Raw genomic sequence first — 72,089 nt, 5'->3', positions numbered from 1 at the left:
GGGGGACCCAGGGTTGTGAGGTTGCCCTTAGTATTAGGGAGTCTTGTCTGTGCCTGCTGTGAATCAGCTGCCTGACTCCACCAACCTCAGGCATTCCAGATGATGACCAAAGTGACACCGGCTTTCATTAGAGACCTTACATGACATTTTTGATGGACTAGTATGTAGCAGACCCAGGAGATTCTTGTAATTCTTATGTACCCCTGGGCCCTCTGCCAGTTGGCATCAAAAGATTCTTGAGTCACACATTACTAGAGCACTAGCATGAAATAGATGTACAATGAATCCCACCCCCACATTTCCCAAACAGAAAGTGAAAACAGCAGAACGGGATACACTGTGTTCAAAATAAAAAACACACACCGTGCAGAGACAGGCCCTGAGTAAAAAGAACATCTCGATTCAAGAAAGCACTTAAGCATGTGATCAGTTTAAAGTTGATCATGTGCTTAAGTGCTTTTTTGAAAAACATCCTTAAGAGTTTCCTGAACTGGGGCCATAGTGTGTAGCAGACTGGAAACATCAGTCATACAGCTGTAAAATGCAATCACTTTAGCTGAGGCTTTCAACACATGTAATTATCTTTGTGATCAAGGACATTAAAAATATGTGCACCTTGGTCAGTGAGTGCACAATCCATTGTGTGTTACTGCTCACACACATTGGGAGGGAGCACAGGTCTGTTAGTTAGAACAGGAGAATGCATTAAGAGCCAACCTTTGATTTTTTTTTCTTTATTGGTGTGTGGAGGGGGACTTCTGAAGTAGTAAGAGCATGAAGTTATCTGACCACTTGGGCATAGGGAAATAATGTATTGGTACTTATGGGGGGAAGGCTAGAAAACAGCAAAGGCCTACCTTGTTGGTCTGGGAGAAAGAGTAAATGTGGGTCCTATGCCTCATTAAAGAGCATCAGGGCTTAGTATTATTGTTCCTTAATCACCAAGAGCTAAAGAAAGACTGCCCAGCTTCTGATTCTGTAATGTATTGGAATGAGTAACAGAGCTCCTATAATGGTAAATTATACTTTTATATCTAGATGATATAACACGAGTTTCAAGATGTTCTTTTCTACTGTGCTGCTTCTTGGTTGTTCAAAAGCTAGATCAAGACTCTGTGTGTGTGTGTGCGCGTGCTTGCACATACCTCACGCTGTAATTGTTTCCAAAGAAAGTCTTAAAGATACCACAAATTGGTGATAAGGAGAGGTTCCTAAATAGGTAATCTGTGTTAACATGTAATCACTGAAGGCCAAAGGGGTAAGCTGCTTTATTTTAATCAGTGATCTTTGTGGGCTTAGATAAAATGGCTGTGTTTATAAGGACCCTCTGAATCCTGCAAGGATGGGGAATTACACACTGAGAGAATGGAGCAGTTTCCTGGTGTAAATAGTGTGGCAGTTAACAAAAAGTTACTATCCATTTTGAGTCTTAAGGAAAGACCATTGTGTGCACTCACATCAGGAGTCAAGCTACGAGTTATCCAGGGATTGTAGCTATTTGACAAAGATATTGCCTCTAAAGCTAGAGTTGGGTGGGAATCTTTTGACCCAAATTTTTTTGGAGAAAATGCCAAGTCATCAAATCGAAACAATTTTTTTTTTAAATTCCCCTCCCCACCCTAGTATAGGATATGTACTGGGGTGGGGGTGTCAGCCTGCATCTGGAGCACATTACGTTTCCCAGTTGCTGCACTGGCCACCAGAGAGGCCATTGCAGGCTGTTAAGTTAATTTTGTTCAGGGGTCAAACTGCCCCCAGCTGCTCCAGAGTTCAATAGAGCAACAGCTTTGGCCTCTCTCTGCTGGGGTTCGACAGCCAGCATCAATTATTCTCTCTTTCAGTTTAAACAGGCCCTATGTATCCATTACATTTTCTTGAGAGTTGACACTCAGCCTTGTTTGCTGTCAGCCCAAGTTCTCTGTACCACAGGCTTTGTCTTCATTGACACAAAGATGTTTTGTTCTGTTTTTTAAAAAAGAACAATAAGACAAATACTGTTGTCTCACTGTAAAATCCTAGGTGGAGACAAGCATTTGTTGCGTTTAGTGCAAGGTGAGGTTAGCAGTATACCCCTTGCTCACCTAGTTTGCCTTGAAGTAAAATGCCTCATCTCCATTATGTTTTTATAGTAAAATAGCTAAGGCTAACTGTTTTGTATCAGTCTTGTGATATCATCAGGTCCCAAGAATTCCTTACATGGTTTGTCTGCCAGATCTCAGGAGATGATGCATCTTCAAGGGACAGTCCATTACATTGAAACAGAACCTAATGGGAACGTACGGTGATCAATGCATGAAACTTTGGGATCATCTCCATCTGAAAATAAGTATCAGTTATGTCCTCTCTATCAATTTCAGCCCATCTGTCAGTGTGAAATATGTGTAGTCTTTATATGGTAAGGGGTATTTGTCTACAGGAATAGCTGTTAATTTGACACTCCCAAAAATCCTCACATCCCCATTATTCTTGACAGTAGTTACAAATAGTGCTGTTCACTCACTGTGATTTATTCTATTCAGAATTACTTCCTATTTTAGCCACTCAAATTCTAGTTAAACTTTTGGCCTAAAAGTGCATGGAATTGATCAGACCTTCTTTCACCTTTCCTAGCACCATTCATATATCATGCAAAGTGGCTGGGTAGCGTTTCATTTATCCACACCACCACTGAAAGCTGTGGTACGCTCTTCCAGAAATTTGTCCCTACCCTGTCTGATAAATACGTGTTGTGACACTGCTTTAATGTCATGCCAATTTTGCTTAGTATAATGGATCCACGCCCTCCCCAAAAATGGACACCCACCCACATCCACAATAGTTAGCCATAACTGATGTATGCAGAAGCCCCACTTGCAGGTCTACATAAATGGTAACAGATGAGCTTTCCTGGAATTGGTTTACCATGTATATAGTCATGCTAGTTCTGTTGTACAGTCACGGTTGCTGGCAGATCTCTCTCATACATGCCTGAACTATTATTTCATGTGAATTTGTCACAGTTGCATTTCCCTTTTCAAATGCTCTGTATGGCACTTCTGATGCTACTCTGCTTTGAAACAACAGATGTCAGATACTGAATATGGTCGGCACAGCTACAGGGAAGAGTGAATGTATACAGAATGTGCACAATCTGACAGCTGGCTAACGTGGCATTCATCTGATATACATCTTCTATGTAATTTGTTGCATATGCCACAGATGCAGCAATATCCACAGCTTGGGGGGGGGGGAAGTAAGCTCAATCTCTGTTAGTGTTTCTGAATGGCTTTGTATCTCAAACCATGCACCAAATGACCCCCTCAAGAAGCATCATCCAAATCTGTTCCAAATGCAGAATGCTAGATTAAATTCTTCACTTCACCCCTGCCCTATAGACGCTCCACAGCTGCCTTGCTGTTTATGATTTATAAATTATCATCATTGCATTTTGTGAAACTTTGCAACATTCCTGCATCTGCCACAACAGGAAACATTTCAGTGTCAAACTAGCATCAGGTTAATGGTAAAAAAAAAAAAGATATTAAAGAATGCCCTTGGGGACAGGTGGCTGCATATTATAGAAAGAGGAGAGACAGTATCTTTGATTCCCAATTTGAAGTTTATTTGCTGCACATCTGTGGGTGTCAAAGTGCATTGTGGCCCAAAGCTACTATGGGAAACACAGTGAAGGTTTGACTCTAACTGCAGTTTAACTTACTGTATTTGTTAATAATGCATGGGCTGATGGATACCATTGTTGGAAAAGTTATCTTTAGACAAGACCGTTTATCAAGTTTAATTAACGTGTCAGAGGAAACAGTGCAGAGAGATTGCACTGAGCTAAGCACTGATAATACTAATTTCTCCACATTAGAGGGATAACCGCTTTAAGCATAGAAAAAACGTCAGTGATAACATTGAAAATCAAATAGGGAGGTTATTTCTTTTTCAAATCAAATTCAACGTTTTACAGCTAGTGCATTAGAAGAAAGAGAAACAATGAAAAATGTCACCGAGAGTCCTTGAATATTTTCTTTTATCTGAACTGAAAAAGGGTTATAAGTGCATGGAGAAATATGGCGGTAACTTAATAAACATTCATTAATTACAAGGCAGCAGAAATATGCTGTGCCAGAATCTCAAGAGACTACTAATTAAATAGTGTGTGTGAAATATCTGGCTCCAGCACACAAAGGTTCATGCTAATTTTTGTTTTTGTTTCTCATCTCTGAGTTCTGGGTTCATATAGCCACAAAATAGCCAAAATTTAAGAAAAACATGAATGCTCCTTATTTGTTTGTTTTTGTTATAATTAAACTAAACTATAAAAGTTGGCCCAGGTTTTCCTGAAAGGTTTGCTGAGGTCAGGCTTGAAATTAAACCTGAAATTAAACATGAAATCAGGCAGCTTTCATCTGGTTTCAGGTTTTATAATCCAGGTATAACAGGAACTATCAGGTTTCAGAGTAGCAGCCGTGTTAGTCTGCATCCGCAAAAAGAACAGGAGTACTTGTGGCACCTTAGAGACTAACAAATGTATTTGAGCATAAGCTTTCGTGGGCTACAGCCCACTTCATCGGATGCATGCAGTGGAAAATACAGTAGGAAGAGATATATATACACACACAGAGAACATGAAACAATGGGTGTTACCATAAACACTGTAACAAGGTGAGCTATTACCAGCAGGAGAGAAAAAAACTTTTTGTAGTGGTAATCAAAATGGCCCATTTGCAGCAGTTGACAAGGTGTGAACAACAGTGTGGGGGGGGGGAGGGGGAAATAAACATGAGGAAATAGTTTTACTTTGTGTAATGACCCATCCACTCCCAGTCTTTATTCAAGCCTAATTTAATGGTGCCCATTTGGCAAATTAATTCCAATTCAGCAGTCTCTCGTTGGAGTCTGTTTTTTAAGTTTTTTTGTTGTAATATTGCGACTTTTAGGTCTGTAATCAAGTGACTAGGGAGATTGACGTGTTCTCCAAATGGTTTTTGAATGTTATAATTCATGATGTCTGATTTGTGTCCATTTATTTTTACATAGAGACTGTCCAGTTTGGCCAATCTAAATGGCAGAGGGGCATTGTTGATTATATGTGATATATGCTATCATGTGCCACCAATGCCCTTCTGCCATGTCCATTGGCCAAACCGGATAGTCTCTACATAAAAGAAAGAATATAGGCGTAAAAGGCATAGGCAGCCACATCCTTAGTTTTGTTATTCTTAGTTAACTGTTTAGAGACTGATGACAAACTTATGGCACAGGCCGCTTTGCTCCAAGCAAGTGGCCACAACTTGTGGATTAATGCAGGGAGTGCCTGAAGCACCCTCTGGGGGCACTATGGATCAGCCCCACCTCTCAGATCTCCTGTAGTTCTGTTAAATTACTACTGGAAATGTGAGTGAAGGATGAGGTTCTATTCTGACCAGGATATAGCCAAAAATTCTGAATCAAACCTCCCTGATGTAGAATTTGCTTGGAAAAGTAGCATAAGATGTGTCCTCTGGTGAGATTCCTGATGCTGTTGAACACAAAATGAATTAGAAATACTATGTTGTGTTTCTGGTACTTTATGTTCTTGCTCCATCTGAAACCAGAGATTTGTCTATGATAAAGGTTGGTTTGTGTTTATTTTTTGTGTGACCTTCCCCATTCATTTTGATGGAGTTTTAATGTAGTTATCTAGTGATGATACTCTAAAGGTCAGCGCTGTTAACTATTTCAGTGCTGATCAAACCATAGATGAGAGAGGATCATGTCATGAAGATCTGCACTATCTATTGAAAATAAAAACTCAGTTCAGTACCATGAGTGGGTGACACTTGGGAGATATACCACCACGTATACTTTTCTCCAGTCAAGAAGGAACCATGACCTAAGAACCTAGCAGAGCCTAACAAGGCATCTGAACCTTACCAAGAGGAACAGAACAACAGACATACTTGGTCAGATCAATGGTCCATCTAGTCCAGTATCTTATCTTCTGACACTGACTGGTGGAAGATGCTTCAGAGAGAATGAACAGAACGGGGAAAATTAAGAAGTGATCCAGCCCATGTCATTCATTCTCAGCTTCTAGCAGTCAGAGGCTGAGGAACACCCAGAACATGGGGTTGCATCCCTGATCACCTTGGCTAATAGCTGTTGATGGAACTGTCTTCCCTGAACTTATCTTATTCTTTTTTAAACCCAGTTATACTTTTGGCCTTCACAACATCCCCTGGCAATGAGTTCCGCAGGTTCACTGTGCATTGTGTCAAGGAGTACTTCCTTTTTTTCAAACCTGCTGCCTATTAATTTCATTGGGTGACCCCAGTTCATGTGTTATGCGAAAGGGTAAATAACACCACTTTATTCACACCATTCATGATATTATAGACCTGTATCATAACTCCCCTTAGTTGTCTTTTTTTTTAAACTGAACAGCCCCAGATTTTTTATTCTCTCTTCATATGGAAGCCACTCCATACCCCTAATCATTTGTTGCCCTTCTCTGTACTTTTTCCAATTCTAATATCTTGTTTGAGATGGGATGACCAGAACTGCACACAGTATTCAAAGTGTGAGCGTACCATGGATTTATATAGTGGCACTGATATGTTGTCTTATCAATCCCTTTCCTAATGATTCCTAACATGCTGTTAGCTTTTTTGACTGCCACTGCATGCTGAGCAGATATTTTCAGAGAACTATCCACAATGACTACAATACCTTTCTTGAGTGATAACAGCTAATTTAGACCCCAACACTTTGTTTGTATAGTTTGGATTACTTTTCCAATGTGTATTGCTTTGCACTTAACATTGAATTTCATCTGCCATTTTGTCATCAAGTTTTGTGAGATCCCTTTGTAACTCTTTGCAGTCAGCTTTGGACTTAAGTATCTTGAGTAATTTTGTATCATCTACAAACTTTCCAACCTCACTATTTACCCTCTTTTACAGATCATTTATGAATATATTGAACAGCACAGGTCCAAGTACAGATCCTTGGGAGACCCCGCTATTTTCCTCTTTCCATTGCAAAGCTGAGTCTAATGAGGCCAAGGAGTATGCAAGCCCCAAAAGGGGAGCTAAGCCTTGAGAAACTCAGCACAGCACTCCTGATCTTGTTGAGAGGATCTGCAGTCCACCGTGATTGGCATCTCAAGTGGCTGGAACTATTTTGTGAATGAAGCTTTGTAGAGCTCTTCGCTTTAAACTAGGAGTTTTAATCCTTGTGCAGGCTTTATGGTCCTGATTCTGCATGGGCTCCTGCACCCACAGAAAACCTCACTGAGTTCAGCAGGACTATGCATGGGTATAAGGATCTGCCCACCTGGACCATTTATTTTTCCCTTTTAAAAGGAAAAAAATAAATACAGTTCATGAGTGATAGATATCTATTTGCATTGTCTTTTTTTGTAGAAAATATTCAGATACCTGCATGTGGAAAGATGGACAAATTTTCTAAGGATAAGTACAAGCATGTGGGGACAAAATCAGAAAGGTTCAGGCACAAATGAGTTACACCTAGCCAGGGACATAAAAATGAATAAGACAAGATTCTATAAATTCATTAGTATCAAGAGAAAGACAAAGCAACGTGTAGGTCCTCTACTTAGTGGGGAAGGAGAGCTAATGATACACATCAAGGAGGCTGTGTTCTTTAATGTTTATTTTGCATCATTCTTCCTATCTTTTTTATTAAAAAGATAATTGTGACCAGATACTTAACACAATATTAACAACAAGGAAGGCGGAATGCAAGCCAGAATAAAGAAAGAACAGGTTAAAGAATATTTAGATAAGTTAGAAGTATTCAAGTCAGCAGGGCCCAATTTAATTCATCCTGGGTACTTAAGGAACTGTTCCAAGTTCACTTCAGCTAGTTCTATTTGAGAACTAAGGGAGGATGGGTGAGGTCCCAGAGGATTGGAGAAGGACAAACATAGTTTCTGTTTATTAAAAGGGGAACAAAGAGGACCCCAGGAATTATAGACCAGTCAGCCTAACATTGATACCTGGATAGGATACTGGAACACATAATTAAAGAATTAATTTGTAAGCACCTAAGGATAATAGGGTTAAGTAATAACCAGCATGGATTTGTCAAGAACAAATCATGTCAAGCCAGCCTAATTTCCTTCTTTGTCATGGTCAGTGGCCTAGTGAATAGGGGGAAGCAGTAGATGTGATATATCTTGATTTTAGTAAGGCTTTTGACACAGTCCCACATGACATTCTCATAAGCAAACTAGGGAAATGTGGTCTAGAGATGAAAATACTATAAGGTGGGTACAAAACTGGTGGGTGCAAAAAATGGTTCACTGTCAAATTAGGGGGACGTATCTAGTAAGGCCCCCCTCATGGATCTATTCTGGATCCCATATTACTCAATATTTTAATTAATGACTTGGATAATGGAGTGGAGAGTACGCTTATAAAATCTGTGACTGACACCAGGCTGGGAGGGGTTACTAGCACTGCAGAAGACCGGATTAGAATTCAAAATGACCTTGGAGAATTGGTTTGAAATCAACAAGAGGAAATTCAATAAAGACAAGTGCAAAGTACAACACTTAGGAAGAAAGAAAAATCAAATGCACAACTACAAAATGGGGAATAACTGGCTAGGGAATAATACTGCCTATAAGGATCTGGGATTTATAGTGGATCACAAACGGAATATGATGAAGTTGTGAAAAAGGCAAATATCCTGAGGTGTATTAGCAGGAATGTTGTATGTAAGATATAGGAGGTAATAGTCCTGCTCTTCTCAGCCCTGTGAGGCCTCAGTTGAAGTACTGCGTCTAGTTCTGAAACAATTGGGCAAATTCAGTGGGAGTTTATGGAATGTTTCAGTTGACCCGAATCTACTTTATTTTGGAGAAAAATGTTTTGGCTGAAAAATTTCACCCAGCTCTACTCCTAATTTCTAATCTTAGCTCTGAAATCAAATTAAGGCTTTATCCAAAGTCCACTGAAGTCAATAGGAGGTGGTACTTCAATGATCATATCCTTGTTGAGCAGTCATGAACGAGTCACATAACTTCTCTGTGCAAGTGTTTCCTACCTGTAAAATGTGGGATCACTACTTATTTATTGACCCATGGGAAGATCGCTCAATGTGCAGAAAGCACTTTGAAATTGCGAAGTGCTAAGAAAATGAAATCTATTTTCCATATCACCAAAATTACTCTGCTGTTTTGACCAATTAATGTAAAATTGTATCTTCCCCCTCAGTTGGCAAAATAAATATTGGGTTAATGATGGGCTCACTCCTGAATTACATTTCCTGTGCAGTAAATCTTCTTAATACTGTTTTAGAAAAAAATATATTTTAATTGTTTCATTACAAGACATGACAAAATGCACTTTGAGGGCTACTACATTATATGGAAAAGTATATCATAGCACTGTTTCAGGACAGAATTTGTAAAAGTATGAGCCCATCCAATGAATGATAAATGGAAATGTGCTATGTGGGATTTCCTAAGGGACCTGATCTAATTTCCCAATTATTAGATCCCTAATCTCAAAAATCCAGAAGGAAGAAATATAACCACTCACATTCAAGACTTTGTTTTGTTTTTATGATCACAGTAGAATAGTATGTGCATCTCCCTGTAGGAGATGCTAGGATATTTTTCCATCATTGATTATAATCATTCATCTGTATAAGCAGCTGATGGAATCCACACTCCCCCATTTTTAGATTTGAAAAAAAATTAACAGTTCTATGTTTTCCAAGTAAATGTTTGTGATGCAATACAATTATACTGCACATCATTCATACAACTATGGCACAACACACAACACTCTCACTCTCTCTCTACACCTGTTGATAACCCTGCAGAAAATCTGAAAGTACTGGCACTTGCTAGTATGACATCTGCCCTCTTGACAGAGACACTAGCGACTGAATCAGGGATCTCCAGAGCTAAAAGCACAAGCTACTACAGCTCTTTTGCCAGGGGCTCTAACTGTTCACATCCTTTGTTCATTGGCACAGAGAGTGACCAGTAACACACATTCACCATTGGGTTACACTAGCAAATCTGTAAAACTATGCAGAATATATTAGAACTTGATTTTGTGTGTGTGTGTGTGTGTGTGTGTGTGTGTGTGTGTGTGTGTGTGTGTGAGAGAGAGACAATATCTTTTAAAACAAAAGATTGTGAGTAGGCAGCATTCAACTTTACACTTACAGAATGCAATTAATTTCAGAGGGGTAGCCATGTTAGTCTTTTTCAGCAAAAACAACGAGGAGTCTTGTGGCACCTTAAAAACTAACAAATTTATTAGAGCATAAGCTTTCGTGGGCTATGACCCATTTTCAGATGTATGGAATGAAAACTACAGTAGGCAGGCATAAATATACAGCACATGAAAAGATGGGAGTTGCCTTGCCAAGTGTGGGGGGGGTCAATGATTCAATCAGGGTGGATGTGTTCCATTCCCAACAGTTGACAAGAAGGTTGGGATGTCAGAGTAAACATTACTTTTTGTAGTGCTAACAATGCCAATTCCATCAGGGTGGATGGCCCATACTCAGTTGATGGGAAATTACTTCTTGCGCTACAAAAAGTGGGTCATAGGCCACAAAAGCTTATGCGCTAATAAATTTGTTAGTCTTTAAGGTGCCACAAGACTCCTCGTTGAGAATGCAATTAGTACATTTCTTTTTTTCCTCCTGGGATGAAGGTGAAGGAAGATTGAGGCTGCACAAGTACCTATAGAATATGGAAGTGAAAACCCAGAGCAATCTTGAAATTAAGACACTTTATTGCTTTGGCTTTCCTCAATCTACCTGCTTAACTCAGATCTGAAATACTACCAAGTGTTATGGAAGGTAGTAAGTGGTTTCTCAAGAATCAATTTTGTAGGTGTGTCAGGTGGTACTTACAGACTGGCAACATTGTATAAATTGAACATTTGTCCCCTCCAGCATTTTGGCTGGTAAGAGATCAAATGTCAGACACCTAAAATACCAGTGAGGCACAGCACAGAAGATGTAACCCCACTGTTGGGAGAGTTTTCATTAAACCACTAAGGAGGGAGCAAGAAAGGAACATAGTGGTGGCTGAATGAATTGCATATAACCTTTCCTCATCACCTTCAAAGAAAGAGAAATAACCTGGAAGAAACCGATGATGCTTAAAGCAATATCACTGGATTCAGTGTTTACTTTACTTGATGTGTAACTCTACTGAAATTAAAGGGAGTTTTGCCATTCATTTCAAGGAGACCAGGATTTCACCCTATGTTATCTCCAGGGCCGGTGCAACCATTTAGGCAACCGCCTAGGATTTGGGTGGGGGGTGGCATTTTCTTTGGCAGTGACTGTGGCGGCTGGATCTTCAGCCGCCCCAGTCGCCACCGGCATTTAGGTGGAGGGAGCTGGGGCAGGGGAGCGCCGCCTGCAGCAAGTACGGGGGGGGGGCGGCACACAGGGGAACTCCCTGCCCCAGCTCACCTCTGCCCTGCCTCCTCCCGGAGCACACCATGGCTGCTTCAATTCTCCTGCCTCCCAGGCTTGCGGTGCCAATCAGCTTAGGCACCGCAAGCCTAGGAGGCAGGAGAAGTGAAGGGATGGAGGCGGAGCACGGGTGAGCTGGGGCGGGGAGGTGCCTCAGAGCAGAGGGTGAGGAGCTGCCGGGGTGCCACAGGGCAGATGGTGAGGAGCTGCCGCGGGGGGGGGGGGCGCGCAGGGCAGGTGCTCGGGGATGGGGGAGGGCGCAAGGTGGAAGTTTCGCCTAGGATGTGAAACATCCTTTCACTGGCCCTGGTTCTCTCTACCCTTCTTCCTCCTCCCTCTCTACTTCCTGTTAGATACTTGCCATGTCCACAAGATGGCACTATGCCACAACTCTCATGACAGAAAGTCCTCCTATGACATGTTACAGGGAGTAAGACATAACATGCCATTAGATACAAATATTAAACATTAATATAGATGAATTCAGTTAATAAAGTCATTTAATCCTGCCTAGATGTTTAACAGTAGAGATTTTGTTTCGAGCATCCAGAAGTATACTCTACATGCAGTGGCATTCACTGCATTCTTAAAAACCACTTGATGCTGTGATTCTAACATTTAAGGAAGGCCAGAAAATATATTTAAATCTGTGCAAATGCATAAGAAATTTGACTTGTAAATTTGACACAGATAATCTAGCTTGGGTCTCTCAGTGGACCTGAATCAGTGTTGGAGCTTAACATTTTGAAGTACTTCTGACAGGTTATTCTCATTCTATTTCCTGTGTGCACAGATCTGGTTAGATAGGTGGTTGTCATGAGCTAGTTTCTGTCAGCAGACCAGTTGAAGGAAGTCAGGTCTAGTGGTCAGAGCAGGAGTCAGGATCACAACTCAGAGCTGAGGGTCAGAACCCAAGTCAAAGTCTGAATGCCAGAGCTAGGGTGACCCAATGTCCTGATTTTATAGGGACAGTCCCAATTTTGGGGGCTTTTTCTTGTATAGGCTCCTATTACCGCCACCCCGTCCCAATTTTTTACACTTGCTGTCTGGTTACCCTAGCTAGAGCCAAGGGTTGAGGCAGATCCTAGGGCAGAGCTGAGGATCAGAACCAGAGTCAGGAAAGACAGGAGCAGGGCTGCTTCTGAGTCAGGAACAAGATGTGATCAAGACTGGGTGCAGGGCAGGATCTAGGCTGAAGCAGTGGAGGAGCAAAGCAGAAGGATGGCTTGGAGAGGAGCACAGGGGGATAGAGTACATGAGCATATGCAGTGATCAGCCAGCTAGCTACTACTGCTGCTAGGTTTAAAAACTGGCCTGCTGGCTTCTTTAGCCAATCAGCCAGGACAGTCCATCAGGTAGCCTAGCTGGCTCATTAGGGCATCAGAAGTACTGATCAGAAACAGCTGAGGGCCTTACTCCTGAGCATTTCACTGAGAGAAAAAATATGGATAAGTAATACAAACAAAATAATATAAGTGTCTGATGAAAATAGGCATTTCCAAATGGTCAGTCTGAAAATATTTCACTGTGTTTTTAGAATGTAAATCTATTCCACCAAGCAGAGCCTCAATTTCATTCTTTCCTTTTTGCAGATTTTAAGATTCATTTGGTTGAGCTGCCAGTTACAGACCCTGACAGCTTCCAATTCACTGATTAGACCTTTGATTTTGCTAAACCTGCTTAGCATAAATCTTATCAAATCAAGTCACAGAGAAAACCCATTTATAATTAAGGCCTATTGGAAACAAGCAAGGGGTTTTTTTCCTCTGAGATAATTTAACTTAAACAATTCTTTAGAAGGTGATATATTTTGAAATATTTAGAATTTTGTTGTACTTGGAGGTATGCTCAAACAAATCCTTTTATCTCACACTCCTAAACTTTGCAGTGTTCATAATCCAGATGTGAATTTTGTAGATGGCCCCAAATATGTAAATAGACAACCAAAAACTTAGGTCCAAACACTGATCTGAATTATGTGGCTTGATCTTATATCAAAATAAGAGATATAGAGGGACAAGTCTTTATATTTGCACAATTTTCTGTGCATAATAATTTGCATTTTATATATATATATATATATATATATATATATATAGGATTTGTAGGCATACACAGATGCCAGATTGAAGCTGCTTTGAAAATATGGCTATATTCATACTCATCATTGTAGACTAACCTTTCAATAACTTTAGCAAAGAGTTGCGCATGTTTGCATATGAGTACACACATACACATGCCAGACTGAACTTCTCAAGAAACATTTCCATCAGCAGTTACTTTCCTCCTATTACAGTAGTTTGCATGCAGCATTTAAGAAGCATTTAAGTTTAGACTTGCTGCTAAACCAAACCACAGAGTAAAATGGTATAAACCTATCTTTCCTGCCTATGCAATAGACCATCACTTGAAAAAAAACTTCTCTATTTTGTTCAGCTAAATGTTTTTATATGAAAATATTGTTTATTACTGCCTGCACACATGCAATATTCTGGATCTCAAGACACTTTTTCCACTGATTACTATTCAGAAAAAATATTTGTAGGTTAGGCTACTAACTCCCCAAATTAAAAATCAAATCCATATCAAATATATGCTACAACCCTCACAGGAACAAGTGAAATGTGAGCAAAATTATGAGAAATTTGCACAAGACATTTCTTTAAGTGCATCACTTCCCTGAAGTCTGTACTTGGGCAAAACACTAATTGAAGTTTTGCCTGAGTGAAAAAATAACTACTTCAGGATTTGTCCCTGTGTGAATTGCAAACATTAGAGAAAGCTGTAGGCTAAGACTTGCCTAAGTGACAAGTGATTTGAGGTGCCCAACTTGAGACACCTTAAAGGCCCGATGCCTCCACTCTTTAAAAACCAAGCTCCTTTAACGCATTTCCAATCAGGCACTCAAAACTGAGTCAAACAAAATCTCAGCTATAATTTTCAAAAGCAACTTGAGAGCCTGATCCTTCTTCCACTAAAGTCAATGAGCAGGGTTCCATTGACTTCGTAGGAGTTAGGTCCCTAACTGCTTGTTTTACATTGTTAAAAATATTTCTATCAATAATTGAAATGTACAGCTAGGCAAAGTAAGAAAAAAATGCTGCTTGAAAACTTACTAGAGTTAGATTTAAGGATCCTTATTTTGTATATTTTGACATGTGATGTTGACAATTTGTGTTTTAATGGTTAAAGATTTCACTTTTTGAATCTCAACATCTACTGTGATTAAATCACTATTGTCTGACACATACACACCCATAGCTTCCCACAACTGTGACAATGTAAAATGCTTAAACATACACTGATATTATCCAAATTCACAACATTCTATGGTAAAGAAATAAAAATCGAATTCTATCAAGTCTATGCACACTTGGGTAATTCTCACTTGGGTAATTCTCTGCTTTATGAGTCTGGATTGGATAGAGAGCTCAAAATGAAAGATGAATAATTGAGAACGCCACTGTATTAATCATGTAGATAGAGAAAAATGTACATTAAAATCCATATTAACTGATCTCACATTTCATACTTCCCTACTGACACTTGGGCAATAGAGTACAGCTCTGATCCAGGCTCTCATAATTCAGGTCAGCCAAAAGCTGCTAATCTTTTTTTTATTTACCTGGGCCCCAATGAGACACTGAACTCAAAGTTCCTTTTCCCTTTCTTTAAGGAACGCAGACACCTGCAAATATACAAGACGATGTCAAAAGTCGTGCTCTTCTTTCCTAGCCTGGGATGCTGACATTCAGACGCCACACATTCAGTGCCACCTCTCCGATCAAATGCTGGCTGGTGTGATAAGGAGAAACCTAACATATGTTAAACACAAAATGATTTGTAATGCTTTGCTGTTCCATTTCAGTTGTCTTTTCACAGGAAGGACTTTTTTCTCCCCTTTCCTGTAGTCAATGGATTTTTCAAGTACATAGGTTTTTCCCTTGATCCTTAGGAGCAAAGACAGGAACAGACAGTTGTAATAATCTATCGAGATGCAGTAAGAAATCCTTACTGAATTGCATCCTAAAATTACTGAAAAAACGAGTGATGAGCTGGCTGGATTAAAGTGCCTTTTGATTCAAATGCTCAGATTTAAAAAAAGCCAGTCATCATGGATATAAAAACAGATACAGGGGGCTACAGAGAATTCCAAACACTTTCATTTAAACAGTGAACAAAATCCTTTTGCTGCATGAGCATTTTGACTGCTTTCTTTGTGTCCATGTGTGTGTTCTTGATTTCAGTGAAGTCTTATCTGCCCAGCCCACTGCCATGGGCTATGCTGGAACAAAGCACAGACATAGTATCAAACAGGGTGAAGAAAGGCTAGAAATTATGTGTTCACAGCCCCCATACAGGTTGTATTCTCTCAAGGTCTGGAAACCACACTGATGTTAGCTTTCTAAAAACCTTAAGCGGGGCTGAGGGGGGAGAGGCAGGCAGTTAGAAATCACAGAAGTCAGGGGAAACCTTTCCGTCAGGCTCTAGAGCAGGATGCTGGGAGTCAGCGTGGCTGGGTTCTACCCCTGGCTCAGCTACTTACTCATTGTTTTTTGGAAGATGCTCAGCCTCTGCCAGTCTTAGTTTACTTTTCTGTAAAAGGGGATAATACCCACTGCACAGGGGTGACTAGGGCCACTGAGGAACCACTGATTAAGGGACCAAGTTTGTGAGGTTTGCGCACTCTTAATTCCCAGCCCCTCCCAGTATCAGGGCCTAAAATAGCACCTCTTGCAAGCAGAATTAAGAACATAAGAACAGCCATACTTGGTCAGACCAATGGTCCATCTAGCCAAGTATCCTGTCTGATAGTGGCCAATGTCAGATACTTAAAAGGGAATGAACAGAACAGGGCAAATTAAGAAGTGAGCCATCCTCTGTCATCCAGTCCCAACTTCTGGCAGTCAGAGATTTAGGGACACCCAAAACATGGAATTGAGTCCCTGACCATCTGGGCTAATAGCCATTGATGGATCTATCCTCCCTAAATTTATCTAATTCCTTTTTTAACCCAGCTACACTTTCGGCCTTCACAACATTCCATGGTAATGAGTTTCACAGGTTGACTGCTCATTATGTTTGTTGTAAACCTGCTGCCTAATAATTTCCTTGGGTGACCCCTGGGTTTTGTGTAAGGGTAAATAACATTTCTTTCTGCCCTTTCTGCACACCACTCATGATCTTATAGACCTCCTTCATATCCCTCCTTTGTCCTCTCTTTTCTAAACTGAACAGTCCCAGCTTAATCCCTCCTCATATGGAAGCTGTTCCATACATTAATTATTTGTGTTGCCCTTCTCTGTACTTTTTCCAATTCTAATATATCTTGTTTGAGATGGAGTGACTAGAATTGCATGCAGTATTCAAGTTGTGGGCCTACCATGGAGTTTATATAGTGGCATTGTGATATTTTCTCTTTTATTATCCCTTTCCCTTTCCTAGTGGTTTCTAACATTAGCTTTATTGACTGCCACTGCATATTGAGCAGATGTTTTCAGAGAACTATCCACAATGACTACAAGATCTCTTTCTTGAGTGGTAATAGCTAATTTAGACCCCATCACTTTGTATGTATAATTGGGATTATTTTTCCAGTGTGCATTATTTTGCACTTCTCTTCTCAACATTGAATGTCATCTGCCATTTTGTTATCCAGTCACCTAGTTTAGTGAGATTCCTTGCAACTCTTCACCTTTGGACGTAACTCTCTTGAGTAATTTTGTATCATCTGCAAATTTTGCCACCTCCCTGTTTACCTCCTTTTCCATCCAGATCATTTTTTAAAAGGGCCTTTGACTCAAAGACACTGCATAGAGTTAAAGGACAAAAGAATATCTATAATTAGTATATATTGTTACGTATCAGTTCCCTGCATAACAACCTTCAATTTCCATCTTTGGCAATTTTACCTAATAGTTGTTTAGTTTGGCTGCAGCAAATGGCAGATCTTATCCCCAAATTAATAGCAAGCTCATATACTGGAGGTTGTTTCTTAAAAGAAAAACAAAACATCTTGAATAGTTCTCTTATATCAGGTTTAGGTTCTCTGTGCCTGTATCCACTTACTGACTGCAGTGAGGGGCTAGGAATTATGCTGTGATGAGAGTCATAGAAGATGTCAGTAACATCCCAGCTGGGGTAAATTGTAGGAAGACAATTTCCTCCTTCTCTAATGAGCTATGTCTGAGAAGGCTGATGACTCCAAGAGACTGACAAAGCTGTGATGGGAGAAAAATGTGGGAGGTTTGATTTGGTTTGGGGGTGGGGGTTAGCAGAGTTGCAGACTGTGGACACAAAGAAATGTTGAGATGAGCAAGATGTAGAAGTGGGAGTAAACTCAGGAAGGAGGGATTATTTAAACAGTGAGCAAGGGATATGTCTTCTCCTTATTGACTCCTGGCAGGGAGAAAGGAGCTGTCTCCTCAAGCTGGGGTGACTAAGGCAAAGTGGAGCTGGGGCTGAGGAGAACTGCATGGGGAGATTATGAGGTGTTTTGGTGTGCAATACCATTATAGGAGAACCTCAGAGTTACGGACATCTCAGGAATGGAGGCCATTTGTAACTCTGAAATGTTCATAACTCTAAACAAAACATTATGGTTGTTCTTTCAAAAGTTTACAACTGAACACTGACTTAATACAGGTTTGAAACTTTACTATGCAGAAGAAAAATGCTACTTTTAACCATCTTAATTTAAATGAAACAATCACAGAAACTGTTTTCTTACCTTGTCAAAACTTTAACTTTCTCTTTATTTTTAGTAGTTTATGTTTAACCACAGTACTGTACTGTATTTTTATTTATTTAGTCTCTGCTGCTGCCTGATTGTATACCTCCAGCTCCAAATGAGATGTGTGGTTGACTGCTCAGTGGTCAGTTCATACTCTGGTGTTCATAACTTTAAGGTTCTACTGTAGTTTCATTAGTGACACATCAATATCACCAGCTGACAAAAGCAGGATCTACAAAACTCTCATCTGATCCAGGCAGTGCACCTTTCTTGCTTTTCCAGTGCCTGGATGAGATTTGAGAATGCAGTGCCTAAGGCCATATTAATATAAGTTGGTTGCGAATATATTGGGGAAAATAACTTGATAGGGGCTGTGGCTATGCTGTTGATAGAACATGTCCACCATTTGCCAGAGAACTTTGCAATCTGGGAGTCCTTTTCATACAGAGATTTTAAGGCCAGAAGGGACCCCTTATGATAATGTGTTCTGACCTCCTGCGTAATAAAGGCCATGGAATGTGACAAAGCAATTCCTACATCAAACCCTTAAAGACATGCTCTAGCTCAAGTAGAAGTTAAGAAAGAAATCTATTCTTGATTTAAAGACTTCAAGTGATGGATTCTAGTCTGAATTTGTCTACCTTCAGCTTCCAGGCTTTAAATCTTGTTATGCCTTTGTCTGCTAAATTAAAGAGCCCTCTGCTACCAGAAATCTTCATCCAATGCAAGTACTTATAGACCATGATCAAGTCACCTCTTAATCTTCTCTTTAATAAATTAAATACACTGAGTTTCTTTAGTAAGGCAGGTTTACCTGATCTCTCTTGTAGCACTTTTGTGAATCTTTTCAAATTTGCCAACCACTTTTTTAGGTGGAGACACTAAAACTGGACACAGTATTTCAGTAATTATCTCCCTAATGCCATACAGAGCAGCAATATCACCTCCCTACTTGTACTCAATACTCCTCTGTTTATACACCTAAAGGTCACATTTGCTCTCTCAGCCAATGAGCTGATACAGGTCATGTCAGTGTTCCACATCTTTTTAAACCTATTTTAATGTTTTCAACCAAAAAAAAAAAACACAAAAAACCCAAACTCAACCCAAAGAAACAACAAAAAACCACCACCAAAACCAGGCCAATTCAATTCTACTAAGAAGCTTCAATTACTGGGGAATGCAGGAGCCCAGTTCATGAGTTCAGACTATTGAGGTAATCCAGTCACATCTTTTCTCCTGGGACAGTGCTGGCTTTTCTTTACTTCTGGCTATAATTCATGGTTTTAATTTGAATCTGTAAAACTATAGGGGTAAGGACTAGGCTATCTTTGAAACTGCCTGCCTCTATCATGTGCTATCATATAAGGTAAGGTACTTCTGCTTTAGTCAAAACAAGTATTGGACTAAATACAGGAGTAACTGGATGAAATTCTATGTTATGCAGGAGGTTAGCACAGATGATCTAACATAGGGGTTCCCAAACTGTGGTATGAGTTCTCTTTGGGGACATCTCTGGGGTGTGTGAGGGAGAAATTGCATAATGGTGAATTTATTAATTATTTTATTTACTTCATTTTCATAATAGGCTACTGAGACAAAGCTTTAAAACTGTGTGGGAATTTGTTATATAAAATACGGTAGTTTAATTTACTTCAAGATGTACCAGTGAGAACACAGATTCGCAGAAACACTGACGTACAGAGCCCGTACCTCCAATGACAGCACGGGTTCAGTTGCCCAGCAACTGTCCAGTCTAACTGAGCTCAGAACTTAATCAGGGTTTTTTTTCGGTTGTCTATGTCATACTGTAACTATATCTGTATGTAACAGTGAAATATGGACAGATGGCTAGACAGGTAGCATTAAGAATAGCGATGAGAAGAGTAGGGGTACGCAGGCAGATGGTAGATCTAGAAGGGGGTACATAATAACAAAAGTTTGGGAACCTCTGATCTAATGGTCTTAAAACCTAAAGAATGCACTTCTTGCATGGAGGCAGGACATTCTCAGTGGAAGGTCCATCATTATGAATCTTGTTCCCTCTGGGGTCCATTAGAACCCAGGTTTGTTAGATCTTGGAGCATGGTGCAAGGTTTTTTTTTCTGGCCAAGTCTTTGCCTAGTAGAAAGCACTGTCTTGTCTGACTTTGACTTTTCTCTTTTCTTTAAGTATAAGAAGGCATACGTTTTTTCTAATAGTTCTATAGATAAACACAACCACTGGCTGTCAGTGAAAGAGTTAACACTGTATTCTTGAGCAATCCAAGAAGAGAAAATTACAGTATTACGAGCCCTCAGTGCAGGGAATCCTCCCAAAAAGGGAGTGTGGCTGGATTTACTGAGTTACTTAATTCCCCTGCAGACTTTATTAGGGAGTCCCCACTCTGACCCTATGGAAAACTTAGCTATTCCATGAGGTGGAGCAAAGCCTGTCCCCCAAGTGGAAAAACTGACTTAATTTAGAATCTGGCTGTGCACAGGTTTCCCCTCCCCCCCCCCGGTATTCTTTCTGTGATGTCTGGGCAGAGAAAATGTATTTTAAATAGATCTTCAATTTACTCTGGGCCCGCGCCAAAGCATGTTGAGGTCAATGGGAGTGTCTACACTATTGTTTGAAATTAATGGGATCACGTTTTATAAAATGTCAGATTGGGTCATCTGACCTGGTTACAATAAAAAGAGTTGACCCATATAGCTGAGGGGTCTTAAGACATAAAAGAGAAGATACCAGGAGGCAGCTAGGTGGGAACCATCTCTATTTTATTATCAAATTCCTGTCTGGGGTGAGAGTAAAAGCATATTCTGATCTTGGTATCTCAAAGTGTCAACAAATTAAAGAGTAGTAGATATAATGCAGAGACAGCTTGAACTGCCATTTCTGTGCGTATGTCCAAGTCTGCATTCTGCTGCACCCTAGCAGCCTCTCCCTGAAGTCAATGAGGTTTCGTGGCTATAACTGATGGTAGGATCTGACCCAACATTTTTATTGCCATTACCTGATGCGTGTTGTTTCATGAATATTTATGGCTTGTTTTGCTGAGGACATTTCAAATCAGGTTGAACACCTCATTTGTGAGTCTGTGTGGTCCCATGGTGCTGCTCAGGACTTAGACTCAGACATTTTCCCAGCTCTGCCCCTGACATGCTTTGTGACCTTGTGCTAGTCATTTTGCCTCTCTGTGCCTTTATTTTCCATTCCCTCCATTTTCATTGTAAGCTGTTCAGGGCAGACACTGTCTCTTACTATGGGTTTGTACATCACCTAACACAATGGGGTCCTGCAGCTAGGGATGCAGGTGGTATCATAATACAAATAAATAACTTACAGTAAAGTATTTGTTCTTTGAATGTGAGTGCATGGGAAAACAATCTAAAGGCCAATTTTGAATAGAATACTTTTGTTTTGGGGTTTTTTTTGTAATGGTTTATACTTTTAGGTTTTGGCTTAGTATAGAAACTTACATTAAAAAATAGTCCACAAAACTGACATTTTCCAAGCCACTTTCCTCCATGTTTTAATTGGAAACTCATCTCAACAGCAGCTGGAGATTTCCTTTATGCCTTATAGGTCAAAGATTAATCAGAAGCTAATTCAATGTATAATTTAAAAGGACTGTTTTCTTAAGTTTCTTAAAATGAAATCTGGTCTTCTTCCCAATGTCATGATGCTTTGGAAAGAAAATAAAGAGTTTTGCAATCCCATGGCCATATACCTTTTTGAGTCCTGCAATGAAACACACAACTAAACTCTGAGATCTAATCAGACATTTCCAAAGTAGACAGAGAAAGTGATAGTGATTTAAACACTGATGCTTATTATGGATTGGCAGTAGCTGCTCCACAGTTAAGGCTGAAGTTGGCTGTTAGAAGCCTGATGTTTTAAAAACAAAAAAAAACAAAAAAACCCACCAGTAGTATTGCCAGTTCTCATATTTTTCCCTAGTAATGGGATTCTGGCTGAGTTCAAGCCAGTTTCATGATGAATTTGAACCCTGACTAGAAGGGGAAACTCCCTCTGATTGTCTGCCTGCCCCATCTGCCTGCCTCCAGAGGTTGAGCAACCAATCAGAGCTTCTATGGGAAGAGCTTTCTCTCTCCGGCTTCCCATCCCCTCAGCTATCCAAAGAAATTCTCATTGGGGTAAGGGGGGGCTGGAAGAGCCCAGCAGCTCAGGGTAGCTCCACTCCCTTTTCCCTGCCTCCTCACAACACCTGGCTTGGGAAGGGGCGGGGGGGGGTGTGTGTGAAGAGCCCTGCAGCTGCCCCTCCCCAGCACTGAGAGGAGATTCCCACTGCAACCCTTCCCTCTCCCCCACAGGCATGGGAGAGGAGGGTGAAGGTCCCCAAGAGGAGCAGAAGTGAGACGAGGGGTGGAACTGATGGGGAGACTGAGGAACAAGATTGAGCTGGAGGTTGGCAGGGAGAATTAATTGCTGGTCAGGAGCAGGGCAAATGTGGAGGCGAGAGCTCATGCAGTGGGGGGGCTGAAATCACGTAATACATTGCAGCGAGTGGGCAACACTAATTGTTCTATACACACACACCCTGCAGATGGGCAGGAGGAGTTCAAACATTAAAACAGACCAAAAAACAAAATGTAATCTTTGGCCCCCCAAAAAATCACAAGATTGTTAACAATCATGATTTGGGGGATTTGATTAATGATTTTTGATTTCTTGATGCTGATAATATTGAAAGAGTCCCTCTACAATGTTAGATGCAACATTATCCAAGGGCAGGATTTTTTTGGGAAGTGTGAGGAAAAAATATAAAAGGAATTTTTAGAGTTGTGTTTCAAAATCTTCCTGTCTCTGTAAAATGTTCTCAATGTTTAGCCTTTGACTCTTACACTCTTTGAAAATGTTCCTAATGTTTCAGTGCTCATCATATCTCTATATGACCAGGCCTATGAACTCCAACTTTGTTGTGTTGGCCTCAATGAAGAGAAATGGCTTTTAGTGTTTTGAGAAAGGGAATTAGAGAGATTACAAAACTATTTAAATATACATATTATAACACCACACTAAGGCCTCCATCCTGCAAACTCCCCCTCACTTAGAAATTACAAAAAAAAAAAAAAGTCTGTTCTCATGAGCTTTGTAGCCTCATTTCTAGGGTTCAAATAAGCTTCCAGCTTTAGAAAACTTATCAGAATTGGAAATGGGCCCAAACCAGAACCCAAACCCACCTAAGCGTTCAGATGTGACTATGGATCCTCATTTCAAGTTCTTCTAAAGAGATGAGATTGAAGCAGAACACCAGATCCCACCCCTTTAAAACTACTAGAGAGCAGTATCTAAATGTTGTGGTGTGGGTCTCTCTCTGATCAAACTAAGCCCTTGAACCATCTGAGGTTTTCCGCCACTTGTTCTACCACATGCAAACCCAAGGAGTCAGGAAGCCAGGGTGGCTGGGTCCTGCCCTCTGTGTGCGCTGGAATTGCCTGGGGCAGACAGAGTGGGGCCAAGCTGAGGAGAAAGCAGGGGCCCAAGCTGAGCTGGGGAGCAGAGCCGTGCCAGATCCAGAGGGGCCAGAAAAGCAGCCCATGGAGAGCAGATCCTGTGCTGGGAGCAGGGCTGGGCCAGCCAGAGACACAGCCCATGGAGAGCAGATCCTGTGCTGGGAGCAGGGCTGGGCCAGCCAGAGACACAGCCTAAGGAGAGCAGATCCTGTGCTGGGAGCAGGGCTGCAGCCACACAGCCAGAGAAGCAGCCCAGGGAGCGGGAGGCAGAGCAGCAGCAGCAGCCGTGCTGAGGTAGAGTGATGGAGCTGGGCCTGGAGCAGTTGGGAGGCAGGTGTGGTGAGCAGCTGTGGAGAGTGAGGGGGACCCTGGCCAGCAGGCCCAGTGCAAGGAGACACTCCCAGCAAGAGGCCCTGCAGGCCAGACTTGGAGGGGGATCGTAACCCTGACAGGGCGAGGGCGACGCTGGGAAGAAGGGTCCTGCCACCTAGAGCCTGAGAGCGTGTGGCCATTGCCAGAACACGTGTCCAACCCACAGCCTCCCTGCAGCACAGCCAGGGCCTGAGAAGTGTCCTGGGACTTGTGAGGAGCACAACCTTGTAGTGTGCTTATACACTACTTTCCTGACATTCCCGAGATGCCGTTTGTGATGTCCCCGTGCCACAGAGCGGGGTGACGGGTTTTCCTTTAACCTCTCATTTTTTCCTTTTTTTTTTATTATTGATTGCTGTTTAATAAATTGTATTGGCTTTAGATTGTATGCAATGATCAGTGGGTCAGGGAAGCATCCGGTGCATCGAGAGCACCCTGGAGTGGAGACACCCTAGCCCCTGACCTAAGTGACCACTACAAGGTTGGGGGTCAAGCCCCCCCCAGGAATCCTGGGCCCAGCCTTGTTTGGGTTTGGTCCATGCAGGAGAGTGGAAGGGGAGCCCTTGAGGTCAGGGAGGCCTCTGGATAAAGGAAGTGGGAGCAGGGACTCACATCCTTTCGCTAGCCCACTTCACCGGGGTAGTGTATAAGCCAAGAAAGTTCCCCACAATAGCAGGACCATTCTCCTGCTTACACTAGTTATCAGGCACACACTTTCATCCTATGCAATGGCCCTATGGCACCCTATGGAGAACAGTTTTTAAAAAGGGACATTTTGCTCTGATGAAGCCTTTTGTTTCTGTCATGACCTGCTTGCAATTTGCACAAACTACTGAGCACACGTTAGCAATGGGAGAGCTTGCAGGGTGGCAGGAGAAACTTGGATGCCAAAACAATTAGTGCAAACTCTGAAGCTTGATCAGTGCCTGTTGGCAGTGTAATGTAACAGTTGTTCTGGCTTCAAATTTGTGCTGCCCTTTGCTGGAAGGTTTATTGGCTGTTGTGCTCAAGATACTCTTTTTAACAGTATTTGTTATACAAGAAAACATCTTGGTAGAAAGTCCTGTTGAAATGACCACCTGTGGGTTTTTTTGTTGTTGTTTTTTAATGTTCTGCTCACTTATTCAAGTGCTCAGGTTAGTTATGAGACAGCAAATTACCTATAGTCTCCCCACCCTGGATGTGAAAAAAAAATAAATTTGGAAATGCTGAAGTCAGTATCAGTGTTGTACACAGTTGTTGTCCTATGTAAAGATAGAACAATATTTTATCAGAAAGTGCACAGTAATTAGTTGCACGCTAGCTCTTAAGGCTTAGTTCTCAATTTTATGTAAATGTATCCAATGACTGAGCCTTTATCAAGTTAATGCATCCCTAATTACCTAGGAAAGGTACCTCCAAAGCCATAGTACATTATATGACTGCATTAGCTCTAGAGTCTCTGCAGTTGAGACAAACCAATTTGGGTTCCAAGATTTATGCCGGAAAGATCCAATAAACCAAAACAGTAGGGGTTTATACATCCTGGACAGACTACCAGAATACTTTGACAGGTTTCAGAGTAGCAGCCATGTTAGTCTGTATCCGCAAAAAAAAACAGGAGTACTTGTGGCACCTTAAAGACTGAAGTGAGCTTTAGCTCACGAAAGCTCATGCTTAAATAAATTTGTTAGTCTTTAAGGTGCCACAAGTACTCCTGTTTTTTTTTACCAGAATACTGTTAGCCCTATTGATCTAGAAGACTTACCAGCTTGCAAGCCTCCTGTCCTCTTCCATTAGCCTTTTTCTTCTCCAGAGTTGTTTTTAGAATGACCACTGTTAATCCAATACTTATAATCCCTTGCTGCCATTTATATTATATTCTGCTTTTTATGTCTATTGTGCTTACTGTATAAAATTTGTTTTACTTTGTCAAAGCACTGAGAGCTGTACAATAATTTGGGGAGGGAGAGTGTAGCATTAACATTATTCCTATTCTGCCATTGTCAAGTCTTCATGCTCAGACACATTCATTCAGAAAACCCAGGACCAAACTAGTGACAGCATCTGTGCAGCAGAGAGAGGCCTAAAGGATGGTTAGAGTGATAATGTTTATAAGAGAAAATGACTATTTCATCTTTTGATTGATTCAGTTTTTGTGAGAAACCCTAAGACAACACTGATCAGGTAAGACAAGGACAAGTATGGGAGAAATTACCCCAAAGTTGGTGTTCATAGGATTGGTCCAAATGACAAACCAATGTATGTCATGTGATATTCATGTCTACTGATCCCAGGAACTCTCCAAACACAGAGAATGCCTATCAGAAGCTCCCCTTAATGGAACAATAAGCCCTACTTGAACTCAGACTCATTTTCCTCAGCAAAGTACGATGCTATTGCCTACAGTAGGGACAGCCTGATTTTCTAGTCTCTAATGGTTTAAGCTTTACCCCTATTTATTCTGTAAATCACACCCCATCATAAATGGTTCAGTAACTAAATTTACTCTTTGTCAGCAAATTTGAAAATAGTTTTATTGCTTTTTTTAATTTCTCTCAAGAACCCTTTCCTTTTCTAATATGCATTTAAAACATTTGGTGAAACATCCAGTAGTTTCTGAAGTAAAATAAAGGCTTTACACAAAGCTCCACACTTCTCTGGGGTCTTGCATTCCCGAATTAAAAGAAATAATCAAAGCACTCATTTCATAAATCTTATCCATATATAAATATTGAGATAATTGTCTATAACAACATAACCGCAGGCAAATGGACAGTCGCACCAGCCTATGCTGAATCACAAGTGAAGATGCAAACATGCCTATCCTTCAAAGCTAGAACAATATAAAGATAGATTATTAGTGTGGCAGTAACAGGCAATGAGAATACTCCATGAATAAGTGAAGGAAAAGAGATCTCATCTCAAAATGATGATGTCCAAGAGGCCAAGAAAAGACAAAACACACGGAATGAGCAGCCTACCTAAACTTGTCAGCCAAAAAACATGGAAACAAGATTCCCAGGAAATTTATAAACAGTTACCATTTTCTTAAAAATGAAAGATTTTAAACACTATTCTAAATTCCAAGAATGGGAGTATTGTAATGCATCAAAGTAGTGGGATTTTCAACATTTAGGAAACAGAGAGAGATATCTATCACTAAGGCTGGTATTCCGGGATCTTTCACAAGCATTAGTTCACTTTGGAAATGTCATTTAGCTTGTTTCTGAAAGTCATTTGTAGTCATGCCTGCATTCGCACAATAAATAGCCCAGCATCAGAGTTTTGTTTCCTGGCTATTAATTGTAATACACAATGTAGACAGTTTAATGTTCCTGTATTCATATACCTCTATTTGGCGGAGTATCAAAGTAATACATTAAAATGATTAAAAGTAAAAATGACTTGTAGGGGCAGAGGAGACAGCATAAGTCACCCTGTAGTAGCTCAACACAATGCTTGCACAGGGGGGGGATGCTCCTTTGGCTCCATGTAGCCGGTGGTCTGGCTAGGTCCCCTATGTGCCACTGAAGCAATGTGTAGAGACCAGAGCAGGGGGCAGAATTCTTCTGCTTCTCTCTAATATGTGGTCCTGAGTATGAAAACTCATAACTCTTGCACTGGCATACATCAGACAATTCAATGTAACACAGCCCAATGTTAACTGAAATTGACCTGGCACACTTAACACATCCATGTTTGCCAAATGTACTATTTTGTGAACAATGAGAATATGCAGAAGTAGGCAATTAGTTACACAACACAAAATAAATATTTTGTTCAGGAGTGGATTTAGCATTCTGGTTCCAAACAGATTGGAGGGGAGTAAAGAAAAGTACAATCAAAGACGGCACTTTCCCCCCCTTTATGTCCATTTCAAATGAGTTCTGGCAACAACATATTGTAAGAGTGGGCAGTAAGTATTATCGTATTCTTCTGCCAGCAAATTCCTTTTGTTTTGCCAGAGAAAGATTGTAATTGATAGGTAAGAAAAGTGATCTTTGTAACCATTATACATCTGAGTAATTACATTTTCTGCTGATACTTAATTTAGTAGTTCAGTGGTTACCAAGCCAACAGAATGCATACTAATTATATACCTGCAATTTCCTTTTAACTAATGGAGAGTCTTACCCTTTGGGCTTCTAAAGACAAGCTGAGGTGAAGCCAGCAAGTGAGCCATAGCAACGTCAAGATGAAATATGATTCTTTAACAGCCAAAGCTTACACTGCCACAAAATACTGCATCTGCTTCTATGCTCTGAATAACACACAAACGGATGCACACAAGAAGACACTATAGGGGTACACAAGCCACAAATATCAAATTATGGAAGATAGAAATTAAAAAGACCCTTTGGGTCATTATTTATCCACTGCCTTGCAAGGGCAAGATTATCATTCCCCACAGTGTAGTGGTGTGTCCAGTCTGGTTTTCAATTTCTTAGATGATGAGAAAATTCCTTTGAGAACTCATTCTGTGGTCTACAAGGTCTCACTGCTGGAAGTTTTCCTGATAGTCTAAAATCAAATCAAGATTTGATGTAAATTTTTTATCTTGCCACTTATTTGGCTTGGTGTTTGCTACTTGGTACACATTTTGTCAGGTATTTATTTGTATTGATCTAGACTCTTGGGTGAGAAATCAATTACACAGGGCCAAATCCAGCTTGTTTTACTCACCTGTGTAATCCAAAGAAACTCAATAGAGGATTACTCAGAAGACTAAGGCAAGCTGTATTTGGCCTCAAATAAGCCAAAAAAAGTACTAATCTAGGCTCATAAAGCTACATCTCTAAATATTTATGGCCCTCATTAGTATAGTATCGTACAGTATAGTGGTACTATCCCCATTTACAGAAGAGGAACTAAACCACACACGGATCAGGTGACCTGCCAACAGTCACACAGAGGGCCTGCTGTGCAGCAGGGAACTGAACCTACATCTCCCAATTCCCAGGCTAGTGCCCTAACCCAGGGCCGGATTTACACCTTATGCACCCCTAGGCACAGCATCTTAAGTGCCCCCTTTGCCTACCACTGACCTTTGTATTTTCCATAAAAATGAAACTTCAAACCCACTTTTAAGCACCCCTAGAACACCCCTAGGCACATGCCTACTGTGCCTAACTGAAATCCGGCCCTGCCCTAACCACAGGACCATTGTGCCTGTACTGACAAAGCACTGGCCCACAGTGTCTTCCCTGATAGAGATCTAAAGGACTATAAGTCGTAAGAGGAGGTATTGTGATCTTTTTTCTTAAACTGTATTATGCTTACTGGGCTATCAGCACCAGAGACTGAAGTGACATTACAATGTGAGCAACAGGTCCCTGCTCTGCTAATTCCCAGGGAGCCTCAGCCCTCCCCAGAAAGAGCCACTAATGCTACAGGATAGGTCAGTGTTTGTGCCTATTCAGCCCTTGGCTTATCTGTCAATTGTGCAGTGAACAGGACCCTGATCCACTAGGGAGTGAAACTAGCAACTGGGTTCACATAGGCCAATGAACAGCCATGCAGGTCACTTTTTGGTTTTAGTCGACCTGGTGACCAAGAGGTGAATATCCATGGTTGTATTCATAGTTAAAACTGAGTGAATAATAGGAAGACTTCATTTAGAACATCTGTGAAATCACTGTTTGATCTGACCAACTTTGTTCCTATTTTATTAAAGGGGACAGACGTTGGTCTTTAACTACAATATTTGAACATTTTGACGGTGTAGCAGGATATTTTACTGTTCAACACTGCAGAGATCAATTTTAAATTTCTTCCAGTTTGAGAGAGGTTACAAATTCCAACAGTGTCCCCCATTTTAAGTTTAGGGGACTCTTTCGATTCAGTAGAATCTTTCAAATACATAACTAAACATTGGCACAACTATTCCACATCTATGATTAATTATGTTATCTTCATTCAAAAGGGAATGTTATGTACAGTTTTAGAAAAAACAGATTATGCTATACAAGTATAGACAATGTATATTTACTGGACTTTGGTATTTTTGTACTCAAGTACTACGTTCTGTTAAAAATAAAAGTTAACAACCCATATGATTCTTTTATATGGTCTTTTAAAAAAAAAACTACAACAAAAGCTGGTATATATTTGTTTTTTTAAAGTGTCAGCCATACCTTCATGGCAACTACGGTCATAAGATTTTTTATGCCATATATCTGAAAGTAGGTCTAAGTACTCTTCCTGCACGCAATTTGTGAAATCTGAGGCATAATGCAAGCTCATTAAGTGTGTTTTCAAAGTAATTATTCTTGAAACAGATTTGCATTTCTATTTAATTAAATGTGACAGGCTTCTCATGATAGTAAGTTTCAGGTAATTTATGAAGGGAAGCAGACTTGATACTTTATTGTGTACTAAAGTCAAGGGAGATTAGGCACTAGAGAGAAAATTCTCTTGCAATAGTGTTATTGTTCTGCTGATTATACTTGACAGATTTCATTGTTTTCCTCAGCTGGCAGTAAGGCCCAAAGCCAAAATTTTCAGGCTCGGTTGTCTAAACTTAGTCAGCTAAATGCATGTGCAAGTTTGCAAGGTGCTCAGCACTTCTTTTCAAAATTGGCCACTGACTTTGGGTGACTCAGAATGCTTTCTGTTACAATAAATGGTTTCCCAACAGGGGAGCTATACTAGATTATGTATACACACAGAGAGAACTCTACTGTCAGAAAGTGCTTGATAAGAAAGAAGGAATAAAGCCTCACTTTATGCTCTGTACAGGATCCAGGAAGGGGAAGGCGAAAACCAGACTAGCCAAAAATCACATCTCCTCTGTGAGGGTTTGTGCCTCTGGTTACAGGGCAATGCAGCCTAATGGCCAGAGTCCATAGAGTCGCCCCTGATTGCAGGGTGGTGCAGCCTAATGGCTAGAGTCTCTCCCACTCCACCGGGTCCTGGCCTACGGCTCTAATCACAGCATAGGACCCTGTCACTGGCTCAACAGGGGGGTCCTACCAAAACATGCTGAGTCTTACCGGGGGCAAGGTAGTCCATCACCCCCTACATCTCCCGGGTTGCTTCCTACCAGCTTGAGAGTTGGGGTCTCTCCCACGAGTCCCTAGGTTCACTGCAGGCCTCTGGGTCAGTCACCTCCTCGGGTTCCTCCCGCCGTAGGGCTTCGAGCCCGCCTGGAGAGGCTTCCGTCCCCAGTGCCTTCACAGGAGCTTCCCAGTCAGGTCCTTCCCCTGCAACCACCAGCCCAGACTGAGCTGAGCTCCCTCCTTTTATACTCCCAGAGCACTTGGAGCATGCCTAGTACAGACTAGGCGGGACTTCCACCATCAGTGCTACTGGTCTGACACTGCTGGGGCTAGTGTGGGGCGGTGGTGCCTCATCACACCCTCTAAGAAGGCTTCCAAACCAACCCCAGCAGACAGAGTCCTGGTTCTTTTATTATTTGATGCAGGCAGGCTTTCTCCCTTCCTGGGAGGCCTCAGTTCAGAGAAGGAACAACTAAATACTATTCAGTAGATCCTTACCTCAGAGCCTTGAATCAGACCAACCATACTTACAACCCCAAAAATAAAATCTCTAGGGCTCTGGTCAGGGTAATATCCAGGGACCTACAACCCATAGCAGCCAATACGACTTCTGATTCCTTTTCTCTCATTCAGCTGTTTTTTTTCCTGTTTATATCTAGCTCCATTCCCAGGGTAGCTCAGAGTACTCCTTGATTGCACCCAGAATATTTTGGCCATAAACTCCATTAAAGAGGTAGTACACCTTGTCACATGCTCAAGCACCAAAGACAGTGTCAGAAATGAGTTAGTTCCTTCAGGTACATGAAAATCAGAAACTAAGAATATTGCAAACACACATAGAGATAAACAAAACAAATGAAAACAATAATTATGGCTGCATAGGATAATCCTGTCCCTGAGCAGATGGACATGAAAGGGAACGTGATTAGCAACTGGACATTGTTTAGATCAGAGTGGGAAAACAACAAAATTTCAATGTGGCTGGATAAAAAGGAAAACAAAATAAGAATGGCCATGCTATTAGCTGTAATGGGCAAAGGTTGGCACATGCTCCAAAAGCATCTGGATATGTCAACAGCATACTGGGAAGACACAGGTAAAACCCTAAATGCACTGCAAAAACATTTTCAACTCTCAAAAAATGTCATGCATGAAATGTATCTTTTTAACAAGTATGATTTGTTATTATAAACCCACAGGGGACTGTTGTGATCATCTAGTTCGATTGTTTGTATAATACTGGCCACAGGACTTCCCTGAATTAATTCCTCTTTGAACTAGAGAATACCTTTTAGACAAACATCCAGTCTTGATTTTTTAAAAAAATGAGCAATTGAGTATCCACCACAGCTGTTAGTAAAGTGTTCCAATGGCTGGTTAATTACTCACTGCTAAAAATATGCACCTTGTTTTTAGACTAAATTTTTCTAGCTTCAGCTTCCAGCCATTAGATCTGTTATTGGAGTTGGGTGATTTAGGGGGCTGGGAGACTAATAGTTTATTCATTGAAAAATAAGTTTTGGGTTGACCAAAACTATTTGAGAATTTGGGTGAATAGCTTTAGCCAAAAAAAGAAACTTTTGAAAAAGTCATACTGGTTTGTTTCAACATTTTCAAAACAAAATGTTTTAAAAATGCTTAGTTATGAAATTTAGCTAAATATATTTTAAAGAATAAAAACATAAAGCATATAAAAGGGTAAAACACATCCAAAAATGAAGCTAAACCAAATAAAAATATCATTTTAGGTCAAACAAAACAAAATGTTTGACCCAAAAATTAAAGTTTTGAGTTTTTGTTGTGCTGAAAAAAAAAGTTTCCCAAAAAAGTTTCAATTTCAGATCAACCCCAAAAGAAATGTTTTTGAACTTTTTGGTTTGGCCACTGAATCAAAAAAATCAATTATTTATTCAGCTCTAATTGTTATACCTTTGTCGGGTAGGGTTGCCAAGTGTCCGGTTTTCAACTGGAATACCCGGTCAAAAAGGGGCCGTTCAAAGTCCAGCTAGCAGTGCAGGCAAGCTCCAGGCCTGGCTCCACATGACTCCCGCGAAGCTGCCAGCATGTCCCTCCGGCTCCGAGGTAATAGGGGTGGCCACAGGGGCTCCATGTGCTGCCCCCAGCCTGAGCGCTGGCTCTGCAGCTCCCACCGGACTTGTCTTACCTAGAACAAAGTGTCCCCACCAAAGGAGGACCCAATCTTAATGTGTAACCTTAGTTGAAAGCTCTCCACAGAGAGACATACGACAAGATTGTAACTGAAGTAACCATTGTTTCCAGCTTGTGTTAGGTTTCTTGTTTTGTTTTTCCCCCTTTCGTTTCCATTTTAATAATAAAATAGTTAATAACTATGATTATTTTGTTTGTCTTTAATCAGTGTCCCTGAGGCATGACAAGAACCCCATGAGACCAAAACAGTGGGAATCCCACCCCTGAATTGGCATTGAGAGACAATTATTAAGATTTAGCCTACCATTTCTTGTTTCGCTAGACTATAGGGTTTTTTTTCGTATTTTGGAGATAAAAATTACTTGATACTCAACAAATTAAATCATCCCTTTGTACCCCACACTAATATGAGCAAAGACGTTAAGCAGAGTTAATTTGTTATTTACAAGGTGGGAGATGAGAATCAAGATCACTCTTCTTTATCATTTTCGAGTTTCATTATATGACAAACCACGTATCTTTTTATATATATATATATATATATATATATATATTTGTGAAACCCAAGAAAGTTTTTTTTCTTGAAAGTTATCAAAAACCCAGGATTGGAAAAATGTCAGTCTTCCAACTGGCTCCGCACAAGCAGACCACTGAGTACACATGGAGCCCCTCTGAAATCAAATGGGCTGTCCAGAAGTCCACCTACACCTACAGTCCAAGGGTTGGGACCTTACGGTGCTGGCTGTCTACGGAAAAGTCATTCCTATGTTTGTACCTGCAGCTGATGCTGTAGTACAGTCCCAGCCCATTGTCAATGAGGTTAGCTGAGGATGTTTGATCTTCCTTGAAGTACTGATCCCTCCATATTTCCTTTGACATGAAACTTTATTACACATACGATTGTGATTAAGGTACAGTGGCAGAAACCATTGTGAAGTAGGAGTCTCCTTTTGTCTCCCATTGACCTTGAATTTCACAATACCACATGAACATGTCTTATTGCAAGATCATGTGGTCTAGTGACTAGAGCATGGGATTGGGAGATCTGGGTTTTACTCCTGCCGCTGGCCTGCTAGCTAATCTTGGGCAACTCTCTTCACCTCTCTGTGCCTTAGTTTCCCATCTGTAAAATGGAGATAATGATACTAACTTTCTTTGTAAAGTGCTTTGAGATCTACTGTCAAGACGTACTAAATAAGAACTAGGTACTATTATTATTTAGATCAAGAAGGGAGGCATCCTTATCATGGTGAATTAAGGCAGCGCCTAGCTACAGCAGTGTTGGGAGAAGACCTACCAGAGGAAGAAATTGCTAAAAGTAACAATCCCCAGACTCATGTTTGAGAAGATTTGTGTTACTATCACCATTCCCCTCCTTCCCCCAAAATATAGTTTTATAGATTAAAGCAACAGGGAGTATTATGATCATCTAGTCTAGTTTTGCATAACACAAGCCAAAGAGTTAAACCTGGTGATTAAGAATGTTTACAATGTAGAGTCTTTTTAATGCAAAAAAAAAGGGGGGGGGCTATTCTGTTTTACACTAACAAAACTCTTTTGACACTGGCCCCACCTTCTCCATTGACTTCAATACATTGATGTAGACATGGCAGCAAATGAGGACAAAGGGACGGATTTTAAGTGGCAGGTCACAACTTTATTAAGCTTATAAAGGGGGTGGACACTACCCAACCTATCATCCATACTCTCACCTACCAGACATTTTAACTTCTTCCAGTGCAGGGGTAATAGGGCTCCTACCATATAACCCATAACTCAGGGTAGACTCTCCTCAGCCTATGCCTAGGACTCAGCTCACTCTTCTACATCCTCCCATCCCCTTCTTCACTGCAAAGGGAACAAAGGACACTAAAAGGGCGGTGGAATCTCCATCTGTAGAGGTTTTTAAGGCCTGGCTTGACAAAGCCCTGGCTGGGATGATTTAATTTGGGTTGGTCCTGCTTTGAGCAAGGGGCTGGACTAGATGACCTCCTGAGGTCTCTTCCAACCCTAATCTTATATGATTCTAAAAGGGAGAACCTTGGCCCACCACTGCCATAGAGACTTCCCCTCTCCCACATGCACAAAACCCATTAGTAAAATCCCAAGTCTTTTACTTCTGGGAATCTTTCCTTTTATCCTCTGTATTACACTGGAAACCAGCCACAAATTGTGATGAGTTAACCTCCTTACCAAGTTCTATTACTAATTGTTAAATTCTATTCCTATTTAACTTAACTGCATGACCAGGGTGCTGTGAGGAAAGCGAAAAACTCCCCAGGCTTCTGCCAATTTGGCCCCTTTGGGAAGAAGAAATTTCTTCCTGACCCCAAAACTGGTGATCGATCAGATCCGCAGCATCCACAAAACACAGCTCCAAGGCGACCAGCACAGGGTGGGGTGGGCTGCTGGAATGGAGCAAGAAGAGGCTTCATATGGCCCGGGCTAGGGTTTAAATTAGTTGGGAGAGTGAGGGACCAATCAACTCCCTTCTTCCCCAAGCTAGCCAATGAGTGGCTAGAGAATCTGAAGGGAAGGGACACCCCTGTATCCCCTCAGCATGTGTTCTCCCCTGGTCAACTGGGGCTGTCCCAATTGCCACTGGCCCCATCAAGTTTCCCACCCATTGAGGCGGGTGGCAAGTATTGATTTATCCTCAGGCCCAAAATGTTCACCTTGACACTAGCTTAGGGTCACATTCTCTCAGTATCACCCACCAACATGTCAATTTTTACTTCTCTCATCCCTGTTGCTCCATCCCATTCTTGTTAGCTTTCTAGGTTTTGTAGACAGGGAATTTCCTCTCTTGGTGGCTAAATTATTCAATGTCTGGTAAATTCTTTCCTCATCTCCTTTTTACTTTATTTTACAAGTTAATTTAGCACTCACAGAAGATATAAAGCTATAGTATTGCATACACATAGGCATACACATAGACACTGTGTATTTTTCCCCTCCCCCACATCTCCATGAAAACGGATTGAGGACAACAGGCCTAAGGGCCACTCATATGAAGAACCCACTTGGAGAATGGGGCACCTGAAGAAACCAATCTGGAATGGGGCCTCTAGGTCTGGTTCTAGGTTTAGAGTGTCGAGATTGAAGAGGTGAGGTGCCTGTCTTGCTGCGCCTTTAAAAGAAAAAAAGGTCAGAGCTGAACTGCAGGATCCACACTTTCACCTATCATTTGTTGTATGTTAATAAGGTGTCACATTTCCCATTCTCACCTGCCTCTCCTTCAGTAATAGGTTGGAGCCTTTTTTTAATCCTTTCGGGAATCTCAGATCTGATGGGTTCATTTTGATAATCAAACGTTTTATTTTCCCAAAACAAAAATTAAAAATAAAAAAGAGACTTTTTTCTTAAGTAAAGACTTATTTTCAAAAGGAAGTTTAGACATGAAAATAATAATAAAAAAATAAGATACCACAAGAAAAATATGACAGGGAACTGAATCTGCTCTGAATTATACCAGGCTATTAGAGGAATAATCCAGTTTGTTAATGGAGTTACACCAGTGTAAAACAGTTTCAAAATCATAAGAGAGTTGGCCCCTAGACATCTGGCAGTGTGTGAAAGACAAGAAAGGAAAAGCCTTGATTTAGAGCCAATCATTTTTAATGAGCAGGGAGCCAAGTAGCACTTAATGGCATGATTCCAAGGGCCCGGAAGATAGTGTTAATGTAGTACTCACTAGATTTCAAATGTGCCTTGAGATAACTGTTAGCACTTCATATGGCTACTACTGGAAAAGGCAACCAATTACAGTCATCCTTTTTAATCCAGCAGACCAATTCAGATGTGTCTTTTACAGGTAGACTAAGTGATTGGTTCAGTGAACCAAGCACACTTTGTCTATATGATGAGATTTATGCATTTTCAAAATGGTACCAAACCCCTTTATATGAAACAAGTGCTAGTTGCCGCTGAATAGGATGCATGGTAACTTCATATGTAATCGTTTACCTCAGAAACTGCAGTGTAATGTGTTTAAACTCATATACTTGATGGTAGAAAGTAAAGGTATTTTAGAAATGTGTATGTACATTTTATATACAATGCCAACATCTTCAAATATAAGACCAAACAAAAATAAGTGCCTTCGATGACTTCAATGGATCTGTTAGGTGCTCAGCACTTCTGAAAATTAAGCCAATTACTTAGGTGCCAAAACATGAATTTTAGCACCCGTTTTTGGAACTGTTGTTCTTTACGTATAACTCCAGCAGCACTTAAGACTGTTTCAGAGCAAGCACTTTGTGGATGGCTGCATGTGCGGTGGAGCTGCTTGTGCAACTCTGGGCAATGTTTGCTTATTTTTATATCAGTAATTCCAGGGGGCACAACATTCTATATCTGGTAGCTGTGTGCTTAGTACTGGTTCCATTACATTGCTGTTATAATATACAGCAGCTGACTACCCCAGGTAAGATGTTTCAGAATAATTACTGACATAATTGTCAAAGGCTTGTCCACACATCGCACTCGTCAATTTCACATTGACATCCATAAGTGCTACAGAATCAGCAGATTTTTGCATTGAAATTGCCCAGAGCCTCAGGTCAGAAAACTTGAGTGATAGCAAAGAGAAGCCGATGAGTCTATCCCATGTTTTCCTGTGTCTCAGAGCTTGAGGGGGCAGCTGAGCTACTTTGAAAACATGGGACAAGCAATGTGGGCAGAATATTTTCACTTATAATGGCATCTCTTGCATCATTTATTATTATTCTCTTCATCAGTCATTGCACCAGCTACTGCCACTGCTACTGCCTTGTCTCCTTCTCCATTCCCTTTACTGAAACTGCTTCTCAGCTATGCTATTTAATCGTATTGCACAAAAATTTGAGTTGTCAATTGAAAAATCGGACTGTCCCGATATTTACTTGTATGTCCCGCGTCCCAACCAGACGTGAATTGTCCCAATATTTTGCCCTCCGGTGCACAGGTGGAGGGGGCTCGCCCCCCCAACTCCATCCCGACTCCGCCCATCCCTCCCCTATTGGATCCCTCCCAAAATCCCCACCCTGGCCCCGCCTCTTCCCCAAGGACACTGCATTCCTCCTCCTCACCCCTCCCACCCAGGCTTGCGCTAATTAGCTGTATGGCGGCGCAAGCACTGGAGGGATGGGGGAGAAGCAAGACGTGGCAACCAGCTATGGGGAAGTGGAGGCAGAACGAAGGTGAGCTGGTGGGGGGGGGAAGGGCATGGAGCTGCCGGTGGGTGCTCAGCCCCACCAATTTTTCCTATGCTCCGGCAGCTCTTGTTGTTTTGTTTTTTGTTGGGGGGGGGATCCCCTTTTGTTTTTAAATCTGTCACCAGCTCTTGGGTTTTTTTGTTTTTTGCTCCACCGGCACCCCCCACCCCATCCCCAACCCGGCGCCTCCTGATATTTCACATCTCTCATCTGGTCACCCTACCACACAGACAAGAGAGAAATGCATTGTTATACCATTTGTTAGGTCAAAACCTCTCCATTGCTGCTCCTTATCCCAGAATGCATTCTAGCATACAAAAAGTGGTCCTCTATCATGTGGCTATATGCTGATTCAGCAGACCATAAGGTAGTCATTGGAAGTGACTAAACTGCCACCAGAACAGGCAGCGATTAAGAGGCTTCCACGGTGGAAAGTGGGTCCCTGAGATTCCATGTTGATAGAGAGACTAATATGTGGAGCTACTGAAAAGAGAACCAATTCTGTAAACAAATTTTACATTTCAGAGTTGTTTTCATTTCACAAGGTTTGAAATGGACCCAATTTTTGTTTATTTTTCACTTTTATATTAGATTTTTCAAAATATTTTTCATTTACGATTTTCCCCTTTTCCTTGGTACTGTATTTTTTAAAAAATCAATTTTCAAAAATGACCATGAATTAAAAAGAAAAGAGGAAAATGAGAAACAACAAAAATCTGGATTTTTTTTCCAGTTTTGTAAAAAATATTTCAGAGACGTGATATCTGGACCCCAAAAAAAATATTTTGGGAAAAAGGGTAATTTTTATTACATTTTTTTTTATTTGAAAACTACTGACCAACTCTATTAGTATGCTATACGTGTGGGTAAGAAGTAATGGGGCTCATTTAGAAAGCTGTGTTCCAATTAAACACTGGGTGAAATATTGGCCTGACAGAAGTCAATGGCAAAACTCCCACTGATTTCAGTGGGGCTAGGATTTCCCCATGATGTTTCCTGATTTGACATACTGATGAGCCTCTGGAATATCAATGACAAGCTAGAAAGTTGTGGCAAGCAAAATTTGTTTTATTGTACCACAGCCTAAGGTCTAGAGGTGAACAGTAAGTTCTCAAAAAGAACAGGAGTAGTTGTGGCACCTTAGAGACTAACAAATTTATTTGAGCATAAGCTTTCGTGGGCTACAGCTCACTTCATCAGATGCATGCAGTGGAAAATACAGTAGGAAGATAGATAGATAGATAGATAGATAGATAGATAGATAGATAGATAGATAGATAGATAGATAGATATACATACACACAGAGAACATGAAACAATGGGTGTTACCATACACACTCTAACGAGAGTGATCAGTTATGGTGAGCTATTACTAGCAGGAGAGAAAAAAACTTTTTGTAGTGGTTCTCAGATTTCCTGAATACCTCTGCTAAGAAGTATAGAGGGTTTGGATTGGAATTAATCTGCTGGATGGAGCTGTGTGAAGGCAAACTTTCATAATTCAAAATAAAGATACTTTAAAAAGTTTCCCCTCTGTGCTGCCATGTCAACATAAATAAGTTATATTCTTAAGTCTAGTCAGAGGGAAATAAAATAAAAGCCAAGGTATTTTTCTCTCTCTTCATAATTTTAGTCACGTCAGACAGGACATCAATAACATAAACTAAGTATGGATGAAAAAAATACAAATATAATAAAGTTAGGACAAATGTAAGGTATTAATTGGAGTTCTCATTAGTACTTGATAATGAGAATTTTGTGAAAACAGCAAACTGATTTGTCCAGAACAGATGTATGGATGGGGGTGTGGGAGAGAGAATCCTGTCCAACAGCAGGTCAACTAAAACATCTCTGTTTTTAATACAAAAAAGAGAAATAAATCAGCTCTCACCTTCCTCTCTCAGATGGGAGAAATAGACACTAGAGCTTTTACATTCCAATAGCTCATCCAGGAGACAGAGACATCTTACACTCTAATGCTTTTAGACATGCAAGCAGATTTACTTTTGACTTCTGATTGCATGTTTTATTCAAACCCCTTGTCTTGACAACAAACTGTGGTTTTTGATGCCTCAAATAAAGTTATGTCAGTGTTAATAAAGAGGAGGCAGAGATTTTAGATGTGTGCTGGCTGTAGTAAGCCTATTTTAATTATTTCTAACTTATTTCACACTGGGAGGCCTTAGTCATGATAGGGACCCCATTGTGCTAGCTACTGTTCACATGCATAAGAGACACTCCTTACCCAAAAGAAATTATAATTTATATAGAGAAGGGAAGCTAAGGTACAGAGAGGTGAAGTGATTTACACAAGATTCACAGAACAGGTCAATGACTGAGCCTGCAACATAAGTCAGGCCTCCTGATTGCTAGTCCAGTGCCCTACCCACTAGACCATATTGAAATTATACTTTAAGTTATTAATTGTTGTTATTTATATTACAGTAGCACCTAGAGGCCAGAGTCCCATTGTACTAGGTAGGGTACAGACATATAACAAGGAGACAGTCTCTATCTCCAAAAACCTACAGAACTTTTCTTTTTATTTGGCTGCATTAATACAAATACTTAAAACAAAATCTGCATCAAGAATTCCCTCCAGTAGGCAACCCACAACTTAAATAACCATCGTAAAGGTTCCAAGGCTTCCAGCAGACTTCTGTTCAAACATTAAAGATGACATTTGCTGCTTGAGAAAAATAATTACTGATGTCATGGGTGGTCATTTAAAGGTAGATTTTACGGAGTTTTCATTTTCTTTTAGGCAGGACATACATTCTATGCACAGTTCACATACAATTGGATAGGGGGAATATGGATTTGTGCCACAAAGTCTATCAGGCATGAACTCTGGAAAAAATATATTAATCGCCTCCAACATATGTAGCTTTAGAACCCAGTTGGGAACTTATTACTCTAATGTAAATGAGGAGGAAGAACTCTGAAATCAATGAAATGTACATGAGTATAAAACTAGTATAAGTAAATTCAGAATCAGGTCCTCCATAAATAAACTGAAGCTCCTTGCTAAATCAATAGGTGACCGGTGACTGAGTTGTAGAGGAATTACTGCTAAGTGATTGCAGTAGAGAAGTCTGTAATAGTATCATTGCATTAGAAGTGACAGAATTTGTCTACTGTCAACTCCCTTTATTTTGCTAATCTATCCAAGATTAAATATAAAGTTAACAACTGGAACCAGTGCTAGCATTATCTATTCTAACTCTGGATATTTTTGTGACCCATATAAACTTCCAACCCCACTTTGAATCATGCTAAATTCTTGGTCATGGTGTCAGTGGTAGTTAAGTCACTTTATTTGTTGCCATTTATACTCCTATATCTTGTATTTACGTGAAATGATGACATCTAGGTGCCTGTTTGGCAAAGTACTTCAGTACCTGCTTAATCCCATTGAAGTTGATAAGCCTTCATTATAATCTTCCATGCTTTGCTGAATCAGGACCCTACAGCTAATCCAAATGAATTTTCACCATCCAAGATTAAAAGAATTTAACAAATCACAATGTCTGTTCCATGTATGTGTGTGCACCAAGTTTGCTAATTTGGAATTTGTGAATATCGGTTGAATTGCTATAGGAAACAGAAGGCTGATTGTTCATGATAGTCTGACCAGATGTTTCAATTAAAAAAAACAACACATAAATGACCGTCTTTAAAAGAAATAGCAGCAAGAGGATTGGTAGGAATTACTAAATATTGAGATCCTGCCTATTTAACAGAATATAATGCACAATTTACTGGGCTGTACAATACACAAATTATATCTTTTGTATGCTTTTGATAACTAAGGGACTGACCTACACCCATTGAATTCAACAACCACAGTTATTTAGATGTAATCTATAGCTCTGACATATTTTATAAATAACCACAGATCTTTTCCTGCAGTTGTGTTCAGTTTTTTACTTTAATCATGTTTATGCCTTTGTGGAAGAATAGCACAAGGTCTACGGAGTATTAAGATCCCACATAAATCTTACTTTGAGGGATCCAGAGAGCCTAAAGTGGTACAAATGTCTGATGCTGGCCCTCTACACAGAGAATACTTTTACCCAATGTCCTTTTCCCTAGGACCCCAATAAGTGTTATTTAATCTCAATATGTCTTCTATTATGGTCACAACCAGTAAGCATCTTTTTTTCTGTAACAGGCTTTTCACTTCAGCTGTAACAAAATTAAACCACAGGTAGAAAGCTTCTTGCTGTCTTTGATGGTGCGGTTCCTCAAAAGCTATTATGTACAGCAGTTTTCACCTAATGCCATATGTGACAGTCCCAAATTGAAATCATTTTGCAGTATTATGGTGTATTAATAGAAATTAGCATTTAGTATGTAAATTTGCCGCATCTTAACGTCTTGAGACAGTCAGGATCAATTGGAAAGTTAACCTCAACCCTGAAAAAATCAGCTCAGGTGATAACAGGAAGAATCACAAATAGAAGTAGAAAGTTGAAAAGCATTCAGATACACTGAAAGGAGAAAAGATAAGTTACTGTGTCCATTCATGACATGTATGATGAATTTTTAAAGCATGGTAAGGAAATTGGTGGCACCGCTGGGTTAATTGAGCATTCTAGAATGTAGATCTAAATTCTAATAAGGGTGAAGAGTCAGTATTAGGTGCTTTCTAATATCAATGCAGACAATAATGCAATTTATTTTATCTGGCAGTCCTTGATCAAACAAAACAAATTTTAAAATCACAATTACAACATTGACAATGCTTGTGATTTTATGAGTCCACAATATCTGATGGGGAGGGGGTTTAAAGTCCCAATCATGGAATTATGGGAGAATCTCACCTTAAAAAAAAAAAGAAAGAAAGACGTTTCTAGGTTACAGAGTAAGGACTGAAAACAGAGAATCATAAAAGTATAGGTCTGGAAGGGACCCTGAAGTCATCAAGTCCAGCCCACAGCACTGGGGCAGGACCAAGGAAACCTAAATCATCCCTGACAGGTGTTTGTCCAACCTTCTTCTTTAAAACTTTCAATCATGGGAATTCCACAATCTCCCTTGGAAGATTATTCCGGATCTTAACTATTCTTATAGTTAGAAAGTTTTTTCTCATATCTAACCCAAATCTCACTTGTTGCAGATTAAGACCATTAATTCTTGTCCTACCTTCAGTGTACATGGAGAACAATTGATCACTGTCTTCTTTATAACATCCCTTTACATAACTAAAGACTGTCATCAGGTCCCCCCTTCAGTCTTCTTTTCTCAGGACCAAACATGACCAGATTTTTTTGAGCTTTCCTCATCAGTCACATTTTCTTAATCTTTTATCATTTGAGTTGCTTTCCTCTGGACTCTCTCTGAGTTGTCCACATCTTTCTTAAAGTGTAGCATCCAGAATTGGATGCTGTAATCTGAACACTGGGTCTCACCAGTGCAAAGGAGAGCAGACAGTTACTCCCCATTTCTTACATACTTCTGTTAATACACCCCAGAATGGTAGATTTTTTTCACCACTGCCTTCATCACACTGCAAACCCACATTCAATTTTTGATCCACAATAACCCCTAGATCCTTTTCAGCAATAGCATCTAGCTAATTCTTTCCCATTTTGTAGCTGTGCATTTGATTTTTCCTTCCTAAGTCAAGTACTTTGCACTTATCTTTATTGAATTTCATCTTATTAGATTCTGACCAATTCTCCCATTTGTCAAGGTACTTTTGAATTCTAATCCTGTCCTTCAAACTGTTTGCAAACTCCACCTCCCAGCTTGGTAAGCATACTCTCCATTCCATTATCCAAAGCATTAATGAAAATAATGAATAGTATAGTCCCAGACCTAGGACTGACCCCTGTAGGACCCCACTAGATATGCTTCCCAGTTCGACAGTGAATCATTGATAACTACTCTTCGAATATAGTCTTTCAACCAGTTGTGCACACACCTTATAGTAAATTCATCTAGACCACATTTCTCCAGTTTGCTCACGAGAATATCATGTGACTATGTCAAAAGTCTTACTAAAATCAACAAAAATCATGTCTACTGCTTCCTTCAAAAAAGAAAGCTAGGTTGCTTTGGTGTGATTTGTTCTTGACAAATCCATGCTGGCTATTCCTTATAAACCTATATCCTCTAGGCATTTGCAAATTGATTGTTTAATAATTTGTTCCAGTATCTTTCCAGGTATCAAAGGTAGGCTGACTGGTCTATAATTCCTGAGGTCCTTTCTGTTTGCCTTTTTAAAGGTAGGTACTTTGTTTGCCCTTCTCTAGTCCGCTGGGACCTCACTCATCCTCCAGGAGTTCTTGGACATAATTGCTAACAGTTCCAAGATTACTTCAGCGAGGAGCCTAGGTAACAAAATGGAGGAACTAGAGTTACTGGTGCAGGAAGTGAAACCAGTAGATCATGCCAAACCGACCTGATCTTCTTCTTTGAGAAGGTAACAGATTTTTTAGACAAAGGAAATGCAGTGGATCTAATTTATCTTGATTTCAGTAAGGCATTTGACATGGTTCCACATGGGGAATTATTAGCTAAATTGGAAAAGATGGGGATCAGTATGAAAATTGAAAGGTGGATAAGGAACTGGTTAAAGGGGAGACTACAACGGGTCCTACTGAAAGGTGAATTGTCAGGATGGAGGGAGGTTACTAGTGGAGTTCCTCAGGGATCGGTTTTGGGACCAATTTTATTTAATCTTTTTATTACTGACCTTGGCACAAGTGGGAATGTGCTAATAAAGTTTGTGGATGACACAAAGCTGGGAGGTATTGCCAATACAGAGAAGGACCAGGATATCATAAAGGAAGATCTGGATGACCTTGTAAACTGGAGTAATAGTAATAGGATGAAATATAATAGTGAAAAGTGCAAGGTCATGCATTTAGGGATTAATAACAAGAACTATTGTTATAAGCTGGGGAGGCATCAGTTGGAAGTAACAGAGGAGGAGAAGTACCTCAGAGTATTGGTTGATCACAGGATGACTATGAGCCGCCTGTGACAGTGTACCCCATAAGGATTTATGGGGTGGGGGTGCTCATAAATGTATGTATGATATAACTGGAATAGGGCTTTGCTACATATGCCATGTAACATATCTATGTAAAGGTTATGATCTACTGGTTATGTTCATCCTAGTTGTATGCAGGCACCATTTGTGTGTTCAAAGTTATGAACATTGGCTGTATAATTGCTTGATTTCTAAGTAGCCTTAGTTAGAACGTTTGGTCACTTCTTGGGAAAGGAATGTGCAAATTAAGTGCTTCTGGATTGAACACGTAGCAGACAAAAGAGCTTGGAAGGCTCCAATTTACATAAGAAGTCTTCCTGGAGACATACAAGATACCATGTAGACAATGGCTTCTGCCTGTAAAGACTGAGTCATGCATGGACATGTGACTTGCCCAGGTGACTCCAGAACTCCATCTTGGAGCTGGACTTTGCATAGGTGTGAGGAAGGAGGTCTCCACCCACAAGAGAAAGTCTATTTAAACCCATGAGAGACCCCTCCATTTTGTTTTCATCTGGCTAAAGAAGGAGCCTCTCCACCCCCCCAGGATACTTAAGGAAACTGGAACAAAGGACAGTAACTACGGGGGATGTGAATGATTGCTGGACCCAGGCTAAAAGGAGATTCGCCTGTAAAAGGGAGCATTCTGAAACTGGTGAGGATCTTATCTGTAGCTAATGCGGTCTTGGGATGCATCAGGCGAGGTATTTCCAGTAGAGATAAGGAGGTGTTAGTACCATTATACAAGGCACTGGTGAGACCTCAGCTGGAATACTGCGTGCAGTTCTGGTCTCCCATGTTTAAGAAGGATGAATTCAAACTGGAGCAGGTTCAGAGAAGGGCTACTAGGATGATCCGAGGAATGGAAAACCTGTCATATGAAAGGAGACTCAAAGAGCTTGGCTTGTTTAGCCTAACCAAAAGAAGGCTGAGGGGAGATATGATTGCTCTCTATAAATATATCAGAGAAATAAATACCAGGGAGGGAGAGGAATTATTTAAGCTCAGTACCAATATGGACACAAGAACAAATGGATATAAACTGGCTATCAGGAAGTTTAGACTTGAAATTAGACAAAGGTTTCTAACCATCAGAGGAGTGAAGTTCTGGAACACCCTTCCAATGAAAGTAGTGGGGGAAAAAGACATATCTGGCTTCAAAACTAAGATTGATAAGTTTATGGAGGGGATGGTATAATGGGATAGCCTACATTTTGGCAATTAATTGGTCTTTGACTACTAGCGGTAAATATGCCCAATGGCTTGTGATGAGATGTTAGATGGGATGGGATCTGAGTTACTTCAGAGAATTCTTCCCTGGGTGTCTGGCTGGTGAGTCTTGCACACATGCTCAGGGTTTAGCTGATCACCATATTTGGGGTCGGGAGGAATTTTCCTCCAGGGCAGACTGGCAGAAGCCCTGGGGAGGGGTTCGCCTTCCTCTGCAGCGTGGGGCACGGGTCACTTGCTGGAAGGTTCTCTGCACCTTGAAGTCTTTAAACCATGATTTGAGGACTTCAATGGCTCAGACACAGGTTTGATACAGGAGTGGGTGGGTGAGATTCTGTGGCCTGCATTGTGCAGGTGGTCAGACTAGATGATCATAAGGGTCCCTTCTGACCTTAAAGTCTATGATTCCTTTCGCAACCTAATATGAATTTAATCAGGCCCTTATGACGTGACTATATCTAACTTCTCTATGTTTTCTCTATTTTGACTTGCCTTCCTTTTCACTTGTTAATATTAATTCTGCTGAGTATCTGCTCACTATTAAACTTTTTAGTGAAGACTGAAGCCAAATAGGCATTAAATACTTCAACCTTCTTGATGTCCTCAGTTATTAGCTCTCCTTCCCACTAAGTAGATGACTTACACTTTCCTTTGTCTTTCTCTTGCTCCTAATGTATTTAAAGAACTTCTTATTGCCTTTTATGTCCCTCACTAGGTCTGAACCCTATTAGCTCAAAACCCAGAAGGCAAGTTAAAAGATCCCTAAATGTATTTTTTATAAAACCTCATGATTTTTTCAGATATGCCTTGCAGTTTTTGATTGCTTTGAATTGGCAATACTGCACTTAAGCATAAGGGTCACATTTTCACTCCTTCATTAATGAGGCCTCCACTATTTGTGAGGGCAAAAATGTAGCTTCAGAAATGGATGACATTTTCTGAAAATTGAACTGTGAATATCGATGGTGAAATCTAAGAGTGAGTCAGGTTTGTTTATGCTTTGTGTATGATTAGGCCATGAAAAAATGGAAATTTGTTCACAGCACTGATAAGTCTCACAATTTTACCACAACTCTTGTAATAATTGATATTCTTCTTAAAATCCCAGTCCCTGCAGGCATATGATTAGGAGAAAATTTCAGCTTAATTAAAAAAAAACAACAAAAAATAAAGTGTCTAGTCCTCTTGGGTGTGAAGAAAAGCTTGAAAACATGATCCAAGTGCACATTAATGGCTGGGCAGGACTTCCTGGTCCACTCTTTTTTAGGGTAGAAGGTAAATGTTCCAACCCTTATTGGTTGTCTAGGGAATGGACTCCATGTTTTGGCAAATATACAAAATATCAAGTATGTACCATACTACACTATACAAAGTGCAAATGATGAGTGATCCAGTAAGCCATAATGAATAGCATCATCAATTGAAAACATAATGAAATGAAAATTGCTCCCAAAATAATGGTGTTCCTTTTCTCCCTTCTAACTGCTGACAGTAAGCCAGGGGACACAGCTATCCCAGATCTTAGCATATCCATCACATGGGTAAATATGGCATAGCATTTACAATATTTTGGTTTTTCCACTTCTGGTCTTGGCTGAAATTAAGAGGTGCAGATAAATGCCCAAGCAATTAAACTTTTTGAACCTAGAAAGGGCTCAGGGTTTGGTTTGGATTTTCACACGAAGGGTTGGCTACTCTTTTATTTTATCCAGATTGTCTTATTCATCCCATTTGCAATGATAACTCTGCATGGCACCTACACAATGTAACACAGGAGTCCCTATCAGCAGTGCATCCTTCAGCAGCCATACATCTCCAATGGGCAAACTAGTGTAAAACTGTTCAGGTCTCAGAAACAGAGAAGTTAATTGCAGAGTTTATATTTATGACCCTCATCAGAGGATAATTCCTACACTTGTACAAATGAGAATGAAGCACACACTTGAATATAGGTGATATGATGGCTATGCTGATCCTCTTAAATAAAACTGTAGCTGTACTACTTTAGAAAGAAAATGAACAGTGTGCCTTTTCATTAAGGTTATTTTATAATAATTATGATGAACAGGCTTCTTCTAGGAAATATGTTGCCTTTTAACAGATTCTATACTTGATCTTCCATGAAACAGAAACCTATTAGTAGTAAATCTGTAGTTATTTGTAAAGATGTTTGAACAAAGGACACTCATGGACATCACAAGACCTTTTACATCTCCATGTGAAATTAACTCTAGTTTTCCAGGACTCTTCTGCTAGATTTTGAGCAATTTAATGTAAACATAATAGAGGACAAAAGAAGCTCAGTAGGTATAAAAGGAATGAAACAAGAATGAGAGATTGGAAATAAGGAGCGAACAAAGGGAGCAAGGAATCAACACTGGACACAAACACTAAAGCTAAATTACATGACAGGAGATTAAATTATGCTGACAGAAAGACAAAACAGTACCAACATGATAATAGTATGTTCACTTCTGATTGGGTTCCTGAATCCTTCATCCCACCCTTGTGTGGCAGCGACATTCAGAAAACTCAGGCATCAATAGGTCTTATCATCAAGACCACACACTGCCCTTTAGGGAATTATCTCTTTGGTCATAAGGAAAGGTTATTATTGACTTCAGTGGGTTCTGGATCAAGCCCCAAGTGACTATTATGTCTTAGGTAATGGAGGCCAGCTATATTTTGCATTTGAAAACAATGAGGAGAGCTAAAATGGAGATCTGCCAGCCTAACATTGTAAGAGCTTTCTAGCTACTGAAAGCCCTGTCTTCATTGGTGAAGTCTTGGCAGTGCCAACTCAGAATTCTACTCATATTCAGGTGAGGAATCCCACTCCTGCAGACTGGGGCACTGATCTCTGCACCCCTCTTTGCTAAAGCAGCTCACTCCCCCATGGACAAAAGCGCTATCGGCCCTTTACTATGCACAGACGACCAGCACCTCCAGAGAGCTGAAAACGATGTCCTCAAAGAATGGAAGAATCAGTGGGAAAGGGAGTCTAATACAGTAAATAAATTCAGCAGTCCATCAATGCACTTTCCTCCTTGTCCACTTGATCATAAATCCTTGAAACAGGCTTACTCTCTGGTTCATAGCAGAGTTGGCCTGTTTTCTCCCCACACTGTGACTGTGGGGCAGCATTGCAGCCAATAACTCATGTGGTAGAAGAGTGCCCAACCTATCATTTGGATGGCAGTTTCAGCGCTTAGCCTCCCTTGATACTCTCTAGTTACAGAACCTGGACATCTAGCTCTGACTCTGCATACAACAGAAGAAAAGAAAACAGTAGAGCTGAGCAAAATTTTTCAGACAAATATTTTATTCACCAAAAAATATAATTTCAGTCAATGTGAAACTATTTGTGAATTTGACACACACAATTTTGGCCATTCACAACATTCCAAAAGAGGAGGAGAAAGTCCTGGTGCTGCAATTGCTTTTCCTCCTGCACCTCACATTAACCTTTGTTCAGTTGTTTAGGGAACATACCGGGGACATAGGAGAGACTCAGGTTTGAATCCCTGCTATGGAACAGACCTAAAACACACTTTTTCGATTCACCAAAAATTCCAAAAAAATTTAAATTTGGTTAGACCCAAACAGAATGTCTTATACAATTTTTCAGAAATGTCACTGAATCAAAAAATATCAGTTATTCACCCACCTCTACTTGATAATCATGGTTTCATTTATTTTTACTGCTAGTTTGTTCTGAAACTATATAGAGATTCCACTATTAACAACAATATCCTGCATCATGTGAGTAGTCCCATGCAATTACAATGGTCTTAAATCCTACCCTGCAACACCCCTGATACAACAAGGTCTCTCCTAATTAAGGATAATTAGTTGTATCAAATTACATGGTAATATCTGCAGGAGGACAGAGCACTAAGCATACTAAATATATTTGGATTTTCCAATAATATAGAAATACACTAGTTAGAAATGGAAAAGGCCTACTGGATCATCCAGTCCGTCTGCCTGCAAGGGTGGAACAGAGTGCCTCGATAATGGTAGAATTTGGAACTTAATTGACAAAAGGCCAGTAAGGAATTCTATGTTAAATGGATTGCAATTAAATGAACAGGATAAACTCTCTAGATTTAAATGTAACATGGAGAAGTACTCATTTGTAGTATTAAACCGGAGGAGAAATTCTGTGAGAAATGCAAATGAATGCATTCCAATTATCCTATAATGAAAGTTTCTGGCTTAAATAGATCTATTGCTTTAATAAATATTTTGACTATCCTTGGGATTTAATTTTCTATTCTTAACATAAACTTATGATTGGATTATCCATCACAAATGCAGTTCAGGTTTCATGATTTACATGGTAAAAATAAGAAATGTCAGCTCTGCCATGCTGCTTCCCAACTAATGTGAGAGTTCAGAAACGAGGGAATATCCAAAATTAAAATGTACTTGGTGCTGTAGCTCACCCAGATTGACCAAATTCCATTTAATCATTATGTTCCTATCACTATTAACAATAATCCATTACAGTATCAAAGCAGAGATGTGAAATGCAAAATGTGAACATTACTCAGCTGCTATATTAGTTCAAAGGACAAAGGTGGTGATGTCTATCAGTAAGAATTACTACCACTTCTCTAGGGTGTATGACAGACTTTTTTTCTTTTGGGGGGTACTGGGGCTATGAAATTATGATTGTTAGTTCACCAGCATCATCAGAACAGTTCTGGGGATATTGATATTTGATAGCAAAGAAAGAACCAGAGCAGATTTTCTTCTGTGTGTAGGTCCTACATAAATATTGGCTAGTGTTTTCATTTTTTACAAAATAATTTCGCAGCAACAAAAATGGTACAGTTAATAATAACTAATTAGGCATTCTCTTGGACAGATCATAATTTTTATAAGCTAAGTTTTGACATAAACTAGTTGACACTTCACTACAAACAAAGATTTTCAATCCCTTTATCCAAAGAGTTTGCAATGAAGAGCCAAGGGATTTTGCTTGAATAAGGATTCCGGGATCCAGGCCCCGAAACATCCAAAGTTAACCCAAGCCAGTGTGTTCCAAAACCATTCTCTTGTCATAGGCTGACTTGCACTGAGCACTTTGCTCTGATTCCCTAGACTGTAAACCTTCTTCTGATTAGAGCAGAAGTTTTGGCTCTAAAACCTGAGACTCTGTTACATTACACACAGAGTGTGGTTCAAACTCTCCCTCTTGTACCTCTGTATCCTCACTAAAGTTAACTGGGGCTGCATGAGTGTATATTGTTATTAGTTATATTACAGTAGTGCCTAGAAGCCAGTACCCCATTGAGCAAAGCACCATGAAAACATTTAACAGAGACTGTCTGTAACATGGTGACTTGGCCATAGACTGGAGAGCCAAGATAAGCCACACCTGTGTAGAATTAAGCCTGATCTACACTAGGCGTTTAAACCGGTTTTAGGAGCGTAAAACCGATTTAACGCCACAACCGTCCACACTAGGAGGCACCATATATCGATTTTAATGGCTCTTTAAACCGGTTTCTGTACTCCTCCCTAACGAGAGGAGTAACGCTAGTATCGGTATTAACATATCGGATTAGGGTTAGTGTGGACGCTGATTGACGGTATTGGCCTCCGGGAGCTATCCCACAGTGCAGCAGTGACCGCTCTGGACCGCAATCTGAACTCGGATGCAGTGGTCAGGTAGACAGGAAAAGGCCCGCGAACTTTTGAATATTTCCTGTTTGCCCAGCGTGGAGCTCCGATCAGAAGATGAAATTCAGAATCCTTTTTAAAAAATCTCCAGACAGACGCCATAGCAGGGACTCAGCGCACTGCAGCGTGACAAGTGTAACGGAAAGCCAAAGAATCAAATGGACGCTCATGGACTGGAGGACTGAAGCTATCCCACAGTTCCTGCAGCCTCCAAAAAGTATTTGCATTCTTGGCTGAGCTCCAAATGCTTCTAGGGTCAAACACAGTGTCCGCGGTGGGTCAGGGCATAGCTTGGCAATCTACTCACCCCCCCCCACCCCCAGAAGCGAAAGGTAAAACAATCCTCTGACTCTTTTACATGTCACCCTATCTTTACTGAATGCTGCAGATAGACACGATGCTGCAGCCGTCAACACCAACATCCTCACTCCCCCCCTGCCATGGGTGGCTGATGGTACAAAAGGACTGGTAACCGTCCTCGTCATCAGCCTATTGGCACATGGGGGAGTAACCATGCTGACTAGCATCCGTCAGATCGATCAAGGGCGCCTGGCCCTAATTTTTTCTGGTGGATGGTGGATGGTGCAGTATGGCTGGTAACCATCGTCATCATAGCAACAGGGGGCTGAGCTCCATCAGCCCCCACCCTTCATGTGTAAAGAACAGATTCAGTTGCCCTGGACTAGCAGAGGATGCTGGGCTTCTCTCCTACACACTGCTTAATGTCCTGTCTGGACTATCATAGCAGCTGGAGGCTGCCTTCCACTCATTTCTCACTAACAAGTCACCATGTCTTTTTATTCCTGCATTCTTTATTACTTCATCACACAAGTGGGGGGACAATGCTACGGTAGCCCAGAAAGGCTGGGGGAAGAACGGAATCAACAGGTGGGGTTGTTACAGGAGCACCCCCTGTGAATAGCATACAGATCATAGTTTCTGCAGGATCTGACAAAGAGCAGCTGTGCTCTCTGGTTCTATGATACAGTGGTTATCTAGTACACTTGCCTATATTCTAGGCAGGACTGATTCTATTTTTAGATACCAAAAAGGAGGGATTGACTCAGGGAGTCATTCCCAATTTTGGCTTTTGCGCCCCTGGCTAAGAGCAGCCAGGGGCACTTATGACAGCAGCAAATGGTACAAAAGGACTGGTAGCCATGATCATCTTAGTTCCGATTTATGGAAGGGTTTGGATGGTGCAGTATGACTGGTAACCATCTCTGCTGTCATGCAAAAGCAAAAGCATGCTTCTGTGTAGCGCTGCTGAATCGCCTCTGTGAGCGGCATCTAGTACACATTTGGTGAGAGTCACAAAAGGCAAAACAAGCTCCATGATTGCCATGCTATGGCATCTGCCAGGGCAATCCAGGGGAAAAAGGCGCGAAATACTTGTCTGCCGTTGCTTTCCCAGAGGAAGGAGTGACTAACGACATTTACCCAGAACCACCCGCGACAATGATTTTTGCCCCATCAGGCACTGGGATCTCAACCCGGAAGTTCCAAGGGGCGGGGGAGGCTGCGGGAACTATGGGATAGCTAGGGAATAGCTACCCACAGTGCAACGCTCCAGAAGCCGACGCTAGCCTCGGACCGCGGACGCACACCACCGAATTAATGAGCTTAGTGTGGCCGCGCGCAATCGATTTGATAAAATCTGTTTTACAAAACCGGTTTATGCAAATTCGGAATAGTCCCGTAGTGTAGACGTACCCTTAGGCACTCCCAGGGTAAAAGGCAGCAGGAAGCTGCAGGGATGGGGCCTTACAATGAGAGGTTTCATGTAGTGGTCCTAGAAGAGGGATAATTCCTCAGGAAGGAGGAACTGTGCCTAGCTTAAGCCTGGGTGGAAGGTTGTTCTTTTCTGTTTGCTTTGAGAATGTTGTTGATCTAATTTTAAAAAACAGACCCTAGGAGGGGTTGTGATTTAGAGGGAGACTGAGACTGTGGAGTTTGTTGAAGGAGCTCTGGTGAAAGGGAAAACAGGGGCACTGCAGAGGCACCCCTGGCCGTATTACATAGTCCCTGCTCCAAAAATCTTAAAGTTCAGCTGTAAGACTAGATACAACAGGTAGATCCAAAAAACATACTTGCCCAGAACCGGGAAACAAAGAGACTAAACTGATCTGCATGAAAAGCAGTGGGGATAGGCTAGCACGCTAGCTGCCTAACTGCTGTCAAGTGTTTGCAGACATCACAGCAGAACTTTAAGAAGGCATTTGAGTATATTGAAGTATTACTTGGCCCAATATCTGTCAGCAGGTGACAGGGGAAATTCTGATTTCAGTTTGTAGGAAGAAATATTAGCTAGAAAAATAAGCAAAACATGTTCTGTTATGTTTAGTTCATGAAAAACAGCCATTAAGCTTTAAATCAATGAGGGAGAACATCATGACTTTGAGAATATGGGTGTTGCAAGTTCCTGCAATTTTGGAAAATGGAGTTTGCTCCATTTCCTATAATCAATTCAGAACATCAGAGAGCAGCTTGGATTTTCTTTTTTCTTATGAGGAGTTTAATTTTTTTTTCCTATCTTCAAAATATTCCTTTTGAAATGCATATCCGACATCACTAAAATAAAATCCTCATTAAATTTTATTTTTTTGCTTTTCTGTGTCATTCATTTCATTACAAAATGTAAAAATAGAACCCTCTGTGTGGCAAGCAAGCTCTTTCATGCAGAATTTAACTTGGTTTTTTACGGATTTTCATAGCCTCCAGCCAGTAATTTGCCGAGGCTCATTTAATCAGCTGAGGTACTATTATTTGAAGAACCAGTTGAAGGAAGTTTATTTCTAATGATCTTCAATGTAGCCAAAGTATATCCCTTTACATATACAAGTTCTGAATATCCTAATGGAGTGTAATTATTATGTACTTATGTAAATGCCTGTTGGACTCAGTCTCAGAATTCTAACCCTGGAATGGGAAAGAGAGAGAACTCAGAGGTGGCTGGTATTCTTTACGTCTAGGGAAATAAGGGTGCAATCCAGTTTCAAAGCTGGGAGCTTACAGTCACATTAAAAGAAGGGGTCCGAGAGACAAATTCTTCACCTGGACAAAGTTCAGTTGGGGTAGTAAAAATAAAATCTTAATATTTGTGCTATATGGCAAATGATTATAACTTGGCTTATTGGGGATGATCAGGATACAGTTGCCCCATGTTATATCATAGGTGATTGTAGTGAGGCCCCCCGAGGACCTGGAGTGGCAGGACCCCTGCACTGAGCCCAGGTGGGCAGAACCAGAGCTAAGTTGCCCCTCCCCCCTGCCACCCCAGCCCGGGAGTGGGAGTGTCCCCTTCCCCAGGCCAGAAGCCTGAGCCTCAGACTCTGTTTTGCCCCGCCTTGATTCAAGGCCTGGGCTAATTGACTGTTTGTTTCCCGCCCAGCCTGAGCACAAGCCTGGGCCTTTGTTCCCCACAGCGGCCAACATATCAGTGACGTAGTGAGGCGAGATGGCCTCCCGAGGACCAGGAGTGGGAGAGCCCCCACACTGAGCCACTACAGTGTTCCAATGGGGTTCAGTGAACAGTGCATTATATTGGAAAAGCTGGGTTCTATTCCTGACTTACTTTGTGACCACTGGTAAGTCCCTTCATGCTTCTGTTCCTCTGCTTCTCCTCCCATCCTTTGTCTGTCTTGTCTACTTAGCTTGTGAACTCTTGGGGGTAGAGATTGTCTGTTCTGGATATCTATACAGTGCCTAGCACGAAAACACTTTAGGTGCTACAGTAATACAAACAATATCAATTCACTTGTTTAAACTGTATATTGTAAGTTCTCTGCATGAGATACATCAAGTACACGCATACAAATCTTGAACTACCATATTTGTGACCTGTTGCTTCACATGTGTTACGTATAGCCTGCTTTGTATTTCCTTTTACAACCAAATTCATATTTAAAAGCAAAATGCTATCGGGTCTAATTATTGAGACTCATTAATATTTATTATGCAATTATTCACCTTTCTAATTGCTAGTACTGAACTCCTAATTTATATATAACAAACCTCAGCCTTTAATTAAGCTACTTTGAATATCCTGTGACAACTGCTGCATCAAGCTTTGCTTTTGTGAGTTAGTTCTTATAACCAATGACACCTTTCTTTAAAAAAGTAGCACATAGTTTCCCTGGTAGGTGTATCATTTCCTCATTCCTCTTATTGGTTCTTTAGTAGCATTGTAAAGCTCTACATTATAGACCAGTAACTTGAGACCAAAAGATGGATGCTATCATGTGGCTTTCACTGCAAGTCAAGATTACATTTTATAATCATGTTTGCCAGCTTCAGAATGCTTTTCATGGGAGAATCTCAAATGCTTTGCAAATTGATTCCCCTGTGAGCTAGGTCTCATTTCACAAATGGGAAACTGAGGCATGGAGAAGAGAAGTCACTTTCCTAACATCAGAAACAGAATCCAGAAATCCTAAACCAGTGAGTTTGGATGCACCTGATTTCAGAAACAGCTGAAAATCACGCCTCTTTAAAGTCTCTCAGAATGGGCACCCAGAAAGTGAAACACCTAAATCTATTGTCGTTTCTGAAAATCTTGGACTTTAAACTGCCTGTCAATTCCCTCTAGTGCAACTTCAGGGACTTGGGAATGCCATTGAGCTGATCTCTGGTGGCTTAGCACCAGGATATTAGAAATCAGTACTAGACTGCTGCTCTAGGAAGATTGGGGTAGAAGCACTACTTGTTCCTCGGAAAATAAGACAGGAAAGTTTTGGTGAGGGGAACAAGGGCAGCAGATGATAAAGATACAGAAGTAGAAGACTGGACCTTCCACCACCCTCAGATAACAGTAAAGTTGCTTTTGCTTAAACAAATTTGCCTTGCCACGCAGAGGAGGATCAAGGTCTCCTGAGGCCCTGGGCTGGAGCAAGTGGGGGGGGCCCTGGTGTTAGAACCATAGTCCTGCCCCATCCCTTCCACCTTCGGCCACGCCCCATTCTGTCCCTTCTGCCTGCAGCCCCACCCCATTTCAACCCTTCTCCTGCAGCCCTGCTCCCATTCCACCCACAGCCCTGCCGCTGTTCCACCCTTTCCCCTGTAGCCCTGCCCCATCTCCTCCCCACAGCCCCGAGACCGAGGAAGCTCTGTGCCCCCACCAAGGCCCCTTTACCAGGGGCCCCAGATTGTCCAAGACCTGTGGGCCCATGCAGTAATCTGCCACTGTTGCCATAGTACCCTTGAAAAGACATGGGAGAAGACCCTGGGTCCAGTCCCCCTCCCTCCAATTACTTTTTATTATTTATGCACAGAGCAGCAGCTTCAACAGGAGAGACTAAAGGAACCCTACATCGGAATATCCCATAGCTCAGTGGTGAGATGGGAGACCACTGTTCAAATCTTTTCATCCCCTGTGGCAAAGCAGAGACGTCCCAGGTGAGTGTTCTGGGTCAAAAGTTATAAGGTGGGTGTTGTGTATTTGGTTGTCATGGGTTTTGTTACTATGGCAACTGAGTTGGACTATTAAGGGATAGCTCAGCCGGTTTCAACCGGCTGAGTGAGCTCTCTGTCTCTGTAAATAAAATGGAGGTTTTGGTTAGCTGTCTGCTCTCTGGCCTCAAGTGATTGCTTCCTACACCGGCTGCCCCAAGGATACAACACTGGCGACGAGGATGGGATCCTGGTGCTGCTCCAGTAACAGAAGGAAGTAGAAGTCAAGGTAAAGACCAAACAAAGAAAAAAAGCTGCTTGTTGCACTGACTGTGAAAGTGAAACTAAAAATCATGGCTACTCTGACCAGGCCCCTGGAGCCTTTTGATGAGAATACAGAGCAGTGGCATGTGTATACTGAGCGTTTTGAGCTTTTTGGTATTGCAAATGACATTACAGAAGCGAAGAAGGTGCCAATATTCTTAACTGTTGTAGGGGCTAAAACCTACTCTCTGCTACGCAGCTTACTACACCCTGTTAAGCCTGAGACTAAATCTTACAGTGACATTGTGGAAATCCTGGGGTCTCATTTCTCCCCAAAACCACTGGTAATTGCTGAAAGATATAGGTTCCACAAAAGAGACCAAAAGGAAGATGAAACAGTTGTACAATTTGTAGCCATTTTAAAAAAGCTAGCAGAACACTGTGAATTTAAAGAGATGTTAAATGATGCCCTGCGTGACAGGTTAGTGTGTGGCCTCTGCAGTGAAGCTATACGGAAGCGCCTACTGACAGAGGCTCAGCTTACATTACAGAAGGCTGTTGATATTGCTGTCTCCTTGGAACTGGCTACAAGGGAGGCACAATACATCGGTGCATCCTAGGGTGCAAAAGTGTCACAAGAACTGACCCACAAAACGGTGCAGAGTCAAGAATGTTACCGCTGTGGTAAGCTGGGTCACCAGGCATCAGAATGCTGGTGTAAGGACCTGGTGTGTCGACACTGTGGCAAAAAGGGACACATTGAGTATGCCTGTAAACAAAAGAAAGAGGCCTGTGGTCTGGCCGACAAAAAGAGGAACCTTGCATACCCTAGAGCAGACCCAGGATGATCAAGGTGACACCTCCTCACAAGAGGAAGTGCCACTGCATGTTTTGTCTTTGGCAGCGGGCTCACATGAATACTGGGTAACCCCTTATTGGAGGGCAAACCTATACGCATGGAACTAGACACCGGTGCAGCTGTCTCGCTGGTTCCGGAGACTGTGTATAAGGAAAAGCTACAGCATCTTCCGCTTAAGGCAACAAAAACTGTTCTGAAGACGTATACAGGTGAAGCTGTGCCCATGTTGGGCACTATTGATGTTAAGGTGGAGCTCAATGGACAGGCGGCTAAATTGCCACTGTTTGTGGTGAGAGGTGACTACCCAGCCTTAATGGGTAGGTCTTGGCTTGGGAAGATTCAGCTGAACTGGGCAGAAGTGCACCGGATGACTAAAGAAGAAACCAGTCTAACCCCTATACTAAGGAAACATGCTGCTGTTTTTGGAGATGATTTGGGAAGTATGAAGGGAATCACTGTGACATTGAACATTAAACCTGGCAGTCCACCAAAATATCTGAAAGCCCGAACTGTGCCATATGCCATCAGGCCAAAAGTTGAAGCAGACCTGGAGCGCCTGGTCACCAATGGAGTCCTAATACCAGTTACCCATAGCTCATGGGCCACTCCTATCGTTCCAATAGTGAAGAAAGATGGCTCTCTCCGGATTTGCGGTGATTTTAAAGTCACTGTCAACCCAGTGTTGTGTGCAGAGCAATACCCGCTTCCCCGCATCGATGACCTCTTCGCAGGCCTGGCTGGGGGACAAAAGTTCAGTAAGATTGATCTGAGTCAAGCATATTTACAGATGCATGTCGATGAAAAGTCCCAAGAGCTGTTGACTATTGTGACTCATAAGGGGCTTTATCGATACTGTCGCCTACCCTTCGGAATCACATCGGCTCCCGCCCTGTTCCAGAGGGCTATGGACCAGATCTTGTGTGGCTTGTCAGGAGTTCAGTGCTATCTGGATGATATCCTGGTCACTGGAAGAAATGAAGAGGATCACTTAAAGAATTTAGAGGCTACCCTACAAAGACTGGAAGAGTATGGCCTACGAGTTCGCAAAGACAAGTGTGAATTCTTCAAGCCCTCTGTTGAATATTTGGGACACATCATCGATTCTGCAGGTCTTCATAAGGCCCCTGCAAAAGTTAAAGCTATTGTGGAGGCTCCCCCACCTCGAAATGTAAGCCAGCTACGCTCATTTCTAGGACTACTGAACTATTATGGAAAGTTCATCTCACAGTTAGCCACACTGCTAAAACCACTTCATGAGCTCCTTGGGCAGAACAAGGCCTGGAAGTGGACTGAAGCCTGTGATGTTGCATTTAACAAAGCTAAGGATGCATTGTTAAATTCTGAAGTTCTAACGCACTTTGATCCATCCTTACCCCTGCATTGGCCTGCGATGCTTCCCCTTATGGAGTGGGAGCGGTCGTGTCACACATTATGCCTTCGGGAGAAGAAAGACCTATTGCTTTTGCTTCACGCACTCTAAGCAAAGCAGAAACTAACTACGCCCAAATCGAACGTGAGGCATTAGGAATTGTTTTTGGAATTAGGAAGTTTCATCAGTACCTGTTTGGGCGAAAGTTTACTCTTCTTACAGACCATCGACCTCTGACATCAATTTTTGGACCCTACACAGGCATTCCCCCATTAGCTGCTAGTCGTATGCATTGATACTTTCTGCACACACATATGAAATCAAATATCGGAAATCCACTCTGCACGGCAATGCAGATGGCCTCTCAAGGTTGCCTTTACCGGTCAAACATCAAGATAGTGCCCAAAAGGAAATCTTCTACTTTGAACAGGTAGAGAATACACCCATCACTGCTGCTCAGATAAAGAAGGCAACCTGCGTTGACCCAGTATTATCCCAAGTTATGGACCTGGTGATGCATGGAAAATCTCAACAAACCTCTCCAGTCTCACCCGACCTTGTTCCCTACATGTCCAGGCGGACGGAGTTATCGGTCCAATCTGGTTGTTTGTTGTGGGGGAGGCGTGTCATTATTCCACCACCCCTGAGATCACAGATGTTAGAACAGCTACATTCCGGTCACTGTGGAATAGTGCGCATGAAGGAAATTGCACAAAGCTATTTTTGGTGGCCTAGATTGGACAGTGCTATTGAAGAGAAGGCAAAAGCTTGTATGTCATGTCAGGGTGTAAGAAATGCACCCCAGTGGGCACCCCTACACCCATGGGACTGGCCTGAAAACCCGTGGCAACATATTCACGTTGACTTTGCTGGCCCCCTTGAAGGAAGCATGTTCTTGGTGGCAGTAGATGCCCATTCTAAATGGCCAGAAGTCTCTATAATGCAGTCCACTACTGCAGAGAGTACTATCCAAAAACTACGAGGACTCTTTAGTCGTTTTGGTCTGCCAGAACAACTTGTGAGTGACAACGGACCGCAGTTCGTCTCTCAGGAGTTTCAAAATTTTATGAAGGCAAATGGGATACACCACATCACGTCAGCACCATATCATCCGTCCACCAACGGATTAGCTGAAAGATTTGTGCAGACAATGAAAAACGCTTTGAAATCAGCAAGGGGACAACACTCCATTCAAAAGCGTCTGGATACCTTCTTACTTTCCTATAGAAACACACCTCATGCTACGACCCAGGCTTCCCCAGCCTTTCTAATGATGGGACTACAGCTGCGCACTTGCTTTGATCTGGTGAAACCTTCTGAACCCAGACAAACTGTGCAACATCAGCAGCAATATCAAGTCGTCAGATGGGCACCCAGAGCAAAAGACCAAACCTTTAGCCCAGGGCAGCCAGTTTTGGCTCGGAATTATACTTCCAGAGCTAAATGGGTCCCGGCCACAGTCATCACTCAAACAGGACCTGTTTCCTATACAGTCCGGACTGCAGAGAATCTTACCTGGCGGCGACATGTAGATCAGCTGTTGCCAGGTCATGCCAGTCTTCAGGACCCATCTGCAGTTGAGGGGTCTGACTTCACCCCTCCTGGTGAGACACCGAATCATGAGTCACCTGTTCCTGACTGTTCTCCTCCATTACTGCCGGCAGCTGAGATACCCCTTTGCCCAGCACGAGCTGATACCACCTCCTCACCTATTCGTGCTGCGGACCCTGAGCCCCTAGTACTTTCGGGTGCAACAACACCAGAAGTTCGCCGTAATCCACCTAGAGACAGAAGGCCTCCTCATCGGCTGGATCTTTAGTTAGGGCGAACCCACGGTTATGGGGCAAAATAATCCCCAGGGTTTAGCCGGGAATGGAGGCAGTCTACCCTCCTTCTCTAGTTTAGTGTGTGTTTTATTTAGGGGATGTTCTTATTAGGGGGGGGAGGAATATGTTGTGTATTTGGTTGTCATGGGTTTTGTTACTATGGCAACTGAGTTGGACTATTAAAGGATAGCTCAGCCGGTTTCAACCAGCTGAGTGAGCTCTCTGTCTCTGTAAATAAAATGGAGGTTTTGGTTAGCTGTCTGCTCTCTGGCCTCAAGTGATTGCTTCCTACACCAGCTGCCCCAAGGATACAACAGTGGGCACCACCTATGCCTCCTCAGTTTTAAATGGTGCCTGATCCAGTAAGTGCACTCTGAGCAGCCTACCAGATCAGGGCCCACATGCAATTAGGCTGACAAATGCCTGTCTTCCCCTAGTTGGGGCTTTGGCAGGGAGACAGGAGTCTGGGCAGCTAGAGGGAGGCAGCAGTAGATGTGGCCAAAGGCAGAAACATAGGAGCCAAGGGAGCTTTTACTCTGAAAAATTTAGGTTGTGAACGTGTTTAGGCATCTAAAATCTGATGGGAGTTTTCTGTATTGTGGTGGAGCCAAAACTGGAACTTTGGCACTTAACTCTGGCAGTGGTGTGATAAGGCCACAGAGGGCTCTGGTATAAGGATAGGTTAGAGGCCCTCTTCCTTATTACTGGCCACAGCTCCCAAGTCCCCCCTCTCACCTCCAACATCCCAGCTCCTAATCTACCCTGTTCCCTCCCATCATCCACCATTCCTCCAACAACTCACCCCACTTACCCCCACTCCAACAACCCTCACTCACCTCCAACTCCTTACTCCCAGCTCTCCAGTATTTCCTGCTCACCAACAACTCGGCCTCAGTCCCTCACCCACCACCCTGGGACCTTCCTGACCACTTACCAGCGCTCCCCTGGCTCAGAGCTCCACTCTTGTTGCAGACTAGGGCAGCTCCTCCCAACCCTGGTTACTCAGTGGCTCTGCTCACTCCCTTTGCCTGCCCTGCACTCGCACAGAATGGACCAAATTTGAGCAATGAGTGGTGTTGCAACTTGGCACATAGGGTCAGTATCACTCAGGTTTGGCCGGACCAGCCCTCTGTCATGACAAAGGGGCAGTGGGGCAAACCTTGGTGGTGCTGTGATCCCAGGTACCAAGTTGCAACCCCACTTCCTCAAATTTGACCCAGCCCCCCCTTTCATTGCCTCCAAGACAGAGGGATCTGGGCCAAACCTGAGGCACACAGCAACCCCCAATACCCATTTGCAACACCACCCACATATGGCCAGGCAACCCCTCCATCTGATGGAGGAGCAGCCGGGCCAAATTTGAGTAAGTGGCATTGTGGTTCCTGAGCCAAGTGATGTGCCAAAGGGCCTCTCATCTGATTAGGCCCCATAATCTTGTGGGCCTTGGTGCAACTGCACCACTTGCACCAAGGTTTATGTGCCTAAGTACTTTTGTGGATCCCACAGATGGTATTTTGGCATTTGTGTTTTCAGTCAAAGTTGAAACAAGAGCATTCAGAGACATGTATATTCAAAAAAACCCAAAAACGTAATGGAAACACTAGCTAGCAAAAGTTATTCAAAACCTCAAAAAAAAAAAAAAAAGAAAAGAAAAAAGGTTTCACTTTGGGTTTAGTTTTGCAGTTTGTACTTGCCTTGTTTTGGATAGTAAAATGCCCATCTTCCATTGTGTTTCTGTATTTTAATTTTAGTGAAGCAGTATACTGTATTCAGAGAAATAACACAGACATAAGTCAGTACTGTGAACTGTCAGAATTGGTAATTGCAAATCACACCTCTGAATTCAGCTTATTGTTCAAAGCGCTGTTATTCTCTTCTGGGGAAACAAAAAACAAAAAGAAGCAAAAGCTCTGAAACAGATTTAATTTCCAGTGGCCAGCAATGAGCTGTGTAACATTCTGAATCCTTGAGCTTTGGGGTAGGACTGTTTAATGTTGCTGACATTTTATGCAATATCCTCTTTGGGATTTTATTGAAAATAAATGTAGTGTATTAGAAGAAAATAAACACCATAAGGATTGAAATGAAAGTGGCCTCTGGGTCTGAAGATACAGTGATGAAAAATTACCATTTTTGTACCACCTTAATAGCTGCCTCCCTAAATACAAGAACCTGCATCCTTTCAGCTGGATTGCATAGATGCTTTCATGCTTTCTTCTGCCCACATGTGAAGATTTGCAGGGAATGGGCTCAGTCCTTCAATTCTTATTCAGACAAAACTCCAACAAACAGGAGTCTTGCTTCAGCAAGAAGTGCAGGATGAGGCCCTGCATTCATATGTGTTAGTAATAGATGCAAATTCTAATCCCAAATCCAAACACTCCTCAATTTGGAAAGTGTTAAAATCTGGCTTTCTATGTCAACACCTATATTCTTAATTTAAGGTCCAATTTGGATCCTGTAGGCTGCCAGAGTACCAATCCAGCTGCAAGCAAATTATACACTTGCTGTAAAGAGTTAAAAAAAATCATCCCCTTGAGGGTCTAATTTTATTAACAGAAGAGTGATGCAAAAATAACATTACCTCAATCCTTAGCCTTCCTAGGCTTGGGCACTTCTAGCATTCTTTTTTCTTAAGAGTGTCTGTCACAAACTCTAGCGTGCTCTGCCAGTGTGCTACTCCCACCTTCCCAATGAATCTAATGAGCCACACTTGACCCAGTGAGTCAGTAGCAATTAACTGGAAGCTCTCTGTAGGGTTCCAATGCCTGCTAACAGAATGAGGCAACAGGAAAATCCTGTTCCTCTGTTAAGATCCATAACTGTCAGAGCAGAGTCAACTCTCATGGTTCAGAAATTCCTTCTCCTGAGCCCTACTTTCACTCCATTCCTGGCAGTATTAGCTGGCTGTTGACCCCACTAGCACCTTCATAGAGAACTAAGTCAAATAAACATCACCATAATTCTACCTAGAGTCTTTTGGTTGGATGGCAGCTGGTTTAATCCCCAATGGACCCATCACAGCAAGGAGTAACAGAGTCTGACTGCTACCACCTTGACCGTGAGTGTGTGTGTGATTAAAAATATAAATAGTGTGAGAGGTATATTAAACTATGGAGATTGTGATATTGTAACTAAATCTGTAGTGTGCATTTATGTATATATGCATTCAGGAAGCTGGAGGCCAATCATGATTATCAAGCAGAAAGTAGCACAGCATTTACTGTGCTACATACGTTATACAAATGGCCTATTAAGTTCAATGGCTTTGTGAAAACATAGAAAAGTTGGTACTGTTACAAAATATGGCAACTGCTGTTTTCCCTATTATATTACCTGTATGCCATGTCCAAATATTGTATATCCAATTTTACACACAGGTGCAGCCAGTATATACTGGGTCAGAGTCTCAGCTGGTATGAAGTGGTATAGCTCTGCTGATATAATGGAGTTGCATTGCTTTACACTAGCTAAGAATGTGGCCCATTGTTTACAAAATTTAGAGATTGCCATTAAAAATTGGATAATTTTATTGCAAGTACTGAGTTAACAATATCTAACTGTCTTTGGCATATGACAATCCATTAAGGATGTCCCTGTTTGAGAGAGTGATTGTTTCCATTATCTTTCTCTCTCGTCTGTTCCTACTTACATTTTGGATTAGAAATACATCACATTTTGGCTCATCTACAGCAGTAACAAATGCCATTAAAATGAAAAATTCATCTTGCATATGCATACCCAGCCTACTATATCATAATTTTTAATCCTACTTAATTTCCCTTTTATACCACTGGTTCCCAATGGTGTCTTGTGATTTTTAGAAATATACTTGTGTGCCACGGTAATTCTCCAGCAAACATGGAAAGTGGAAATGAAAAATGGCCTCCCATGAGAACATATAGTCAGTCTGCACCTCCAGGCTGTCGGTGTCTGTGGGGCTGTGACAGTCTGAACTACTTTTGACTGTAGTGAGTTGATAGATGGGTTTCATTCTTCTGTCTGATGCCAATCTCCTTTGTTAAAATGGAAAAAAAAATGTGGGAAACTAAAACAAGTTTGGGAGTCTAGGATGTATAAGAGGGCTCATTTTGCCTGAGGACTAACATGATAATTAGAGTGAGATTGACACAATGTAAAGTTGACTCGCTTACAATATGTTTTCCCCCTCTGTTGTAGGATCTGTTGTCACAAAAGAAGCTATTTATCAACCATGCGGCCACATTTTTTTTTCTTAGTGCTGTCAATTTAGTGGCAATTTTTCTGGAATAGAGATCAGGCAATCAGTGTCACTCTTCCTATGACAGCAGCTGCTCCTGATTGGACTAATGACAGTTTGTTTTATGATGGTCATACCAAATTTTTTTCACTAGAGAAATATCCTTAGCTTCTATTCATTTTTCATCTCATGTCATAAAAGCTGCCCCACCTCCACCATGAGACTCATGTTATTAGCTGTAGTGTTTGCTTGATTAAGCATACCCTGTGATGCATGTTTTATTCATATTGTAGCAGAATATGTTCTGAATGAATGAATGTTTATTCATTGTATTTCTTCTCATCCCAACTATCTGGTGAACTCTATATATCACAGGTTTTAAGACTTTCATTCCATTGCCTCCTGGGGGATGGTTTCAGTTTTGTTTTTAAATAGAATTAATAGATCACAAAAGAGGATGAGGATCTGTGGTTAAGGTAATGGACTGGGACTTGAAAGATTTGGGTTAAATGCCTGACTCTGCCACAGACTTCTTTTGGGGACCTTGGGAAGTCACTTAGTCCCTCTGTGCCTCTGTTTCCCATCTGTAAAATGAGCATAAAAGACTTCTTTTCTACCACTGCTTACCTTCCATGGTTGTTTCTCTCATGCTATGTGTATGTGCAGAAGTGTCTGGTGCAACATGGCCCCAATCCTGGTCAGGGCCTTTAGGTGCTACTGGAACTCACATAATAGACCACAACTCACAATATATTGTCTTTTTTGGAAACCTTTTGGGTATGCTAGTTCTCCATTTCATATTCAGCTGACTTTGGTAGTCACAAAACATCATTATTTATAACAGCATGTGAGCTGCTCAGACATTTGAAGTATCAAACCCAAACTGCAGCAGATGTACCTGGCATTGCACAATAGGTAAAATATGCTGAGCAGGTAGAACCTGCCTTGGTGCTACTATAGTGTACTGTGAAACAGAGTTTTCAGACTTTTTGTGAACTACATCTTATGACACTATTGAACAGATCATGTCTCATTCTGTCCCCTTCTGTCTCTTGATAACTGCTGCAAGTGCTCTTACATAGAAAGGTAATATTGGGAAAGAATTTGGGTTCTTTTTGTGAGATTGAGCACCTGGGAACAAATTGGAGAGCTGGTACCAGTAAGAGCTACATAGACCACAGGAAGTCCACTGGCATGTTGAAAATCACTTCAAAACACAAAATTTCAAATAAGTTCTTGGAATGTTTTGGGACATCTTTTCGTTTCAGAAAATGGAGGAAGAAAGCAGGGAGACAGCCATTTTACATTTGATACTGACCAACAAAGGAGAAATTGGTAGCAAGGAGGAAGGCAGTTTGGGTGAAAGTGACCGTGAAATGATAAATAAAAAGAAAGGAATGAACGCTATAGAAAAAGGACAATGGAATTTAAAAAAAAATAGATTTTTAACAAACTCAGAAGATTGATAGGTAAGATCCCATGGGAAGAAAATCTAAGGGAAAAAGACAGCTTTTGAAGGAGACAATATTAAAGGCACAACAGCAAACTATCTCAATATGAAGTGAAGATAGAGCCATATTGGCCTCTTGCTATTTTTCCTATCACGAGCTCTTTAATTACCTAAAAATCAGAAAGGAATCCTACAAAAAGTGGACGTGTGTGTGGAGGCATACAAAAGAACAGCACAAGCACACAGGGACAAAACCAGAAAGCCTAAGGGACAAAATGAGTTACACCTAGCAAGGGACATAAAAGGGAATAAAAAAGAGGTTCTTAAAATATGTTAGGAGAAAGAGAAAGACGCAGGAAAGTGTAGGTCCTCTACTTAGCGGGGCAAGAGAGCTGGTAATGGACAACATCAAGAAGCTTGGGGTGTTTAATGCCTATTTTGTTTCAGTCTTCACTAAAAGAGTTAATGGTGACCAATACAATTAATATTCACAACAAAGAAGAAACACAAGCCAAAATAGGAAAAGAATAGATTAAAAATATTGTCTGATGTATTCAAATCTGCAGAGCCTGTTGGAATTCATCCTACTACACTTAAGGAAATGGCTGAAGTAATCTCAGAACCATTAACAATTATCTTTGAGAATGCCAGGAGGATGGATGAAGTCCCAAAAGACTGAAGAGGGGCATATGTAGTACCTATGTTTTATAAAGGGGAATGTTGATGCCTGGAAAGATACTGGAACAAATTATTAAACAATCAGTTTGTAAACACTTAGAGGAGAATAGGGTTATAAGGAATAATCAGCATGGATTTGTCAAGAATAAATCACACCAAATCAACATAAGCAGTAGATGCAACATATCTTGATTTTTAGTAAGGCTTTTGACACTGTCCTATGTGACAGTCTCATAACCAAACTAGAAAAATGAGGTCTAGATGAATTTACTATAAGGTGGGTGCACACTAGCTGAAAGACCATACTCAGAGAGTAGTTATCAGTGGTTCACTGTCAAACCACTCTCAGTGGTTCACTGGGAGGGCATATGCTTATAAAATCTTCAGATGACACCAAATTGGGAGGGGTTGCAAGCAGTTTGGAGGATAGGATTAGTATTCGGTAGGACCTAGACAAATTGGAGAACTGGTCTGAAATCAACAAAATGAAATTCAGTGAAGACAAGTGACAAGTATTTCACTTAGGAAGGAAAAAACAAATGCACAGCTACAAAATAGGGAATTATTGGATGGGGTGACAGTACTGCTAAAAAGAATCTGAAGATTATAGTGCATCACAAATTGAATATGACTCAACAGTGTGACGCAGTTGCAAAAAAGTCTATCATCATTCTGGGGTGTATTAACAGGACTATTGTATGTAAGAAATGAGAAGTAATTATCCCACTCTACTTGGCATGGGTGAGGCCTCGACTAGTGAACTCGGTCCAGAACTGGACACCATACTTTAGGAAAGATGTGGACAAATTGGCTAGTGTTCAGAGCAGAGCAATAAAAATGATAGTTTAGAAAACCTGACTGATGAGAAAAACTTAACTAAGCTGGGCATGTTTAGTCTTGAGAAAAGAAGACGGAGGGATCTGATAAATCTTCAGATATGTTAAAGGCTATTATATAGAAGATTGGGATCCACTATTCTCCATGTCCACTGAAGGCAGGACAAGAAGAAATGGTCTTCACCTGCAGCAAGGGAGTTTTAGCTTAGATATTAGGGAACACATTTAGTGTATTTAAGCTCTGGAATAGACTTCCAAAGGAGGTTATGGAATCCCCATCACTGGTGGCTTTAAATAACAAGTTGGAACAACAAATAGTCAGGGATGGTCTGTTTACTTGCTTCTGCCTCAGTGCAGGGGTCAGGATTTGATGACTTCTCAAGGTCCCTTCCAGTCCAACATCTGTATGATGTCTATGGTGTTACATGGTGGTCTATGGTCAGCAAAGCACAGGTGTCCTGTTGATTTAAATGAGACTATGTGTATGCTTACAGTAGGGTGACCAGATGTCCCGATTTTATAGGGACAGTCCCAATTTTTGGGTCTTTTCCTTATGTAGGTTCCTATTACTTTCACCCCTGGGTGGCGGGTAACAGACGCCACTTACCGGTACAGGGGGGTGGCTCTGGCCCTGGAAGGGGCAGGGCCTCTGGCAGAAGAGGCGGGGCTAGGGGTCAGCATCCCCCAGCCAGCCCTTGGCCTGCACTGCCTGGGGCTCCCATGGAGATTTAAAGGGCCCAGATCTCCAGATGCCGCTGCTGTAGCAGCAACGGCATCCGGAGCCCCAGGCCCTTTTAAATCGCTGGCCCCAGGGCAGCTGCTCCCTTTGCCCCCAGCATCAGTGGCCGGGGGGGGGGCAAAAGGGACAGGGGTTAAAGCGCTGCGGGGTCCTTTGCCACAGCAGCGCTTTAACATTGCTGCATGCCCCTCGCCCCCGTCGATGGCCCCACCAACCCGGGGGGCACAACATTAAAGCACTGCCGCGGCAGCACTTTAATGTCCCTGCCCCTTTTGCCTCCCCTGTCGGGGGCTCTGTTGGTACGGACCCTACCAGTAGGGCCCCCAACAGAGGAGGCAAAAGGGGCAGGGACATTAAAGTGCTGCCATGGCAGCACTTTAATGTGGGATGGGTGTGGGCCAATGCGGGTTCTTACCAATATGGAGTACCGGCCTGTACTGGCTCACATTCACCCCTGCCCCCACCCCGTCCTGATTTTTCACATTTGCAGTCTGGTCACCCTAGCTTACAGATCGGTGCTTTGCTGAATCAGGGCCTAAATTATCATCTGATAACTGTTTTAGTAGCATTAAGTACATGAAGTAAGGCTGTGTAGTAAGTTCAGTGCTGTGTGTTCAGATTGCCACATCTGCCAGCCACCACTGTAACAGGTAATAACTGACCCCTTGTTGCAATCTCAGGAAAAGGACTGGAGGGGTTGCCTACAAGCTAGGGTTGATGTGTTTTGAGGAAACTTCCTTTGCTACTGCATTTCCTATTCTGTAGACAAATAGAACATTTTATTCTCCATGGTTGTAATCCAGCACCATTTACAATCAAATTCAATGCGGGGGGAGGGGCTCATCTTTCTGGAAGACATGCTGTCCAGGGCAGAGTCTGAAAGGTACTGAAGACAGATGTTTCTTTGCAAATCAGTCTCCAAATTTTTTCATATCAAGGTAAATTCAAAGTTATAATTGCCATTAGGGAGCTTAGAAAATGTTAGGGCTTAATTGTGAGGCTAGCCACACATCTGAGCTATGGAGCAGAGGGGAATATAAGGGTCCACTCATTCTCCACAAGAGCAGAGAGGAGAATGCTGTGTTGTATAACATTGATTAATTTTCCTAATCTTACACATCAGCTTAGCTTTAAACAGACGTGAGCAGATGATAGGCCAAAGGTCCTGATTCAACAAATTATGTCAGCACATGCTTATATATTTTGCTGAGTTGGGGCCTTAATGCTTTTCTCTGAACCTCACTCATCTCCTGGTGGGTTTTTTTTCTTTTTTTCTCCTATAAATATTTTAATGTGGGATTGTAAATTTCTCCCTAGACGCAAAGGTAGGTTGAGAGATTGAACAGGTTTAGGATAACAGAAAAGGAATATTTGTCCTAAAAAATCAGAGAGGGAAACATTGATGAGAATACAGAAAGTTACCCTTTTGCTGATAGAGGGTAAAAAATGCCACTGTCTTTAACTTTGAGATATTTTATTTGATGTTTACTCGTGTATGGTGTGCTTAATTATATCATATTCTGACTGTTTGCGGAAAACCTTGCTGGTGGTGTTGGAAAGAGGATTTACAAGTAATCTACATTATTATTTAATCATTTCATTTTATTTTATTTTTATTAGGCACTCATCCTAGGTTGCAGATGTAACTGTGTAGGTTTGAGTGCATAGTACTTTCACCATGTAAGTGGCTATCATTATTCATATTTTGGTAGGCAGTGTAATAATTCCAGTCATGAATACAAACTCAGATAGAATTAATATGGATGCATGGTAATATGTAAATCCAGAGGATTTGCATTACAATTTTTATAAATTAATATGCTCCCATGGCTGTAACCTGACCTCTAGTCACTGAGGACAGATGATAATTTAAAAGCCCACATCAGTATGTGTTTTGCAAGATGCTGTCTTGAACATGGCGTCCCAATTAATATGAGACCACTTTGTGTTTCAAAATATATTAAATCAGCTTCTAACTAATATTTCTTTTGCTGGGATGTATAAATGAAGGGGGAAAGGTGCTATAGGCGACCCTTCTTCTCCATCCCTGCCTTCTCATTCTCATGTGCTATGATTGAAGTCCCATGTTGAGAATCCCATTCCTGAATAGGTGTCTTGAAGTGGCAATTCAGCATCTGCCCTTGGGTGTGTGCGCACAGCTCTCTCTGAAATGGTGGAGTA

General features: G+C 41.4%; 2 long non-coding RNA genes across 2 annotated transcripts in view; one reads left to right on the top strand and one right to left on the bottom strand.

Annotated features, from left to right (window-relative positions):
- Positions 1 to 14,893: 14,893 nt before the first annotated feature.
- Positions 14,894 to 31,196, bottom strand: LOC120397989. Its single transcript, XR_005594121.1, has 2 exons — positions 31,037 to 31,196; positions 14,894 to 15,730 (listed from the first exon to the last, which is right to left on the bottom strand). It is a non-coding gene; the product is annotated as an uncharacterized LOC120397989 (long non-coding RNA).
- Positions 31,197 to 64,769: 33,573 nt separating this feature from the next.
- The window catches only part of LOC120389331, an 11,235-nt gene continuing 3,915 nt past the window's right edge, over positions 64,770 to 72,089 (top strand). The window contains exon 1 of the long non-coding RNA XR_005590874.1: positions 64,770 to 65,047. This is a non-coding gene — a long non-coding RNA (uncharacterized LOC120389331). The remainder of the gene's footprint in view (positions 65,048 to 72,089) is intronic.

The sequence above is a fragment of the Mauremys reevesii genome, linkage group 1 (assembly GCF_016161935.1).
Source record: "Mauremys reevesii isolate NIE-2019 linkage group 1, ASM1616193v1, whole genome shotgun sequence".
In the NCBI taxonomy this organism is placed as follows: Eukaryota; Metazoa; Chordata; order Testudines; family Geoemydidae; genus Mauremys; species Mauremys reevesii.
Note: the sequence above shows the minus strand (reverse complement) of the source record. Positions and strands in the feature narration are given on the sequence as shown.